At 38.7% G+C, this 60,948-nt stretch overlaps 6 protein-coding genes and 1 long non-coding RNA gene across 10 annotated transcripts; 3 read left to right on the forward strand and 4 right to left on the reverse strand.

Moving 5' to 3' along the window:
• Positions 1-16,807: 16,807 nt before the first annotated feature.
• LOC133740324 (uncharacterized) lies at positions 16,808-20,613 on the reverse strand. Of its 3 annotated transcripts, XR_009861126.1 has the most exons (7): positions 20,348-20,613; positions 20,063-20,123; positions 19,579-19,635; positions 19,386-19,455; positions 17,857-17,948; positions 17,523-17,591; positions 16,808-17,424 (listed from the first exon to the last, which is right to left on the reverse strand). It is a non-coding gene; the product is annotated as an uncharacterized LOC133740324 (long non-coding RNA). The 3 variants fall into 3 exon arrangements; XR_009861125.1 differs by having other exon boundaries at positions 17,523-17,948; XR_009861124.1 differs by having other exon boundaries at positions 16,808-17,948.
• A 1,199-nt stretch (positions 20,614-21,812) lies between these two features.
• On the forward strand, positions 21,813-22,511 carry LOC133737697 (uncharacterized serine-rich protein C215.13-like). Its single transcript, XM_062165203.1, has one exon. The coding sequence runs from the start codon at positions 21,813-21,815 to the stop codon at positions 22,509-22,511; it is 699 nt and encodes a 232-aa protein (XP_062021187.1).
• A 10,456-nt stretch (positions 22,512-32,967) lies between these two features.
• Positions 32,968-35,698, forward strand: LOC133737125 (transcription factor bHLH62). The gene is made up of 7 exons (XM_062164744.1): positions 32,968-34,069; positions 34,163-34,396; positions 34,491-34,625; positions 34,717-34,791; positions 34,890-35,075; positions 35,167-35,251; positions 35,342-35,698. Exons 1-7 carry the CDS (start codon positions 33,173-33,175, stop codon positions 35,377-35,379), a joined length of 1,650 nt encoding a protein of 549 aa, XP_062020728.1. The 5' UTR covers positions 32,968-33,172; the 3' UTR covers positions 35,380-35,698.
• Positions 35,699-41,434: 5,736 nt separating this feature from the next.
• Positions 41,435-45,363, forward strand: LOC133739609 (probable xyloglucan glycosyltransferase 6). 2 transcript variants are annotated; one of them, XR_009860707.1, is made up of 6 exons: positions 41,435-42,334; positions 42,460-42,768; positions 43,607-43,897; positions 43,977-44,090; positions 44,277-45,036; positions 45,168-45,363. XR_009860707.1 is itself a non-coding variant. In XM_062167391.1 (5 exons), exons 1-5 carry the CDS (start codon positions 41,630-41,632, stop codon positions 44,913-44,915), a joined length of 2,058 nt encoding a protein of 685 aa, XP_062023375.1. In that variant the 5' UTR covers positions 41,435-41,629; the 3' UTR covers positions 44,916-45,363. The 2 variants fall into 2 exon arrangements, 1 of the variants encoding a protein (XP_062023375.1); XM_062167391.1 differs by having other exon boundaries at positions 44,277-45,363.
• An 82-nt stretch (positions 45,364-45,445) lies between these two features.
• LOC133739611 (small ribosomal subunit protein eS8-like) lies at positions 45,446-46,996 on the reverse strand. Its single transcript, XM_062167393.1, has 5 exons — positions 46,914-46,996; positions 46,765-46,837; positions 46,195-46,537; positions 45,847-46,016; positions 45,446-45,763 (listed from the first exon to the last, which is right to left on the reverse strand). Exons 1-5 carry the CDS (start codon positions 46,915-46,917, stop codon positions 45,679-45,681), a joined length of 675 nt encoding a protein of 224 aa, XP_062023377.1. The 5' UTR covers positions 46,918-46,996; the 3' UTR covers positions 45,446-45,678.
• A 4,684-nt stretch (positions 46,997-51,680) lies between these two features.
• On the reverse strand, positions 51,681-55,564 carry LOC133739610 (peptidyl-prolyl cis-trans isomerase FKBP62-like). Its single transcript, XM_062167392.1, has 13 exons — positions 55,281-55,564; positions 55,094-55,180; positions 53,907-54,167; positions 53,746-53,820; positions 53,588-53,668; positions 53,297-53,491; positions 53,116-53,208; positions 52,844-53,019; positions 52,621-52,743; positions 52,394-52,540; positions 52,178-52,305; positions 51,978-52,086; positions 51,681-51,895 (listed from the first exon to the last, which is right to left on the reverse strand). The coding sequence occupies exons 1-13, from the start codon at positions 55,462-55,464 to the stop codon at positions 51,863-51,865; spliced, it is 1,692 nt and encodes a 563-aa protein (XP_062023376.1). The 5' UTR covers positions 55,465-55,564; the 3' UTR covers positions 51,681-51,862.
• A 642-nt stretch (positions 55,565-56,206) lies between these two features.
• On the reverse strand, positions 56,207-59,260 carry LOC133738624 (peptidyl-prolyl cis-trans isomerase FKBP15-1-like). Its single transcript, XM_062166199.1, has 6 exons — positions 59,116-59,260; positions 58,962-59,011; positions 58,039-58,101; positions 57,313-57,403; positions 56,595-56,699; positions 56,207-56,450 (listed from the first exon to the last, which is right to left on the reverse strand). The coding sequence occupies exons 1-6, from the start codon at positions 59,168-59,170 to the stop codon at positions 56,374-56,376; spliced, it is 441 nt and encodes a 146-aa protein (XP_062022183.1). The 5' UTR covers positions 59,171-59,260; the 3' UTR covers positions 56,207-56,373.
• Positions 59,261-60,948: the final 1,688 nt, after the last annotated feature.

Below are 60,948 nucleotides of genomic sequence, written 5' to 3' on the forward strand. Positions count from 1 at the left end.
CAAGATCTTTATCTGAACGGTAAGGACGCTCCTCGTCTCCGGCTTGCTCGCCGGACTGATCGTCCTCATCGTCAAGACCGTGCCGCGTCACCACCATGCCAAGCCTCCTCCGGACAACTACACTCTCGCTCTCCACAAGGCTCTCATGTTCTTCAACGCTCAGAAATAAAGTCTGGGCTAATTTTTTTTTTTTTTTTTTTGAAAAGTTTGAGTTGAGTCTTAAATAATGGGTGGGGATTGAATGCACGTTGTAAAATGTGGCAGAAGCACAGAAAGAATGAAAAAAGAAAGAAAAAAAGGTTTTATTGAGGGCCAATAGACGACTATTGGGGGGCAATAGACATCTATTGCGGGGGCAATAGATGTTTTAAATTGATGTAATCTCTTTTTTTTTTTTCGTTAATTAAAGTTTTATTTGTCTAATTTTAGGAAGATTAATTTTCATTCCGGCAAACGAAAGTTCTATTGGGGGGCAATAGTCGTCTATTGGGGGGCAATACATGGCTGATAGTCGTCTATTGGCCCCTAATAGACGTCTACTAGGGGGCAATAGACGTCTATTGGGGGGCAATAGATGTCTATTGGGGGCAAAAAAACTTTCCGGTGAGATTTTCAGCAAATTCCGGTGGGCGGCAGCCGGTGACCGGATTCTGGCGGCCGGTGACGGGCTCCGGCGAAGTCTCCTATAGTTTCTCTCTCTTCCATTTTCTCTCTCTCTCTCTAAGTAACAAAGGGGTGAGGGGTAAAATGGTATTAAAAAAAATTATAAAAAAAAAAAAATCTTAATGGGGTATTAGGGAAGACTCCCTTAGAGTGTATTGGGTAAGAGGGAATTTAAAAAACTTAATGGGGTAAGGGGGAAAAAATCCCTAGAAATGGGGTAAATGGACAAAATCCCAATTGAAAAAGAGAAGAGAAGACGAAGAAAAGAGGAAGAAACTCAGTCCAGTTTTGTTCTTGTACGTACAAAACGAGAATTGTCCTGTTAGCCTGTGTAGCTGTCCTCTCCTTTCTGTTTCAAGTAAACACCACAACCAGGTATAGAAATAGAACTGATTGTCCTCTCCTTTCTGTTTCATATAAATTGGATGACGTGGTTCAGGGATTGATATTTTGTGTGATTTGAATTGGATGATGATGTGCAATAACAATTCTGAAAAGATAGTTCATAGTCCTCCTGCTTTCTATATCTATATTGATGGAATTCTCTATGTAACTTCAGATCTACTGCACAACTTCAGTTTTGAAAAGATAGTCCATTGTCCAATATCCTGTTTTGAATGTCTACAGCATTCCCCTTTAATTACTGATGGGAAATACAAGAAATAACGTGAGACAAACTTAGTTATTCACTGTTTCTATCTGTTAATCTAATCAGAAAAATAGTTGGTCACAGTCGATGTTGAAATCATGTATGGTCTTGTCAAACATGTTGAGAAGCTGTTACCAATCCAGATATTGGAGCAATGGACTTGTTTTTTTTGGGTGTTTAAGACAACTTTCCTTACATGAGTTCAAACATCAAGGTAGTTGGCTATTCGCATAAGCTTAGGACTAAGATTCTTGGAGAGAAAATCATAATCACATTTCTTTTGTCCATTGTTTAAAAAACTTGAGCACATGTGTTGAGAATTTGAGTTGAAACATCAAGGTAGTCGTATAGTTGCATAAGCTCGGGACTAGAGGGTTTGAAGAATGAATATCATTTCTTTGGCCATTGTTTATCCTGCTTGGAACGTGAGATTGATATATCCTTGATATGGGAGTCCTGTTAGGATCAAGCAGGAGCAAGCATGAACTTTAGTTCACCAAGATGTTAATCAACACTTAATCATTTTATGTGGTGGTTGTTTAACATTTCGAAATAATTATCTTTTGCAAGCAGGGACCCATCTAGACTTGCAGTAAAAAACTGAACTGAGTTTTGAAATTATATTAATTGTTAGAGATGGGTAATATTTTCGTACATATTGCTTTTATTTCATATAGTCTGGAGGAAAGAGGAACTTGTAGAAACTTTAGTTACTGCATTACATAATATATGAGATGAAGATCTCTTTTTCTTCTCTGTTCAGGTCAATTTCCTTCTGATCAAGTCTCAGTAGAATTCATTGCTTCATGTCAGAATTATGACTTGCAGAGCTAACTAGAAATTCAGCAAGTGAAGCAATTTTCTGAACTGCTCATTGTTATATTTCTTATGGGTCTTTTGTTTCATATGAGTGGAGCCACATTGTTCAATCTCTCTATTCTCACATCTGATATGTGGGTTGTGGTTGTTCGCATCTTTATCTACCACCAGGAGGTACCTTAATGATCTGACACTTTGTTAGAGTTTACAAAAACTGGAAGGCCATGGGTTTTGATGTTAGAAACGACTACAAGAGATTAAGTACACGCAAAACAGGGAGAGTCACTTCATTGTGGTTGGTTTGTTCTGCTCAAGGGAAAAGAAGAGAAGAGTACATGAAAAAATAATTATGGATTGCAGGTCGAAAGAGAAAAAGAAAAAATTATGATCAAGAAGTAGGACTAAGAGTTGACATATTGAACAACTAACCCAAAAAAAACTAATTGCAATTCCCTGCACCAAGAAAGCAACAACATTTAAAAAACACAAACTCGCAAGATTGAATATATGTTTTCTATTCATTGAAGTAGGGAATGAAATGTTTTCTCACCACTTAAACACTACAACATAATTCTGTAAATTGTTCATCAAAAAAACATAATTATGTAAACTTCTGCATTTGTTTTATTCATACCATCATTTGCCTACTCTCTGCAAGAAGAAACACAAAATCAAAGTATGAATTTTGAACCGATTCAAGCAAATTACTTAACCATTGACAAAGAATATTGATTAACCAAAAACTAAATCAGCAAGGCTCACACATAAGTGCAATGTATGCTAGAACAGATCGAATTGCAATCAAGTGTAGAATTGCAATCTATATATCCAAAGAACAATTTCACATCCGAGCCGATAGTTGGGCTGCCGAACCCGAACGAAGACCCTCCTCCTCCGAGCCTTCCACCATTGAAAGCCCCAAATTCCAGTCCTCCTCCTCCTCCAGACTTGACATCTCCACATCGCTGACACAAGTCGAGCCTCTGGAAGAAAAAGAAGAAAAACTAGTAGTGAAGTAACCTTGAGACAAAACCAATCCTTATGATGAGGAGAATGCGATGGTGAAGAGAAAAACCAGAAGGGAATATTGGTGAACTAATGAGTCAGGGAGGGAACAAAACCCCAACGGAGTGGACATTACTGGAATTGGAGTTTGAATTAGTCGGCTTCTGCCTCCGAGGATGACTAAGAGAGACTGAAAAATTTTAGGGTTTGGGAATTCTGATTTAGGGGTTTTGGGGCTTCTTCGATTAGATTTCTGTAAATTCAAAGACAAGAGAAACTAAGGATGGAGAGAATTGCAGCGGAGAAGTGATAGAGGAGCGATGTTCAGGTAGCTATGGATCTGACACGCTAGAATTTCAACAATGGACCAAGAAGGAAGAAGGAAGAAGGACGCTGGAAGATAAAGGCAAATAGAGAACCCCAATCCTCAGTTCTCTCTCGAAAAAAAAAAAAAAAAAAACTTGAATAACCATGTTCGATATTCCAACCCGACTTATTGTAAAAAGTGGTTGTCAAGTTGTAATTAGTGTTAATATTTCACTATAACAAGTTTGAGAACCGTTTTACCAATAAAACAATGAATTGTGGTAAAAAGTGGAAATTTAGTTATAATAAGTGTTAACACTTCATTATTACAAGTTTTCAGAACCACTTTACTAATAAAACAACGAGTGTGTTGCTATAATAGTAAAACTTCATATATTTAAGTAAATTTGCGGTGAGTCCTTTATGGTGTAATAAGGTTGTCTATCTTGTAACTATTGTCCTTTATGAGTTATTTACTTATTTAACGATATTTTTTCCTGATTTTACGACAATTGAGGTCCAAAGTAGTAACTAAGGTTGTATTTATGGTAATTCTTTAATATTACAAGTTTGAGAACCATTTGACCGATGAGACAACGAATTGTTGTAGAAGTAGTAATCAAGCTCTTATTTGTGGTAATTTTTTATATTACAAGTCTGAAACCCATTTTACTAATGTGACAACGAATTGTTGTCAAAGTGGTAAAACTTTATGTATATGTTGTAAATGAGGCACGAGTCCTTAATTGTGTATTAAAGTTCTATATTTTGTAATTTAATACTTCTCTTGTGTAAATCTCATCATCCATGAGATAATTACTCATTTGACAATGCATTTTACTATAAATTACAACAATTGAGGTATAGCGTTGTAATTATGGTTGTTTTTATGATAATTACTTGAAATGCAATTCTTTTTACAAAAAAAAAACGATCATTTTACCACTGCTACAGCAAATGTTTCGTTTATATGGTAAATAATCATATTAGACCTAAAACTTTTCAAGTCCTTATTCTTGTAATCCAGTTGTTCTTTTTGTAACTAGAGTCCTTTCTTTTGTAAATTATATCATCGATGAGACATTTTACAACAAACAACCACATTGGACGTATTTAGTGATAATTATAGTTGTAATCAGAGTAATTACTACATTTACGATCTTCATTACAAGTTTTTGAACGATTTACATATAAAACAATAAATGAGTACTTAGTATGGTAATTTTTTTTTTTTAGTACACATGTCAAATTATAAGTGGATAACCTGTTGACCTGTACAACAGGTTTCACTAACTAATTTAATTTAATATATATTTATTAAAAAGTTGATGTATGACAAACATCAACACACCTTAGACTTCCCCTGTCACAATATCAATGATATTTTCGATCAACCAATTGTGAAAAATTAAGAAATTTGAATTGGAATGAATGAGAGAAGTGATCAAAGTGAGACAAAATGCTCATTCGGTTACTAAAGTGATTGACAAAGTAATAATTGAGTGACCAAAGTGTCGAATGAGTTATAGTTGAGTGACCATTTGTGAAATTCTCTCATCTATAATAGATAGATGTACTCAAGGTGTTATATTACCGTGTCAGTGGATGAAAATAAAAATAAAAATTTATCATTTATTTTTGAACAATTAGATCTGGTGAAACAGTATACCTGACAATTAGAAATTAGGATTAAATTCAGTTTACCCCCCTGAGGTTTGGGGGTAATTTCATGTTAGTCTCTGTCCTTTCAATTTAATCAGTTTACCTCCCAAGCTTGTCAATTCTCCTCAACCGTGTCCATTCCATCCAATTTGGACGTTAAGTCTGATTTTTGAGGACTAAAATGGTCATTTCAAGACAAAAAAAAACTAAAAAAAAAAGGAATTTTTTTATTTTTTTATTTTTTATTTTTTTTTCTTCTGTTTTTTTTTTTTTTCTGTTTTTTTTTTTCTTCTGTTTTTTCATTTTTTATTTTATTTTATTTTGTCTTCAACCTATACACCACAAGTTATAATAAATTTATAAGAACAAAAAGATACTCTAGGTGGTTGAAAGCCGCTCGCTGATCTACGATATTTGTGATATATCTCCGATAAAGTGAAGAATTTTAGGAGATATCCCCAATAAAGTGAAGAAATATCTGTAAAAAACGATTTTATACTTTATTTATAAATATCTGTAAAAAATGATTTTACACAGATATTTCTTCACGATTTTACACTTTATCTGTAAATATCTGTAAAAAATAATTTTACACAGACATTTCTTCACTTTATTGGGGATATATCCTAAAATTCTTCTCTTTATCGGAGATATATCATAAATATCGTAGATCAGCGAGAAACTTTCAACCACCTAGAGTATCTTTTTGTTTTTATAAACCTATTATAACTTGTGGTGTATAGGTTGAAGACAAAATTTATATATAAAAAAAAAGATGGAAAAAAAAAACAAAAAATAAAATAAAATAAAAAACGAAAAAAAAATTCTTTTTTTTTATTTAGTTTTTTTTGTCTTGAAATGACCATTTTAGCCCTCAAAAGTCAGACTTAACGGTCCAAATTGGACTGAATAGTAGAAATTGGACACGGCTGATTGAAATTGGAAAGCTTGGGGGATAAACTGATTAAATTGAAAGGACAGGGACTAACATGAAATTACCCCCAAACCTTAGGGGGGTAAACTGAATTTAATCCTAGAAATTATAAAGCATTGCATGATGTACAACATAGTAAAAGTTGCCGATATTAATAATCTAAAATTCCATTATATAAAGTTATCGATCATGTCATTCCTTTAATTTGTTTTTTCGCCTTTTATTGCACTTTTGCATCCAAGACAAGGCACCGGCAATCAAAACATGATTATTCGTTATGTTTATTCATGCTACTTAAGTGTCGTGTGCTTACATTAATATAGAGATCATGTACATGCAAATCAATGACACTTAAGCTAGTAAGGTTTATATTCAATAAATTTAATTTGCCTGCAATTAATTTTTTTTGTGTTCAGAAACGAAGCCTACATTAATTTGGGCTTACTTGTAAGCCATATTAATTAATTAGTTCCTTAACGAGCTACCTTTGGATCGATATAATTAAACTATATACAGATAGATCGACACAATATGGTCATAGCTAGTTGGCTAATTAAGAATAAATACAGAATATTGTACTTTTGTTGTTGTTTGCAATCAATTCAATTATCGAATAAAAGAAAATATGAGCTGTGGAAGAAACTCCGAACTCTATACGTCTGGTGCTTATATAGGCTACAGTACATTTCAATATATATATATAGAGCGACCACTTCTCTAACAACCATGATTAGCGAGCAAAACTGATTCAGATGAACTTCTAAAACAGTACTAGTACGTCATTGAATATCTATTTGTTTCGTGCTCTTGTTATAAAAACAGAACTGCTAACCCGAAACGGTTTGTCTTTTATCAGAAGTTAAATAAAGGGTCCTTGACCCAAAGCACCAAAATTGATCAAAATTAACCCACTTACCCCAACAACAGATTTTTATTCCCATTAACACAATTTAAACTAAATTGACATTTTTGCCCTCAGCCTAATTAAAAAACTACATCCATGCCATTTAATTCCTCTCTCTCCTCTCTAACACCGGTCACGACTCACTCTCTCTCTCTCTCTCACACGCTCAAGGACCAGATCAACCTCATCATCGTCGTCGCCATCTTCGCTGTTGTCGCCGTTGTCGTCGTTTCCGGTCACCAAAACCAACCCTCCTTCACTTCTCTCTCTCTCTCTCTCTCTCTCTCTCTCTCTCTCTCTCTCTCTCTCTCTCTCTCTCTCTCTCTCTCTCTCTCTCTCTCTCTCTCTCTCTCTCTCTCTCTCTCTCTCTCTCTCTCTCTCTCTCTCTCTCTCTCACACACACACACACACACAGATCCGATTGGGGAGCAGTATTGCCGTCACCATCTTCTTCCTCAGCGGCGGAGCCACTCTCCACGAGCTGCTAACCTCCGCCGACACCGCCACGACGACGACGACGTTGATCTGGTGCGCCAATGGCAAAGGACAACGTTGATCTGGTGCCACCACGACGACGACGTTGACAATCTCCGATCCGATTGGGAATAGAGCGCAGGGTCAGGAGGTTATCTCCGGCGAAAGAGTTCGCCTTGATTCGACTGCAGCCCGCCGCAGATCAGAGATTGTCGACTGCAGCCTACCGCAGATCAGGGATACTCACCTCGATTCGACTGCAGCCTCGGCGAACAACCACGATTTGGTGCCTAGAGTTTTTCTCTGGGTGCCCAAATCAATTTCTTTCTTTCTTTGTTTTGGTTTTTTTTTTTTTTTTTTTTTGTGTAAAATTGGGGCAAAAGGCCCAGAGTGAAAGAAAAATGAAAAAAAAAAGTTCTATTGGGGCAATAGAACTTTGCCGAAATGGGGCAGAAGAAAAGAAAAAAAAAAGTTTTAAATGTCTATTGGGGGGCAATAGACGTCTATTGGAGGCCAATAGACGTTTTAAAATTGATATAATCTCTTTATTTTTTTTATTTAATTAAGGTTTTATTTGTCTAATTTAGGAAGATTAGTTCCTATGTCGGCTAATGAAAGTTCTAGTAGAGGGCAATAGACGTCTATTGGGGGGCAATACATGACTGATAAACGTCTATTGGGGGGCAATACATGGCTGATAGTCGTCTATTGGGGGGCAATAGACTATTGGGGCAATAGAGGTCTATTGGGGGGCAATAGATGTCTATTGGGGGCAAAAAAACATTTCCGGTGAGATTTTCAGCAAATTCCGGTGGGTGGCAGCCAGTGACCGGGCTCCGGCAAAGTCTCCCATGGTTTCTCTCTCTTCCATTTTCTCTCTCTCTCTCTCTCTAAGTAACAAAGAGGTGAGGGTAAAATGGTATTTAAAAAAAAATTAAAACAAAAAAAAAAATCTTAATGGGGTATTAGGGAAGACCTCCTTAGAGTGTTTTAGGTAAGAGGGAATTAAAAAAACTTAATGGGGTAAGTGGGAAAAAAATCTCTAAAAATGGTGTAAATGGACAAAAACCCTTAAATAAATATACATATTGAGAATAGTTTTAAAAAGATGTATTAGTTAGATGAATTCACGAGCCAGAAATATCATATACTAGAATGTATACGCTCATCTTTGTTTAATTGCGGTCATCTAAGTTCAATTTGTACTGACTTCAAAAGGACTAGCCTTCTAATTGGCACTAGTGAAGTTAGTTGGTAGATGTCACGCCCCTGATTTTTAATACAAATAAAAATCGATATACAATCTTATAATTATATATGTGTGATCGTTCAGCCATCAATACAAATTACCTGGAAACTTTTTCCCTTTAAACTAACTACATATTGATGCCCTGAACCCACTATGTCAATATTGACCCACTCCGTAGAGTCATATATTACATAAGCTTACGAATTAAATTGTCAACACAAAATAAAACGTAAATGCTCCTCAGAGTTTACTACACAAGGGAAGTCCTTATCAACGGTAAAGTCACAAAAATGGCTTCCTACCGTAAAACTGCAAAGGCTCTACCTCAGCTTCAGCCACGATTATCCTGACCTGCAGAATTAACCTTTACACCGTTTGAATAGTGCACCGGGTTGTCACACAACAAACCCGGTAAGCTTTTGCAAGCCCGTATGAGTAACTCAAAACTACCACTAAACAACTCACCCAAAACTAAGGAAACAACTCACACCTTGATTTCCTTACACAGTTACACCAACTAAAGAAAGCAACTCACGCTTTGTTTTCTTTAAATTCACGAAATAAGGAAAGCAACTCACACCTTGATTTCCTATTCAAATCACAAAATAAAGGAAAGCAACTCACACCTTGATTTCCATCAGATTGTAACATAGAAAACAAATCACACCTTGAATTCTATCAGTCGTACCATAGAAAGCAACTCACACCTTGATTTCTATCAAACGGTAATAAGGAAAACAACTCACACCTTGTCCCCTTAAAAACCGTTAATAAGGAAGCAACTCACACCTTGTTCCCTAAAAACACAAATTCATGAGTTTAGATATAACCTCGCACCGTTACCCCATGAATTTCAATGGCAGACAGACTAGAGCTCTAACTGATTTCGTAACCACTCGTCCGGCCAAAGACGTGATTACCAGATATTCTGCCCAAGGTCATAGGCCTTCATTCCTTGGACTTCTCAGTACCTCGGAATAAAACATTAAAGAAGTCGCATATGACTCAAAATGTTACACAAATTTCAACACTTTTCAAAACAAATCGAATCAACAATTCCACAATCATTTGTTTTTCGAAAAGCCATAACACAAAACAATAAAAAGCATCATTCATGCATATTGTTTTCATAAATCAACAAAACCCACAAATACATATATATTTCACCTAAATATATATATATATATATATATATATGTAGTCATCTGCTCAGGAATGCCTACTAATACCAATTATAGTTTGCAGTTAATAAATAACTCTAAAAACGATAAAGGTAATTCCATTCGTAAATGAACCTTGTGAGATTACTCACCTCGAAATTCCCGCTGCGTCTTCACACCACTAGACTACTTACAGAACGCTCTATGTCAAGCACCTAAGGAAATACAGCATTGATTCATTCAGTCAACGAATCACAATTGAATAAAGTTCGAATCCCCAAATCGAACTAAAATCCCCAAAGTGGCGCCAATCGAGGCGAAACCACATCCGAGACCTCCCACAGTCTCCGGAATACTTCCACGATCGATATGTCCAAACCACAAGTCGATCGGACTCTCAAATCCTCACGGATCTAATAAATCAAACGGTATGAAACCATAAAAATCATAACAAATTCATACGAACTCTAAAAATTGCATATTATATATCGAAATGCTCATATCGACGAGTAGAATATATATAATACCAGAAACAGTCCCTTAGACGGCCGGAACGCCGTCAGAAAACTACCACAGGCGGTGGCACACCGCCGCCGGCCAAAACTCACTATTTCACAAAACTCTCAACATCAAAGATCTTCATTTCAGCATGCTTAACAACTTTCATAACTAGCCTCAAATCAGAATCTAAGCAAAAAAGGTCGAAAACTACCTCACAAACCGTGAATCACTGTTCAATCCGAGTTGAACCAATTTCCACGTAAATCGATCCAAACAACCACCACAGATCGATTAAGGAAGCTGCTGCGAGTTCACCAAGCTTGGTTTGAAGCTTCGCCGACGTCGGAGATCGGAGAACTGATCGGGTCCGAATACAGATTTTCGCCGTCTTCCAGCGCCGTACAAAGTGAGAATCGCCGCTAGAGGATACCACAGGGAGGAGCGCACGACGGAGACGAGCTGATCTGGAAAGTTTCACAGCCGGAGACCGCCGGAGCTCGCCGAAGCTCGCCGGAAAAGTCAGGTCGGGTCGGGTCGGTCAGGTCCGGGTCGGGTCAGACGGATATCTTCGATACTGAAGGTGCAGCCGAGAGAGAAAGCAACTTTCCGGAAAAGGAAAATGGAATTATGAAATGATTTTCGGAATTTCTCTATTTATACTAAAACGGAAAGCCATAACTTTCTCATACGAACTCCGATTGACGTGTACCGCATGTCCACGAACTCGTATCGAAGCGCTCTACAACTTTCGTGAAGGAAGTTTTTGGAGAATCTCAATGTATCAAAAGTCAACCTTGAACCCCCAATCCACACTTTTCGAATAAAAATTTGTCCGAAACACTTCCGCTCTGTCCACGAGCCACGAAACCATCCAATAACCATAAATTAGATTCCAGAAAATCCTCGGAAAATAAATACCAATTTCTGGGGTATCACAGTAGAACGATCAATGGGTTGGGTGAGCTATCAACTTAGATATCAACCGGTTTATAACCGTGGACTTTATGAGTATTAATTGATTTATTGGTTGCACGAGTTGTGGGCTGACTCGCTTGATCGAGGATTGAAATTCCTTGTTCTCTGGTGTAGACTAATTTCAGGGTTGCTCGAGAGTGTAGAGTTTGGAAGAAGAATTTGTCCTCAATAGCTAAAAAAATATCATATACTAGAATATGAGTATTCATGGCCGGTCCTGAGATTCTAATGGCCTGAGGCAAGGAGTAAAAATGTGGCCAAAGGGGAGGAAATTAAAATGTAGAAGGAAATTGACTAAAACATCTTTCATTCATATTGTACATACATGTACATTTGCAAGCATAATTAGCTATAATGGGCCACGCTCATTCGACCGCCAAAGGTACTAATTCCAACCAAAGGAATGACATGCAAACACACCGCCAGGCGGGCTACAACCTCGGCGGCGGATCACCCCCAGATCACCGCCAACGCGCCGCGCCAAGGTAGCATCAGAAGCTCCCAGAGCTGGGGACTGAAGCACATCAGTCCCACATCGAAAACAAAGAGAAGATCAACCTCTTCCTCACCTATAAAAGGTTCTCTCCTCTCTCCTCATTAATTACGCATTCAATACTTACCTACTGTTACTTTGTCAACATAAATACATTGACTAACTTAGGCATCGGAGAGTTGAAGACCGCCCAACGCGGTCTCCCTCTGACGCCCTTTGTATTTTACTTGACAGGTAGCGGAGGCTTTGAGAACGTCACAAGTATCGATCCGCCCACCGGATCAGCGTTAACAAAGGTTCGGCTACCGCCGAACTTTTAGACATTAACACATATCTTGGCCGCAAGGGCAGAGTATACAAAATATATATAAACTGCAGAATTTGACCTTAGCATTACAGCTGTTAAGCACTTGACATTGGACCACTAAGGTATTCAAAAGTAATGGGCTGTCTACAATTTCTACTTGGACCACATAAAAGAGAGAGAGTCTGGAAATGTTGGGTGTCCTCAACAGGTGTCCTCAACACGTGCCGCCCCCTTAGAGAGAGCCTGTCCTCAGGAACTCTAGAAACCGAGCTGCGATGGTGGAGGCGTCTTCCCAGGTTGCATCAGATTCTGGCATGTCGGCCCACTGCACCAGCCACGTAGTTATTGAGTGCTTCTTATGGCGGCGAACTCCCATGTCCAGAACTTTAATTGGTTTCCAAAGGATTTCTCCCTTGTCATCGAATTGGGGCAGGGTAGAAGAGATTGGGGTGTCCTCACCAATTCTCTTCTTGAGCAGCGAGACATGGAATACAGGGTGTAGCTTGGAGTGTGGTGGAAGATCGAGACGGTAAGCAACTGCACCAATCTTTGCACTGATTTTGAAACGGCCATAGTATCTTGCTGAGAGTTTGTTGGATGGTCGTTTGACTAGAGATTTCTTGCGGTATGGGTGTAGTTTTAGGAAAACCCAATCTCCCTCCTTGAATTCTCTTTCAGTTCGTCCTTTGTCCGCATGTTGCTTCATTCGATTCTGGAATATTGACATGTGTGATTTCAGGTTTAAAAGCAATTGATCTCTGTCTTGCAGTGCCTTGTCAACAGCATGAACCTTGGTGGTGCCAGGGATATACATGGAAATTGATGGTGGTGCACGACCATATAATGCCTGATATGGGGTCATTCTGATTGTGGCATGGTAAGTAGTATTGTGCCAGTATTCAGCCCAGTGAAGGAGGTCTTTCCAAGTTGCAGGCTTATCGAAGATGAAGCTGTGCAAATAATGTTCCAGAGATTTGTTGACAACTTCAGATTGGCCATCAGTTTGTGGGTGGTAAGCAGAGCTGTGGCAGAGGTGAGTGCCTTGAAGTCGGAAGAAAGATGTCCAAAAATGGCTAATAAATATTGGGTCTCTGTCACTCACAATTCGCTTTGGCATTCCATGAAGTCGAAAGACCTCTCTCATGAACAAGTCTGCTATTTGTGGAGCTGTGAAAGGGTGAGTTACAAGGATGAAGTGTGCAAATTTGGAGAGGCGATCTACTACCACCATAATTGAATTGTAACCCTGTGAGTTTGGTAGACATTCAACAAAGTCCATCGAAATGTCTTCCCAAACATTTTCTGGAATAGGGAAGGGCTGGAGCAACCCAGGTGGGTGGATGGATTCGTAGTTCTGCCATTGACATTGATCACATGAGGCAACAAAGAGCTTCACATCTTTTCTCAGGCCTGGCCACGCAAAGTTTCGAGCTAATCTTGCAAGTGTTCTGAGGTAGCCCGAGTGACCAGCTTGCAGTGAGGAGTGGAATTCATGCAATGCCTTTGCTCTCCACTCAGAAGTTTGAGGTATAAAGATTCTGCCTTTGTAAAACAGACGGCCCTCATGTAGTGCAAAATTTTTCTTCGTTGGGACCCCTTGCAGCAAGGCATGAATAATCTTCTGTGCTTCAGGGTCTTTGTGTCACGGCCCGAATTTTGAATAAAGAAATTCAAATCCGAAACGCGAGAACAAACACAAGAAAACACATATAGAATATTTTTCATTTAAACTAAGTAACAAACAAACTGAACTCACAATGTCAATACCGACTCGTTCTTTAGAGTCACATATTACATTACAGATAGTTTACAAATCAAACTGAATGGCAATTCAATAAGTAAACACACCCACCACAACTCACTACACAGCGGAAGACTTAAAACTAAGAGCACCCTTCCACGTCCACGCCATCGAACGTACACCTCAGCTTTGATAACGATCACCCGATATTCTAACCTGCACAATAAACCCTACACCATAGAATAGTGCACCGGGATTGAACAAAACAAACCCGGTAAGCTTTTCAGCCCGTATGAGTAAACTCAATTAAAGTGACTCACGTCACTCATGCTTATAATTTCTCAGCTCGTGAGATAATTAAAGCAACAATATTTAAGATCACAAACACAACCAAACATACAATCACACAAGATAACAATTAGTAATCCCTGCATTGAAAGTTTAGTTCAGGAGATCACCAAAGTCACCCAATTCAAATTATAGTAATCCCTGCGTCGAATTTTAGTTTAGGATATTACAATTAAAGAAAATAATAGAAATCATATAAATCCCTGCATAGAGTTTAGTTCAGGAATTTACATGAAGACAAAAAAAAGAAATCATATAAATCCCTGCATAAAGTTTAGTTCAGGAATTTACATGAAAACAAACAAAAGAAATCATATAAATCCCTGCATAGAGTTTAGTTCAGGAATTTACATGAAAACAAACAAAACAAAAAATGGTAATCCCTGCATATAACTTAGTTCAGGAGATTACAATTAAATCAACAATTTAAAAGACAGTAATCCCTGCATATGACTTAGTTCACGAGATTACAATTAAATCAACAATAGAATTCATAGAAATCCAAATCTCACGTAAACACAAACGAAAAACCCCAAAAACCTTCCCTGAACTACGACAGACTCGAGCTCAACTGAATCGTAACCTGTCACCTCTGCCGAGGTTCAACCTTACGACCAAACTTCAGACCCTTCGGTCCTCAGAATAGAAATCCAGGTTACCACTGTAACCTTCAAACTTCAGACCCTTCGGTCATCAGAATAGAAATCCAGGTTACCACTGTAACCTTCAAACTTCAGACCTTTCGGTCCTCAGAATAGAAATCCAGGTTACCACTGTAACCTTCAAACTTCGGACCACTTGGCCCTCAAAATAGAAATCCAGGTTACCACTGTAACCTTCAAACTTCAGACCCTTCGGTCCTCAGAATAAACCTAGGTTTACCACTGAAACCTTCTGACTCACAATTGTCACATCACAACTCCAAATAACTCTTTCAACAATACAATCATCAAACATATACATATCCCAACACCACACCATCCATATATATATTCCACGTAAATATATATATACGTAGTCATTCACGCAGGAATGACCACTAATACCAACTATAGTTTTACAAATTAACCACTCAAAAATCATTTTATATCAAAACATTGTTTTAACTTACCCATGAACCGTTTTCGATCAAGTTCATATATTTTAAAACAAATAATTTGTTTCGAAAATGATTTCTCATGATAACAATAAAATATACTAAAATAAAACATAACTAATTTATCAACCGAAACACCGTGAGATTTACTCACCTCCATATCCTGCTGCGTCTTCACACAAAACCAAGATAAGCACCAAATCGTCCAAACTCCACTCACACAATTTCGTCAATCATCTAATCACATCAAGGTCACACTCAATACAACACAAAGCACACAATTCACAAAACACAATTATACGACGATCCAACAGTCGGATCCTCATCCGAGACCATCCAACGTCATCAGAACACTTCTACGATCAACAAATCAAAACTACAAGTTGATCGTACGGCCGAATCCTCACGGATAGAAAACCGATCGAACCGAAAACCCTAAAACTTGGAAAATTCATAACATGCTCATACGATTTCCAAAAATTACAAACTATATATCGAAATACTCGTATCGACGAGTAGATCGAAATCAGAAATAGAAACTGTCTCTGGGGTGGCAGGAAGCCGCCGGAAAACACCACCACAGTGGCGGCACCGCCACCGGCCCAAAGTCAAAATTTAGAAAAACTTCCAACACCAAAGTTCTTCATCTCAACTCCAATTGAAACTTTCATAACTAACACAAAGCTTGAATCAAAGCCATTTGGCCGGAATTTACCTCGCAAGTTCAGAAATTCGAAGAACCCTAGAATCACAATCTTCAAAATTCGAGCTCCACAGGTTGAATCGTTGCAAGCCGCTTGGAGGGAAGCATCTACGTCCTCTGGGCTTCAAAAGCCCCCAAGAATCACCGCCTGAGGTGGCCGGAAACGCCATCTCCAATCTGGGCGCCAATCTTCCCTTAGTTGCTGCGTCGTGCATAGGTCTACCCACACCGTGAAACTTCATGGAGACGAACACTACACCAAAAATGGTCTTTCACGACCCACAATGTGCGCCGTAAAAGGGTATTTACGGCGTAAAACAGCAGGCTGTAAATACCCGAGCCGTAAAAGACATTCCTTTTTAACGGCACGCATAAGAGGGCCGTAATTGTGCATCCAAGCACGCCGTAAATGTACTCTCAACAGTCATCCAATTTGATTTATAGAATGTCTGCACGCCGTGAATGTCCAAGAAGCACGCCGTAAAAGACTTTCTGACCACTTATTTACGACGCATCTGGCATGCCGTAAAAGACTGTCTATCACTCTATTCACGGCCTACTACGCATGCCGTGAAAGACTGTTTTTACGGCACACTTGGCATGCCGTAAAAGAAGTTGTCACCTATTTTTTACGGCCAACTTTGCACGCCATAGAAGGCTTTTCTATCAATTTTATATGTCATTTATGACGCACATAGCCTGCCATAAAAGTCTTTGTGATAGAGAGGTTTCATGGTGTTGCTCATAATCCAAAAATGGTCAATTAACATTTCATTTTGTAATCTTAAGCAAGAATAATAAGCTCCAGTACAGGCGAATCAACATATATACCATAAATACTAAAAAATGTTTTAACAAACTTGTCATATCCAATCTACTACAAACTAAGTACAATTAGTAGCAAACTTGAGTTTAAGAATATAGCATTACAAAATATACCGCATCATCTTTTGAACAACTACCAAATGCGGAATCTCTCGACTATCTCTTTAAGAAATTTATCATCAGTCGGAGTTCGTTAATATATACTTCAAAAACTGGAAGTCCCTGTTATGAATGTAAAACACAGTTAAATAACAAAAGCAAGTACTCAGCAAACCATATATGTAAGAGCAAATGATCATCTAAGTTAAACATATATATATGAAGATATATGTCAATTTTCCAATAAAAGTACCAAGTTCAGTTTCCCAATATTTCAACACATTTTTTCTGTAAATAGCAACTACTTCTTGGCTCATCTCCATGAAAGGTCCAATTAACATAACTCTCATATATCCCATTTGAGGTTAGATGATCTAATACAGTACGAGGTGGGTAAGACCATACGTTTATACAACTACTACATGGGCACTGGATCTTTTCGGGATACCCCTTACTTGCATGAATGCTATCAACAAACTTTTTGGCTCCGTCATGAAAGGCTCTAGGATTGCTAATGACACACAACAACAACAAAAAATAGAAAAGAGTTTACAATACATTTATGGTTTATAGCATCATAACCTTAGGGTTTCTGGTTTTAGATGTAACCTGCTTTTACAATAAGCCCATTCTTTATCCATGTTCTTTCAACTTCGTTTCACTGGAGCTACTTTTTACCTTATATTTAGACACCAAACATGTTGTAATTTAGGTATTATAAATGTAGTCAAATAGATTCTTAGATCAGAGGTGCAAAAACAAAAAAAATTGGTAGCAAACAAAAATATCTTCACAAGGTGGTAAACACTCAAGTGATACAAAGGTATCATAGAACCATAAACAACAAACAAAGCACAGAATCACATATAATACATCAGTATTAGGCAGATCTCAAACAATTTCAGGGAATAAGAAAGAATAAGATTGGCCGAGAAATTCATACCAAGTGCGAGAACCAGGGCCGTAAGACTTGGACGCAAGTTCAGGTAATAAACCAACCAATCTCAACTATGAACAACTGGTTTTAGCATCCAACTATGAAAAATACCAGAAATTTCATTTATAAGCAAAAAGAACCCAAATCAACACCGCTTTCATCAAGTGCTTTCTCCAAAAGCTAGACATTGATATAAAAATAGTTAGTGATTTATAATCTTAACCTCAGTATATATGACACAGACATGATCCAAACTGAAGGATATGAAAATCTCTGTCAAGGAAAAGCAGTACATATACATATAGATACAAACATACACATTCGATTATCTAATTAAATTGTGAAATGATAATGGTAAAATCTGAAGAGTTCCCATTTGAAGCCATAAACCACAACTCATAAATATAAGCTTCTAGTATAGGCACACAGTGAAAAATGCTTAATCAAGAAAACGACCTCAATTATATGTTGCTGCAAACCTACTGCTGGAATGAGGCTGACTGTTGAAGAAGAGGAGCAAACTTTTATATTAACCTCATTATCCAAGCTGATGTTATTAATTAGTTTAGGACATGGAAGTGTTTTTTTTTCTTTTTCTTTTCTTTTGATGACATGGAAGTCTATGGTATATATAAGGGTCATGAATGTATTTCCTTCTCTTGGTCTCAGAATTTAAGTAAAAATAGACAGTTCTAGTATGTACAGAATGCCATAGATTATTATCTTTGACTTGTTCAACTGGGTGTGTTTATGAACCCATTTTTAATTCAACTGTAATTCTGTGTCCAACTCTAGAATGATGTAGAGTGTAGAATAAGGAAAGCAGCACTAAGCAGAATATGGATGAACTGGTGTTTCAAATTCCCACCTACCAAATAGTTCTTTGTGGCAAACTGATACCGTATTCAAATAAATAAGCAAAAACATATAAAAATTCCAAAGAAATGTTAATCTTCTAAATGTCAATATTTACAGTACATAGGATCAGAGACTTTCCTTTTAATACCAGCAGTATACAGCCTACAGGTTCTCATTCCATGTAATCAACTAACAAATATGAAACAGAAACAATATGCACTATATAATCCGAAACAGCAGAAACAAATTACACTCCCCATTATGTCCACTCACATAAAGAGCTATTGTAGGCAATGACTTCTGTATTCATTGTTACCCCCCAAAAGCAATTAACCATTTCACTTTCTTTTTGTTTTGACAATAAGTGGGGGTTCTAGATAATATATGTCAAACAATACATCTCATTTTAATGATACTGCTCCACCATAATAAGCGGTGTTCAAGCTACTCCATTCCCAGGAATTCCTTCATACTATGCACAAAGAACAATACAATTCAGTCCATATACAATAAGCTTTATGTAAAATTACTATCTCCCACCCAGAAACCTGATCAAAGGCATCTGCAACTACACACACATGCTGAAGATAACAACTTCAGACCTAAATCAAATAACTCTTAGGGAAATTGACCATCTCCAACCACAAAAACCTAATCAAGGGCATCAAAACACTTACATTGACCAGAAACTTTTTATTACACAGAAGGCACTCCACTCCTAAATTGGTCCAATTGAATACACAGGTGCTGCAAGTAAACCAAAAGCAACAAAAGATCAAGACTTTGAGAATCAGATTTAGAAGTTTGAAGCCTTGAATGATCATATGCGAATTGAGTTAAAAATAAAAAATAAAAAATAAAAAAACTCACCTTTCAAAGCTACTGACTAACCCAATATACCAAGAATATCCCTTCTTCATCTCTACACTGGAAATTATCATAAAGAAAAGGGACTTCAATATGCCAATTAAGTTACCCAACATTATACATGTCAATTAAGTCCTTCAACTATCCATTTTAAAAAGAAGTAATAGTCTAAAACATAAGAAGCAGTATGGTTAAACGTCTCAGTTACTCTGTATACAAACATACATATATGTGCTTACCCAGAACGAAGAAAGAAGATTTGTATGGTTTTGGCTTTAGATTTGTTGTGAATGATTTCATAGAGTTTGGCCGTTTTCATTGTTTTGATGACTATCAATTAATTCCATGAAACTCAATTTAGTTTATTTGCTCAAAGAAAGAAGATTACTTTCATTTACATCCCATAAACCCAAACCAAGAATTAATCAATCGTGTCTAAAGCAAAACATAATGAAACCATACTAAGGACATTAGAGCACGAATTGACCTTGGGTATCCAATCTTGCAGTCTCTCCTCTTTTCCCCAATTCGCTACCTCTGCTTGATCCCTGTAATATTGAACACAACTCAATAGACCCAGAATGGGATTTGATTCCCCGAAATGAAACAGTAAAGTCCCATTAAAGCTTAGAACAGTCAAGACTGATCAAAATTAAACTCTCAAATGTAGGTACAGATAGTCAAACCAACAAACCAGGCAAACTAAGCAGACAAGAAGCCTTCCCACAATTCAAAAGATGAAAGCTGAAACAATAAGTGAAAAAAATTGTACCTTGATTTGGCGAGAGAAAAAAACCCAGATAGCAAATGAGCAGGACAAGGCCAAAGTTATCAACTTTCTTCAAATGGGTTTCAGAAACTTCAAGACCCTGATTTCGGTGGCCCGAATCTCCAAGAGTGGTGATCACTTCAATGTTCTTTAATTTGGAGCTCAATCGATCCACGGCATCTCGATGACAGGAGCAAAAAACATGGTGGGGGTGGGAGGAGGCCGGCGACTCGGCGGTGGGAAGAGACGTGGAGAAGGTGGAGTGAAGAGATGGAAAATTGAGGTCTGTCGGGGAGAGAGAAAAGTTTTGTTTTATGAAGTGAAAAAAAAAAAGAATTAGAAAGTGTAGAGGGAAGACGGGAAGAGATGGGGGGAAATACAAACTTTGGTGAAAATTTCGCGCCTTATACTTTTACGGCACACATTAATGTATGCCGTAAAAGACTATATTAAAAGCCACATTAACGGCCCACATTCTTGCAAGCTGTAAAAGATAACACTATTACGGCGTGTATCTAATGCATGTCATAAAAGACCAAATGAAAATTGACATTAACGGCGTGCATTATATGCACGCCGTAAAAGACTATATCAGAAAGGGTATTAACGGCATGCCGTGAAAGTGCGCCGTAAATGTATGTCTATTACGGCACACATTGATGCACGCCGTAAAATGTGCGCGGTAAAAGAGTCATTTTCTTGTAGTGGAAGTTGGGACTGAGGCGAAGAAATAGGGACAAAAATCACTGCCTATGGTGGCCGGATGGCGGAGAACGAAGCAGCCGAAGTTGGCTGGGCGGAACTGAGGTCGGGAGAGAGGAGAGAGAAAAAGTTTCCCGTTTTAGAAACTTCTGATTTTTCTGATTTTTTTCCTATTTAACCAAAATGAAAACTTTTTCCGACGGCCATAACTTCATCATACGAACTCCGATTTTCGCGTTCCAAATGTCCACGAACTCGTATCGATGCGCTCTACAACTTTTGTGAAGGAAGTTCTCACATAATCTAAACGTATAAAAAGTCAAACTTTGTGAACCCCCTAAAACGTGCATTTCGAATAATTATTCGTCCGAAAATAATTCCACTCCACCCTCGAACCATGAAATCATACAAATGAACACTTTATTAATCCCAGGAAACATTTATGAATTAATAACAAATTTCCGAGGTCTTACGCTTTGTGACAAGCTTGGTCAATCAAGTTGATGCTATCAAATACTGGTGCCGATACTGTATTGATGGCTAGTAGCTCGTGCTGCCGTGAAAGAAGGTCAGGCACAATGTTCAATTTCCCTGCTTTGTACTCAATGGTGTAATTGTACCCAAGTAACTTGGCCAACCACTTGTGCTGTGATGGAGTTGATATCCTTTGATCTAAGAGATGCTTTAGAGTTTGATGGTTTGTTAAAATTTTGAATGAATTTCCTCCCCTTTTCATTGTGTGCTCCATCAACTGGTATCAAGAGCCATGACGCTCCGGGGACTCCAAAATCAAAACCCCTCTGTTCCTTTCTCCTCAGTCCTGGTTAACCCGCCACCGGCCTCATCCTCCACTTCTTCCACATCTCACCAGCCCTCCTCACCACCACAAGACACCCACATCCCCGATTTTCAGAACTCTGTGGAGCTACTGCAGATTCAAAATGAAGAGCTCCATCAATCCATGGAGGCCCTTCAACAACAAGTATCCCAGCAACTCTCCTTCCAAAACCAATTGTCTGCCCAATTTTCAGCTCTTCAAAACACTGTCCTCGCCTCCTTACTTCAAAAGAACCCACCCACCTCCACAAACCCCACCACCACTCCCTCCACCACCACTACTCCTGCCACCACTCCCACCACCCCCAACCCCACTTCAATCCCATTTGGCTCCTTCGACCCCATGACGACGACATGGACGGGCCTGGGGTTATCTCATCCCCCTCCTCTGTCCTTCGCCCCACTTCCACAGAGCCCTTACTCACAAGCACAATCGTCTCAATCTTCAACAAACACCACTAGCCTATCAAGTTCCACAGCCACATACTCCACAATCACATCACTGCCTCCACACATGTTTTCCCCACCGCTTCCCAACTTTGGTTCATCAACCTCCGGCTCTTCCGGCAACAACACCCTTTCTTTCACCAGATTTCCACAGCAAACCCAATTTCACCATGATTTTTAACATTACAAGTGACCAAAGATCCATTTACAACAGTTTAACGGGGAGGATGTAGGGGGCTGGCTGACTATGGCGGAGCGTTACCTTCGGGTTCAACATATCCCACCCTTTGACCGCGTTGTTGTGGTGGCTTCTCACTTTGGCCACAATGCTTCGCTTTGGATGGCAGCCTTTGAATAACGTCACCCAAACTGTTCTTGGGAGCAATTTGTTCCGGAATTCCTAGAATACTTTGGTTTGGGTAGCACCGCGGATTATAAGGCTCAGCTCACACATATTCAGCAACGCGGCTCGGCGGATGAGTATATAACGGAATTCACCAAGCTTGCTTGTCGTGCACCAGAGTGGTCCGACGACCAACTTCTACATGTATTTCTCGGCGGGGTGAAGCCGAAAATCCGCCATGATGTGATGGCTCTTGAACCAAGGAATCTGTCTCATGCTTGACGGGTTGCTCGCCGTTACGAAGCCAAACTCAGCGATATTCACGCTGCAGCCAGCCGCACTGCTAGGGCCCACAATTGGTCACCTACCCCAAGGGTCCACTCCTACAGCTCTCACACTACAGTCCAGAATGCCCCCAACAACCCCACCCCTCCCTTTCAGCAAGCCATTACCAACCATACACCTCCCACTCCCATCCAAAAACCTTTTCGCCGTTGGACACCGGCAGAGCAGCGCGAGAGGCGTGCAAAAAACCTCTGCTTTAATTGTGATGAGACATATTCTGCAACCCATGTCTGCAAAAAACCTTTTATGGCCATTCTGGACTCACCTACTGCAATTCAAAATGACGAATCCGGTGAATTCCATGATTGCCCCTCTTAGCTCAACGACCAAAACCCGGATATTGACCAACTCGTTCCTCTTCATGCCCTCACCAAAACTTCCTTGGGTACAATGATGCGAATGACTGGGTACATCAAAGGGAATCCAATCAGAGTCTTCATTGATTGTGGGTCAGCCATGAACTTTCTGAATCCCGCAATCGCCCACCAATTGGGGCTGCCTTTATCACCTAATTCCACAATACAATTCACATCAGCTTCAGGCCACACTCTCGTTCCGGCCGGCATCGCGAAATCGGTAACAGTTCAGATTCAAAATTACAATTTCACAGATGATTTCTTATTGTTACCAGTGGCAGGTTGTGATCTGGTTCTCGGAGCTCAGTGGCTTGATACGTTGGGCTTCATTGGTTGGCACTTCGCTGAGAAAGTGATGTTCATTATCGTGGATGGCAACTCATACTGCATTCAAGGAGATTCAAATAGAAAGAACAGTGTTGCTCAGGCTGATATGCTAGCCTTGGTTAATCTGGACCAATTAGACTCGCTCCCTGTTGCAGACTCTGAGCCCATCGTGGCCCAATTCACGGCCCAACCGCAGGCAGTCACAACTCTGATTAGTGCCTTCAAAGATATTTTTGACCCTCCAACTGGGCCTCCACCAAAGCGGCCTATTGATCACCAAATATGTCTTGTCCCTAATGCCGGACCAGTGAACGTGAGGCCTTACCGCTACCCTCACTCACAAAAGGCTGAATTGGAGACACAGGTCCAAGATATGCTATCTTCAGGTATTATCAGGCCCAGTTCAAGCCCATACTCATCCCCGGTCATACTAGTCAAGAAAAAATAGGGAACTTGGCGTTTTTGCGTAGATTACAGGTCCCTTAATGCAATTATGCAATTACAGTCAAGGACAGGTTCCCAATCCCAGTTGTTGATGAATTACTTGATGAATTACATGGGGCTACCTACTTCTCCAAATTGGATTTACGGTCGGGTTATCACCAAATCCGGATGAATGAGAATGACATAGCCAAAACAGCTTTCCGGACTCATGATGGGCATTTCGAATTTGTCGTAATGCCGTTTGGGCTCACGAATGCACCTTCCACATTTCAAGCATTGATGAATCACATCTTTAAACCTATGCTACGTAAGTTTGTTCTAGTGTTTTTTGATGATATTTTAATCTATAGTCCTAATTTAGAGTCTCATATTGCTCATCTTGAGATTGTGTTTAAGTTGTTACAAGCTAATGAGCTCAAAATGAAGCTGTCAAAATGCTCTTTTGCTCAATCAGAGGTACAATATTTGGGCCATGTAATATAAGCAAATGGTGTCTCTGTGGACCCAGCAAATGTGCAAAGCATAACTGAATGGCCCAAGCCAAAAACAATTAAAGGGAAAATTAAAGGGTTGAGGGGATTCCTAGGCCTTGCGGGGTATTACTGACGGTTTGTGCCTTATTTCGGGGTCATTGCCCAGCCTCTTAATGAGATGCTCCGCAAAGACTGTTTTCATTGGTCACCGGCATCGGAGAAGGCATTTGAGAGTCTCAAATTGGCCCTCACATCTGATCCTGTTCTTACTATATATATATATATATATTTTTTTTTTTTTTTTGGCCCCAAATAACAGTACAAAATCATGTATTTTGAATAAAAGTAAAGATGAAGTTAATAACAAAACAAAAGTATATCAATATTTATTCCCTACAAAAGTTTAATTTGGGTTAGTTTTCCATACAGAGAAGGAAAGGGAATAGTTCTTCATATGGAAAAAAGGAAAAGAAAAGTTTATATGGAATAGGAAAAGGAGAAAAAAAAAAGTGAGCTGGGCCACAGGGTCCAAGAAAAATAAGTAATTAAAAAAATAATATAAAAAAGCTGAAATGATGAAGCTAGTTCGATTTGGGCTTTGGGCCCTCCTCAAATCACTTAACTGATTGAAAAAACCAAAAAAGAGAAGGAACTTGAACACAATTCGAACCTTGGTGGGGAAGGACGCGAACTCTCCTCATTTCCGCTAAAGCAACACAGATTTTCATGTTTAGTGGAGCAAAGAGTATTTATATATAGGACTAATTTCAGTTTACCCCCCTAAGGTTAGGGGTCGTCATCATGTTAGTCCCTCTAGTTTCAATTTAATCATGTTAGTCCCTGTACTCTCAAATTTCATCATCCGTGTCCAATTTCTACTATTCCGTCCAATTTGGACCGTTAAGTCTGACTTTTGAGGGCTAAAATGGTCATTTCAAGACAAAAAAAAAAACTAAAAAAAAAAAAGATTTTTTTTTTTTTTTTGCATTTTTTTTTTCTTCGCTTATTATTATTATTATTTTTTTTATAATTTTGTCTTCAACCTATACACCACAAGTTATAATAGGTTTATAAAAACAAAAAAAAATACTCTAGGTAGTTAAAAAGCCGCTCGCTGGTCTACGATATTTGTGATATATCTCCGATAAAGCGAAGAATTTTAGGATATATCTGTAAAATATAGTAGGTTTATAAAGTGAAGAATTTTAAGATATCCTCAATAAAGTGAAGAAATATCTATAAAATATGATTAAAAAAATAAATACAGATATTTCTTCACTTTATTGGGGATATATCCTAAAATTCTTCACTTTATCGGAGATGTTCCACAAATATCGTAGACCAGCGAGCGAAGAATTTTAGGATATATCCCCAATAAAGTGAAGAAATATCTGTATTTATTTTTTTAATCATATTTTACAAATATTTATTCACTTTATTGGGGATATATCCTATTATTCTTCACTTTATAAACCTATTATATTTTATAGATATATTTTACAAATATATCCTAAAAATTTTCACTTTATCGGAGATATATCACAAATATCGTAGACCAGCGAGCGACTTTTTAACCACCTAGAGTATTTTTTTTTTTTTTTATAAACCTATTATAACTTGTGGTGTATAGGTTGAAGAAAATATTTATAAAAATAAAAAATAAAAAAATAAAAAAGAAACACCTAGATTATTTTTTGTTTTTGTTTTTATAAACCTATTATAACTTGTGGTATATCTCCGATAAAGCGAAGAATTTTAGGATATATCCCCAATAAAGTGAAGAAATATCTGTATTTATTTTTTTAATCATATTTTACAGATATTTCTTCACTTTGTTGGGGATATATCCTATTATTCTTCACTTTATAAACCTATTATATTTTATAAATATATTTTACAGATATATCCTAAAATTTTTCGCTTTATCAGAGATATATCACAAATATCGTAGACCAGCGAGCGGCTTTTTAACCACCTAGAGTATTTTTTTTATTATTTTTTTTTATAAACCTATTATAACTTGTGGTGTATAGGTTGAAGACAAAATTATAAAAAAAATAATAATAGTAATAAGCGAAGAAAAAGAAAAAAAAACAAGAAAATAAAAAAAATGCAAAAAAAAAAAAAACGAAAAAAAAAAAAAGAACTTTTTTTTTTTTAGTTTTTTTTTTGTCTTGAAATGACCATTTTAGCCCTCAAAAGTCAGACTTAACGGTCCAAATTGGACGGAATAGTAGAAATTGGACACGGATGATGAAATTTGAGAGTATAGGGACTAACATGATTAAATTGAAACTAGAGGGACTAACATGATGACGACCCCTAACCTCAGGGGGGTAAACTGAAATTAGTCCTTATATATACTATCTATATCATATTTACAAAAACTCCGGAGGCCCCCGGGAACCGGTGGCCTGAGGCGGCTGCCTCAGTCGGCAGCCCTTAGGGCCGGCCCTGATGAGTATATTGAAAAGTCTAGAAACCGATAATAATAACTTTGGCTCCTCGCAGATAAAAGGAAATCAATTCTTTTATCTTGGCCCTTTGATCAAACGCATGATACAATGAACTTTGTTTGATTAATTCTATGATTTTGATTTCAATTTGGCCGAGATTCCACGGTGAGGTCGAGCTAAACTAGACGCAAAAAATGCATCCCTTGATAAAAACGCACGCCTCCCCCCGCCGCTCCCCTCATAAACCTTGGGCAACAAAACAATCATTAACTCTTTCATGACTATAAGTCATGCCAAAAGGGGGCAAAGGGAATTCATGCAGAACGTGAATAAGGTTGTTGGAGTTTGAAAAATGATATGCAATTGAATAGCTAGCTGGATGTGATATCTATACGTACATAATTTTTTTTCCACACGTGCTGAAATGTTTTCTAGGGTGTTCGATCTACACAGTATATTTGACCCAAATCTTTCAAATTAGAATGGTTGAAAACCAAGTGATGAGAATCCAACAAAGTAGCTATAGCTAGCTGGTATGTACAGATCGATCGAGAAATAAGTTGTTGAGGGAGGAGGAAGGATCATATACATTGTCGGTGCACGAAAGTGATGAAGTACTAGCATGCACTGATGCACAAAGTCGTTTGAGTAACATTCTTCACCACTTAAATCGATTATGGAGGATTTTTCATGTACTTTAATTGCTGAAAATGAATGTAAAACTAGGCCATGTGACATACCATCCATACTTGTGCTAGCTATGCTAGCTACTAGTTTCTTCTATGTACTTAGATAATTTTTTTTTTTCTTTCTTTTAACAAGAATTAAGTTTTTGTTTAGCCTTCTTCTCAGATGCAAATTCAAAACTAGCTAGTATGATGTTTCCAAATGTCGGTTCACATGTTTGTTATGATTCATATAAATAGAATATATGTAAATATATATGGTCGAGTAATTAATCATGGAAATCTCACTACGTACTCATCGTTAAACCTCGATCAAAAGATAAAAGGGAAAATTTTGAGTTTGAGTTTATTTTGTTGACCAAGAAAACACAAATGAAGCATGATCGATGACGTACATGCATGGGCGATGATGAGAATTAATTTTTGTAGATAACTAACTAAAGAGTTAGTTACTCTAATAATTTTAACTTAAAATGCTTTATCGTTAAAAAAAAAAATGGTGTTTTATGTATACTCTCTGATTTATAAGAGTGTATCCCTGGATGTAATACATGCATGTACCAATTAAGTTGTTGTCTAAAGAAAACTTTCTTGTCTTTGACAAAACAAGTTTTGAAGTTTGAATCCCAACCTACCTCTTTTCTCTAACAAGAGAAATGTAGCATAGACAATGGTTTGGGATTCATAAATGTACGAGGATATAATGAGGACAGCGCATGAGGGTAGGCAGAAACCTTCTCAATTAGGCATGTTTTTGGTTCCCGATCGATCTATATTAAGTGTTTGAGAAGGTGAGCAGTAATTGATCTCATTCGATATTGCAAATTTTGTAATGCCGGGTCAGACATGGAGTTTGTTTAAATGAAGAATTTCAAACTATCAATCATTCAAATCCGAAAAGGGGTTTTTGCTGCATACATAAATGCTATACGTACCTAGCTAGCTCATGGATCAGTCAGCTGATCGAAATGGATAGTGTATTGCTGTACGTGTTGTTCAACAGTTCTAACAATACATGTCGGTATTCATAAATATGGATAGGGTTGATCGATCAAACTATTAAGTTGTAGCCGTATTATATAATTGAAATTTAACCCATGCATTAAAATTATTAACATATTCAGTCTTTTTTTCACAAAAAATATGGTAGAGTGATATTTTTGAAAAAATAAGTTAGTTCAGTAATAGGCAATCAAGTCAATATTTAAATTTTTGTGATAAAAAGCTTTGAAGTTTAAACTTAATTCCAATAGAGATGATGCATAGCTAGTTGCATTAGGCATCACATATTGAATTAGAAAACACCACCAAGCCCTTGAGCCAAGAACACCTTCCTTGTCTTTAGTGGAATCGGACTCCACCGACTCAATTCAGTCTTGTAATTAATTTTAAAAACTCTATCGACTACTTTCCTATGAGCTATTACATCACTTTCCTATCAGGATGTAATTAACGAGTGCTCGATTATCTACCATCATAAGGTAATACAAATGTATAAAATCAAGCTGGTGATAATAAAAGGCAGCAATAACGACACTCCGATTTTAACTTCTTCGATTATATAATCTTATAATTCTTTTAAAAGGCTTTTATAAAATTAAATTTTAAAACATAAGGAGGTAAAAAGTAAAGTATCATTATGGCTACTGATGATAAAAGGTTGCCAACTAGCCAACTACATTATAGCTCGAGAAACCTAATACAGTACTCTACCAATTTATATATGATTCCTTTATCCATGGCCAAAGACAAACTATCGGTCCATAGTCATCAACACCTTAGTTGCTTCTAAACCATTATTGGATCAAATAGTAATGGTGTGTTCAGGTAAAACTGCATCAGTACTTATTGGAAGTAATGCATGCTTTAACCTAGCTATTGCTCCTCTTGTATTTTTATGCTAGATTCAGTTGTCAGCCCAGTACGTACTTGAAGCATATGCATGCAAAGTCTGGGTCTCTTCATCGTCTCTGTGGACCTGACTCGGTTTGGTATGTGAATCTGACTCAGATGTACTGATATGTGTTCAACCAAACCCGAGTTGACCGCCTCTACGATCAATATAATCCAATCGATCGATGCAGAAGGGATTTCTTCTGCATGAAAAGACACTATAAATGCTCAGTCAAATTGAAAATTTGAAAGATCAGTACATGACAAAACCGGAGCAAGGATCTTAAAATTATCAGGATTCTGAAAAATGATATGGGGTTGATCCAAATTATTGAGACATAGTAAGCACATAATTGGGCAGATTGAAACATACTTATTGTTTATTATCTTGTAATTCATTGTCATATTTTTTTTAAGGTAATGACTTGCTGATCATGATTTTATACTATTGTCCAATCTGCCATTTATATATATATATATATATATATATATATATATATATATATATATATATATATATATATATATATTATATGTATTGCAAGTAATCAGTACACGACATTATTAATTGATTAAACTATAATTTGGAACTCCATCATAATAATAATTTCCCCTGTTATGTAATAATATTCCATTATTGTTGGCCGGTAAGATGCAACTCTGTAAATTAAGTTTCGCTGCCGGACACATGCAGCTAGCTAGCTCAGGTGCAATTTTAATGATAACTAAACTAAATCAATTAAACAGAAAACATGAGAATATTAAAATCGAGAAACTGATAGAACAACAATTGTGTGCTTTAGCTACTCGAGCCTGTTATAGAGAACACCGTTTAAGTTTTCGTGACTATACCATATCTAATGATTTTTAAACACAGTAACTCGTATCATTTGAATCTGAAGTAAAAATTACAAAAAGAAATCGGTATCTTCACTATCTTGCACGACATACGTACACCGTTATACATTAGACTCTTTGACAATGTTCTTTATAGCAATGACCAAGATACACAGACAAGAATAGGTCCATAGCCATGATTTTGTTAGTGTATATTTTATGACTAATTAAGTTACCAAATCGGCCGGGGTGGTCGTACAGGGTAATAAAATTGCAGGCGAAGTTTCAATTCATTGCCTCAAAGCTGGGAAACAGCTAGCTATAAACAAGTCATTAGCCAGGAAGAACTGCTTTCACTTTCTCATTGTCTATTTTTTCAAAGTCAGTCTCACGTTGAGTATGTACGATCGATCCCATAATAGTTCTGGCTTACTCTGCAAATATTGCAGTTGGTCTTTTATGTGAACTCGACCGAATCCGGTTTAGCCGCCGAGCTTGCCCAGTTTATGTCCAATTAATGATTGACCAAAGCCCTAAACACGTTTCACGACTATTTTGTTTTTTCATTTTTTTATCTTTTCAAAAAAAAAAAATTAAATTCTGTGAATGAACTTACACGAAACTAATTTTAACCGTCCATTAGAGCAGAGCTTTGTTTAATTAATTAAAGAGAGATTCTTGCGTAGGGCACCCGCACGGAACACGTGGTGAGGAGGGCCAATCACCGCCCAGCAGAGAGGTGTTTTGGGTATTGCACATTAGGGAGCAGGGGTATTTTCGGAAAAGATGAAAAATTTTCTTTCCTCTGATTGGGTGGCCGTAAGGCCACGTGGTGGGGAAGCCCCCACCTAAGTATTTTTCTTAATTAAAAACCCAAACAAACCCTTCTGTTGACTCAAATGATTGCTGAATATAAAACTTGGGTTTCTTAAATATTACACAAACAAGAGGTAAAGAATTAATAGTGAGGGAATTGGGAGGATATCTACATTGAAAGTAACCCCTTCCCCGGCAAATATAAACCGCAAGTCAAATTGGGGAGGTCCAAGTCCAACTCCAACATATATGTCATAGATTTTTCGGTTTTGCAATTTTATATTTCCCCAAATGGACAATTGGGTATATATCACTATATCCCATATCTGATTTGATAGTTACATGAATTGGGTACGTTCATGAACTCAATCTTATTTTTTTAATGACTGTATATGCCCTTAATAAGAGCTTGATTAAGCCTTAATACTACAATTCATGCATACAGCATACTCAACTTTCTTAAAAGGAAATCATAGATGGGATTTGATAGCTTTAAGAAAGTTGGATCTAAAACTTTTCACTATCCAAACCATGATTAGTAATGCAAATGGGTCAAATCGGTCTCATGATTTCTGTACATATGTGTGTGTATTCTCCGAAAACGAAAATTTAACTTTTGTCATAAGTGTGAAGATAAACGTAAGCAAATTTAAATAAAAGTAAATGACGTCTATAACCTTAATCTCTACAAAAAGTTCAACCACTCATTTCAATCATTTAAATTTATTCTGAAACTACGTTACACATAGTTAAATGTTTATATTTTCCCATTCACAATGAAAATTTCCTAAATTCATAAATGAACTATTCTTAGTCGAACTTTGTATGGCTGGAAAATTTGAGCAGCATTAAAGTATCATCGTAAATGATTAATGGAATTGAGGCGATAAAAAAGTTGTACTAGTAGCAAACTGCAAAAGTAGAAGAGCTCCCTTTAAAAAATTTCAGAAAAAACAAAGAAGAAGAAGGTGAGCAAGACTAGGCATAGTTCTCCACGTCCTTTTGTTCTGGGTTTAGTATAGTGGGATGCAGACATTCAATCTTCACGGAAAGTTCAACCACTAATTTGAGTAATTTCAATCATTTAAATTTATTCTGAAGCTACGTTATACATAATTAAATGTTTATATTTTTCCACTCACGACAAAAATTCCTTAAATTCATGAATGAACTATTCTTAGTCGAACTTTGTACGACTGAAAAATTTGAGCAGGAAAATCTGAGCAGCATTAAAGTATCATCGTAAACCAGAGGCGATAAAAAAGTTGTACTAGTAGCAAACTGCAAAAGTAGAAGAGCTCCCTTTAAAAAATTTCAGAAAGAACAAAGAAGAAGAAGGTGAGCAAGACTAGGCATAGTTCTCCACGTCCCTTTGTTCTAGGGTTTAGTTCAGTGGGACGTAGACATTCATCGTTTCGAGAGGAAGAGTTGGACAAATTGAACATCTTTGGGGTGCTTTGACGTCCAAGGCCCGGCAACACCGTCTTTCCCGCCTTTTGCGGAGGCGGACAAAATCCAAAATTACCAGAACCCACAGGAAGAAAAAAAAAAAACTCATCCCCCCAAAAAAAAAAACAAAAAGTCAAACCAACCCTTTTTCCTTATCCTTTCCTCTCTATTTAACTTCTTCACCCCCAAACCAAACCCTCCTTCCCCCCCTCCCCACTCTCTCTCCCTCCCTCTCTAGCTTTCTCTTTCTCCTCTGCTTTTGCTTAGCTTTTACACACCACCATCATCATACTAAACCTTTAACAGAACCCACATTTTATATCTCCGACCCCCATATCCCACTTCCCCCTTGCTTCTCTTTCTCAAACCATATCTCTTGCTCTGTTTCTTAAAAACCAAGAAAAGATATATAGTAAGATGGAGAACAACTTTTTCCTCAACGCCGGAATCCCGCCCTCGCTGCACTTTGAACCGGCACAGTCAATGCCCTCGTGGCGTTCTTTATCAACTGCAATGGACATTCAATCCGCCGACCGGAATTGCTCGTCGGAGCGATCGCCGGAGTGCTTCTACAATCCCAACTGGGACAACAAGTCAACCGACCCCCAGAGCGTCCACTTCGAGTCTGCCCTGAGTTCGATGGTGTCGTCTCCGGTGGCGTCCAACTCCAACATCTCCAATGAGAGCTTTGTCATCAGAGAACTGATAGGGAAGCTCGGCAGCATTGGCAACAGTTCCAACGAGATCTCGGCTACCATTCCGGCTAACAATAATTCTTACATGGGCGGTGGAAATGGGAGCACCAACACTTCATGCTACAGCACTCCTCTGAATTCTCCTCCGAAGCTCAACTTGCCGATTGTGGATCATCATTTGGCGAAAGAGAAGCTACCCAGTTTGGGAAAGTCGATGCCCTTGAACTCCAGCGTGGCCGAGTTCTCGGCTGATCCCGGATTTGCAGAGAGGGCGGCCAAGTTCTCGTGTTTCGGAAGCAGGAGTTTTAATGGCAGAACCACCCAGCTTGGAACGCACACCAACAATTCTGAAGTGGCTTATAGATCTAATCAACCAATATTAGGGAATGCGAATAAACTCCCTCGAGTTTCGAGCAGTCCTTCTCTTAAGGCGCTTGGATCTCAGACGGAGCAGAGGACTTCCCAATTGCCCAATTCTCGAGAAGAGTCCAAATCCACAGTAGCATCTGAGCAACAATCCCCAATTGGGGAGACAGGGCTGGTACCTTCTTCTTCCACTGATATGAGTTCCAGGAAAAGAAAAGCAGCTTCCAAGGGAAAAGCCAAGGACCCAGTAAAGGTAAATTAAGCTGCAACATGTCAAACTTACCCAATTTCCCATTTTGATTTAGTCATCAGCATTTAATTTTGTTTTGGCAAAATACGATTACAGGTGGCTGAAGCTAGTGATATTTCGGATTTGAATGCCAAGCGTTGCAAGCCAAACGAGGGCAATGTGAACAATGAAAACGGCTCTGTTAAAGCAGAGGAAGATACAAAGGGAAGTACTAGTTCCGATGAGAAACCAGGCAAGACTGGTTCGAAGCCACCGGAGCCGCTCAAGGACTATATTCATGTACGAGCAAGAAGGGGTCAAGCCACTGACAGCCATAGTCTAGCTGAAAGGGTAAGAATTACTGGTTAGATTCCGTCACGCCAGGCCATTTTCATTGTTTTCGAGCTTTATGCTTACAATGGCGTGTGTGAAAATTCCTGAATAGGTCCGAAGAGAGAAGATCAGCGAAAGGATGAAGCTTCTACAAGATCTTGTGCCGGGTTGCAACAAGGTGACCGGAAAAGCACTCATGCTAGACGAGATTATAAATTACGTGCAGTCATTACAGCGCCAAGTTGAGGTAAAAATAGTGATTAAAAAAAAAGTCAAAGCCAATGATTTTTATGGCAGATTCCTTAATATGTTTATGCAATGCATGTTCTCTTTTGCAGTTTCTCTCCATGAAGTTGTCTTCTGTGAATACCACCAGGCTGGATTTTAACATGGATGCTCTAATGTCAAAAGAGGTATTCCCTCCACAAAACTAATGGCTCTGTATTATTATTCTTTTTCTGTGTCTTTTTTGTTTCAAACTTATTCTGAATTGGGTTTTTGCTGGTTTTAGATATTTCAACAACAAAGTAGTTCTTTGCCACACCCAATATTCCCATCAGATTCCTCGGCACAAGCCATTTATGGTCACCAGCAAAGTCCAGCACATTGCTCAGTGGACCCGTTAGATTCTGCATTATGCCAAAGCCTTGGGATGCAATTACCTCCCCTCAATGCTTTTAGTGAAGCTATGCCTCAGGTAATTAGCCTCTTCTTTTACTTAATTTTTTTTTTTTTTTTGCCGTTTTTGAGTAATTTTCTAACTTTGTGTGGTTTTTATTCATTTGCAGTATCCAGGATTTGGTGAAGATGACCTGCAAACCATTGTGCAAATGGGTTTTGGCCAAAACCCAAATAAAGAAACAGAATTTCATGGTAAGTCAAAAAAGAATTACTGCTTCCTCAAATCCCTACCTATATTCTGTGAATCATAAATTCATAATGGGAATGTGTTTATTGGTGCAGGTTCAAACCAAGCATCCCACATGAAAATTGAGCGCTGACCCCCATTATGTCAGTACTTGATACTGGAGAGAAGGGCTGCTGGTGTTGTTGTATATACATCTTGTATAATTTGAAGAACATTGAATCAAGGCTACTGTTACTAAGCCTTTTATCCTTTGCTTGGTACCAAGCCCCGATTGAAGAGGAAGCATTATTATTATTATTATTTTTTTACTGTCTTAATCATTTTCTTCTTCTTTTGCCAATGTAATTTTTGTTGCCTAATTTTTTCTGGGGAGAGCTTTGTGATAAAGTATCCACTGTAAGATAACAATGCTAATTAATTAATTAGAGGAAGAGAAATTTGTCATTGCAGAACTACTTTCTTGTCTGTTCTTCTAGCTTGTTTAAATTTCCACACAGGTCATAGTCATATCAGTTTAATCACTGTGAAAATTTGCATAATCTTCTGGATTTGATTCTTACTTGTGTTGTAACCAGCTGTATTAGTGGGGTCTTTACCCCTCTAAAAAGTCTATAACTTGAATGATTAAGACGTACAATTGGTTATAACTTATATATCTCAGAGCTGGGGTCAACCATAATTTCTGGCATATTACTGGGCTATGTAATTTTCACAGGTTATCCAAAAAAACAGAAGCTTCTGTACCCTTTTTACTGTCCCAGAATAGAAAATTGAATTATGCAGAAGACAGGTTACAACTTATAAGTTTAAGAAGTTAGAACCACCCCATTAGACAAAGATTAGATTTTTTTATTATGTACAACTATACAAGAACATCAAAGAGAATCCCAGGTTGGCAGTGGTGAGATTCTGACTAGGCCCAATGAATCAAAGAGCTTTATACTCTCACCCACTTTAAAATCTGTATTGCAATAGAAAAACTAAAGAAAAAGGGTAATGTAGTGGAGTTCAGGTTTGGAAAGATACCCTAAAGAAAATTAGGGTAATCTTTTTAATTGAGAGGTGGTTAGTAAAAATCCAATTCTGGGGTTGAGCGATAGATTTATGCATTGCAGCCCTAATCACTTATTTAAATGAGGAGAGTTCTATTATTGTTCTGCAGAATTAGGGATTAGTTTAATCATCAGAAAGATGCTTTGGTTGTGGAGCATATGAACAGTTGCATAACATATTATATAATTGTAATGATAGGCAAAATTAAAAAGAAAAAAATTGCATAATAGAAAAATTGGAGTCTGACAGTCTTGTCTCCATGAAACTTAAAAGCCAATTGCATTGAGACGTGTAGTGTAAATGATTGAAGGTTTGTTAATCTCTGTTTGCTTTGTGTTTGTCCTCTTGTTAATTCTTTATGTGGTTGTTTCTTCGAATGCTTAATTGGGTGGTTCAGGTAATCAAATAATCGGATCAAATAATATTCCTCAGCTTTGGTTGCTAATAACATGGATGACTCTGAAGAAGATGAAAAGAAAAACAAAACTTTACCGTGACAGGGAGAATAGCCGAGCTGACACAGTCACACAGAAGAAAAAGGGACTGCCTAGGCTAGCTTATGCTTTGGTTCTACCTAGTTCTAATTCTTTTATGTACTTAAATTGTAAAGCTTTGATATTTCCTTGGCTAGGTGATCTGATCCTAACAAAATTCTAAAAACCATTGGCTGATCGGGTTATGGATTCCTCATTATCAAGGCACGATAATTGAAGCTTATAAAACTAACTGACCAAGTGAAAAGAAATAATAAATAAAAAATAATAATTCAATTAATATCTGATAATAATTTAATAAATAAAATTCTCGGAAACATATATATTATAACGGAACTGAATAACACTTAAAATGAGCAACTGTTGTTGAAGTGGCAAAGCTCTCTCTAGCAAATCAGTTCGAGGTTTCAGACATTGTTGTTTCTGACTGCTGTCAATTTCAGTCTCATAAATGCTCAAGATTATGTGCAAATTAGTTCAGGGTATTTCTATTTTTGAAATATCTCATCATACAACCTGTAGGTTACGATCATTCAAATTTAGTAATAAAAAATTTGTTAAGACCAATATATTTCATCGCCTCATTGTAGTCGCCTCAGCTTATGACTCAAAACATACATGATAACGAATTCTTGTTGATTGTCGTTAAACTTCAATAATATTAGGACTTGAAAGCAATATATTCTTTTCCAACAAAACGATGTAGCATGATAAGACTACTATAAGCCATTGAATTCAGTCTATTTTGTTACCCCTCCTTGTGGCATGATGCCTCTCCTAAGCTAGTGTTGAAAGAGATTTGGATGTGGGTGAAATATCATATTCAAAATCCTGAAATCTATGTCCTTAATGGAAGGAATTGAAAATATAAATGAGATGCCCTACCATCTACCTAGTAAGAATGTTTGGAGAGATCTCATTTCTCAAGGACAATGGTGGTGGTGGTTTAAGGGCAATTATAGTGGCCAATTGACCATTAGGGTAGGTCATGTCCTCTTACCCAAGTGGTCACTATTCTATCACCCATTTTCATTTTGGGTCACTAATTCCTTTCACCTAAGGATCATGAGAGGTCTCCTGGCTTTGGTTGGTCATTGGTTCATTAGTCATGTATTGGGAGTTTGCTTTAGTTTGGGAGAATGGACAAGCATCATTTGCTTCACCAACCATCCATTATTTCATGCTCTCCAACTGTAAACGTGTTTGTCTCCCTCCGTTTGGATATTCTAGAGGTTCTTACAGTTTGCAATTACAAATCAATGAAACCAAAATGACATTTCCCTTTCACAAAATCTACTTTCCATGAATTCATGTTTATATGTCACAATCCCACCTGATTTTCTCCCTTTGCTTACAATAATGGTGGAGAGTAATCCCCAAAATGTCAAACAAGAAACACAATATAAATTACAAATTGAATTTCATGAGACTTTTTATTATAAACTTGACGTTGACCCCATTTTTTGATCAAATATGAGATGTTTGTAACTACTTTCATTGCAAATGTATATAAAGTTCATCTATTTGTAAATAAAATTCATCCCAATGAACGTCAAAAAAAAAAAAAAAAAAAACCACAACTATTAGTTAGAGTTCTTAAAATTTGAAAACAAGCATCTACTTTTTTGTTTTCTGTTTCTTGTTTCAGTCACGTCACAGTTTTGGTCCATGTCTTTTGCAATGTTATTAGTTATAGTGCCCAATTGAACATTAAGGTAGTTAGTCACGGAGTGAAAGTGGTCTTCCTTGTTACCTATGCCTTACCCATGGACAATGGAGGGGGACACCTGATGTTCATGGGTTCAACATCTTTTTATGCCATATTCATTTATTTGATGTGAAAATGATTTGCATAGATTATCAATTTCAAACTTTTCGTTCTAACTTTAACATTTATTCTACCTTACGATTGAATAATTGTATATAAGGTTTTGAATGGAGAAGTAAACGGTCCACATGCAAATGGAAAATTACCATTTTTCATGGATACTAAAGTGTCTTTTTTTTTTTTTTTTTTGGGGTGAAGAAAAAGCATCAAACGTTTAAAGCAAAGAATGTGCCATTTTGCATGTTAACAGTTCACATTCTGATCTGAGGTGGAAGCCTTTCTTCAGACACCAATTAAGCCCATATTGGGCATATAATCAGAGGCACTGATCCAATATGGGGGATTTGGCCCAATTTCAGATCAAGTCGGCAATTGGGTTCCTCTTGTTGCTTATATGTCCAGCTAAAAACAAAATGGACTACCTTCTGAGGGACTGGTATTACTTGCAAACAAGACTATCACCTTGGATATTATTGGGTCAAACTGGGGGCACCCAATTTATAACCACCGCAAGATATTAATGGGATTGTCAATTAGTAAGTGAAAAATTGCAAGTGAAGATATGATTTGAAATCTAGAAGAGGCGATGCTAGGACATGACATTTGCTACCAAGAACAGAAAATGAGCTCAGCTGCTTTTTGAATTTTGAAAAGCAACAAGCACAACACAACTAACAAAAACCAACTCTTTTAATTCCAAAAAAAAGAAAAACAAAAGCCTTTGTCCCATGGCCTGGAAAAACAATAACTCAAAACTGGCAGTTTTAGTTGTTAAAAATATTTGTTTTATGTTATAGTCGTCGATTTTGGCCTTTGAATTGAGAAAACTTATCAAATCAAAAAAGGTTTATTTGATTTGGTCCACTGTGTGACTGTAATTGTCAATAAATTTAGAAATGAACCAAATTGAATGAGTTAAAACTTCAAACAAGATTCTTATTATAAAAAAAATAAAAAAATTAATAATAAATAAAAAACTTCGAACAAGATAAGTTAATTTAGGTATTGTACACACTTAGTACACTTTTTTTTTTTTTTTGAACCAATAATCATTCATTCATCTCAAGCCAGAATGGCACGGATACATACATTCCCTTGCCAACTCTAGGGCAAGTTTAGGACGTAGTATGCTAGCACCACCCATTAGACAACCAATGCTCACTTATTCAGTGAGCCTATGAACTATGAACATACATAGCAAATAGGCACAAAATAAAACAAAAGTGCATAGGTCCCTAAAAAAATAGGGTATAACTTAGAAAGAAAAAATCTATCTAATTTTGGAGGCCAAACAGACCCAATTAGGAGCCCTAGGATCAATACTTAGCCCAAAAGACAAAGTGAAGACCCAGGCCAATAACCAGCAGCCCGAAAGGACATCCTGCCAGGCCCAACAGCGAAGCCCAGCCTATCTTCTCTCCACAGCCCCAAGCCTTCAAGCTCCACGCACGTCTGCAGATTGCCGCCGTGACCCCGCCTCGCCGCCACCGCCTCCGAGCTCGCGCCCAACCCAGAAGAGAGGGACGAACCGCACCACATATTGAAACTCAACCCCAATATGGTATGGGTCGCACACTCACCGCCGGTTGGAGCAAAACCCAGCCGCCGCCGTCCGAATCGAAACCCAGCCGCCGTCGTAAGGGACGAAACGAAAACCAGTCGTCGCCGTCGATCTGAACCGGTATGCACGAACCACCAGGCCCAAGCTGTTTCAATCCAAATAAGCCCAGCTACCTGTCAAAACCATAAGTAAAGATCCCAGAGGGCTAAACCATGTGTCGCCTGTCCGACAGCATCACCACAACATCAAGGCGATAAGTATTATTTTCTTCTTATTAGAATTAAATGAAAATCATAATGGTTTTCAATTAAATAAATAAAACATAAATACGTCATTTTGTTAACAAAATTTTACAAAAATTTAGAAATCACGGTAGTACATCTTTCATTATCATTTCTAAAACTTCATCTCTTCTTTATCGTCAACCATTATGGCTTTTTAGCAATCTAACAATGAATGTCGTTCACTTTCAAACCTTATCTTTTAACGCCTCTCAGTCGCCTCTTTCGAAGGCTTATTGGTGGTTACGCACCCTTCTTTCTATCTTACCACCAACAAACTCATGTCACCAAACGGATTGTAGAAGTAGATATTCTCGTTCAGCCCTCTTTCTCAACTCCAGTATTAAGCTCAACAGCTTTCACCGTTGATCAGGGGCGGATTCACATAGAGCCCAGATTAGGCACTTGCCTAGACTGGGTTTTTGAGTTTACACTGATTTGGTGTAGGCAAAATATGTGAAAATGGCAGAAATTGGGCAAAATCAAGGCAAAACAAGGTGAATTGGGGAAGAAAATGACATAAATTGGGTAAAAACATGGCAAAACCAGGGCAAAATCTTCATAATTGCCACCAAAATCTATAGTTTCCCTCTAATTTTCCTCTCTTCCCCTCTTGACATTGTCTTGCCTTACTTGAAAAAAATTTCTGGCTCCGCCCCTGCCGTTGATGAACACGTGTGTATCCGAAACTGAACTGAACCGAACCGACTCAAACTCACCACCCCTCACTCTACTACACTAAATGCCAATGTTAAAGCTCGAATCCCAATCCCTACCCCATATCTCCAAGTCCCGACCTACCCCTTTGGAAGTTGTAAAGAAAGAAAAACCACCTGGAGAAGTGTGATTTGGTAAGGAAAAGGAAGGCGAGTATTTTGAGTGGCGTAATTGGCGCGCGTGTGGGGATAGAATACAAGTCTCACATGGCATTGCTCACACACTCTTTCCCAAACCAAACATTACTATACAAACAGGAGAGTGAAATGTCAACAAAGCCTTCCTCCTTTTACTAAATTTAGCCTCTCTTCTCCTCCACATAGCAACATCACACACACACGCGAAAGAAGCAGACTCGTTAGATACACAGAGATCTGAGAAACAACAAGAAGAAGAAGAAGAAGAAGAAGAAATAAAGTATATATATATAGAATTATTAATATTTATTTATGTCTCCGGCGCCGAACAACCCAGAGTTTCAAGAATGGTGGAACAAGCAGAGACAAACCAACCACGAAAACGGCGACGATTCCTCCAGTCACTTGCTCACCGTAGAGATCAGCAGCCCCGGCGCCGATCGGACCGTCGGCAAAGACCGCACCCGGAGCGCCCGCCAGCTCTCCTGGCTCTGGCTCTTGAAACTCCAACAAATCGCCGCCTCCTTCGCCTCCGTAACCAATTCCTTCGTCGGCCTAGTCCGCACCGCCAACCGCCGCATCGCCTCCCCCGATTCGCCGGCCGACTCCGCCTCGTCGCGGCTCTACCGAGTCATCAAGGGGTTCCTGATCTTCGTGCTCTTGCTGCTCTGCGTTGAGCTCGTCGCCTACTTTAAGGGCTGGCATTTCAGTCCGCCCACGGTGGGCTCCGCCGAGGTCATCGGAATCGTATATGCGAATTGGCTCCACGTCAGAGTCAATTACCTGGCGCCGCCGCTGCAGACCTTCACCAACGTCTGCATTGTGCTGTTTCTGATACAGTCGGTGGACCGCGTCATTCTGGTGCTCGGATGCTTCTGGATCAAGTTCCGGCGAGTCAAGCCCAAGGCCACCATGGAGTACAAAACGACGCCGTCCAGTGAGGAGGAGGGTGGGACTGAGAATGTGGAGGATTATCCCATGGTGTTGTTGCAGATCCCTATGTGCAATGAGAGGGAGGTAAGATGATGTAGGTTTCTAATCCCCTTATATATAGTTAGTTATAAACCAAAGCTTCAATTTTTACTGTTACTCTGTAATGTGTATGAAAGTGTTGAAATGTGATTGCATTGGGTGAGGGACAGGTTTACCATCAATCGATTGCGACGGTTTGTATTCAGGACTGGCCGAGGGAGAGGATGCTTGTGCAGGTTTTGGATGATTCCGATGATTTAGATGTTCAGCTTCTTATCAAGGCTGAAGTACAAAAGTGGCAGCAAAGGGGTGTTCCCATAGTGTATAGACATCGTCTTATACGCACAGGGTATAAGGCAGGGAATCTCAAGTCTGCCATGAGCTGCGATTATGTTAAGAATTATGAGTTTGTGGCCATCTTTGATGCTGATTTTCAGCCAGGACCGGACTTCTTGAAGAAGACCATTCCTTATTTCAAGGTATGACATAAGCTTATTAATTAAGAGTTGCTATTAAGTAGTTGATGTTTTGGATACATATACACTGGATAGGGTGAACTATTCATTTTGCATTTTAAGCTAATCTTTATGATCATATTCACAATGCTTAAATACTTGTAGCTTATGTGTGCGGTTCTCAGCATGCACCAAGTCATTTCCTACTAGTTGGTTCCAGAGTTCAATCTTATTAGACAGCATCTTTCCCTGCTGCCATTGCAATACTGTGCAGAATAACTTGAATCCTTGGACAGTATTATCTATATAGAAGATCTCTGTACAAGAGTATTTGAAAGTGAAGTAAAAAAAAGATTTAGCATTTAGTTGGTATACAATATTCTCTAATGATGTCTTTAGGGTTTATGTCACCTATATGACCCTAGGGTTTACAATCTTCTCAAGCTCACATTAACTAATGGTCACCCTAGATGAGTTGCCTGAAAGTTTCACGCCATTGGCATATGTGTAGCATATGATTTTGTTGACAGGTTTAAATAAATTTTCCCTTGTTTTAACAGCAATTAGTGTCTAAATAAGACTAGATGCCATGACAACACAGGACATTCGAAAATAGATGAGATAAGTTCTTGTACTTACTAAATCCAATTAACCTTACATGTTATTGCATATACACCTATTGAACGTAAAGGGTTTTCGAGACAAGGACATAATAACATTTTTTGTTTGTTTGAATATTAATCTCTCCCACTAGTGCGCTGCTATACTTGTCTCTTGACCAGGTTTTTTTGAACTGCTCGTTCTTGAAATGAGAAGTCCTTATTTACTGGACTAAGCATTGGTTCTTAAATTTTTCATGAAGGGGAATGATGATCTAGGATTGGTCCAGACAAGGTGGTCTTTTGTAAACAAGGATGAAAACTTGCTTACCAGACTGCAGAATATAAACTTATCGTTCCACTTTGAGGTTGAACAACAAGTCAATGGTGTGTATATCAACTTCTTTGGTTTTAACGGTACAGCTGGTGTCTGGAGGATTACGGCCCTTGAGGAATGTGGTGGCTGGCTGGAAAGAACTACTGTTGAGGACATGGATGTCGCAGTTCGTGCTCATCTTTGTGGATGGAAGTTCATATATTTGAATGATGTCAAGGTATGTATGTTTTCTATTGCCAAAGTTTCTTCTTACACATTTTAAGGCTGGTAAAATGGCTGACTTGCTGGCTTTTCAGTGCCTTTGTGAACTTCCAGAGTCCTATGAGGCATACAAGAAACAGCAACATCGCTGGCATTCTGGTCCAATGCAGTTATTCCGCATGTGCTTCGTTGACATACTCCGCTCAAAGGTATATTAGTTCCCTTCTACTGATTATTTTATTAATAATAGAGAATCTAAGGCACAGAATCTTCTAAAAGGACTTGATTGTCTGTAATATGAGTAAGTGAGCCTTTTTGATTATGATAAAGATGGAGGATTGTGACATATTTAAGTACATACATGAACATAAGTTTTTGTTGTTTTGACATTCCAGGTGAGTGTGACCAAGAAGGCAAATTTGATATTTCTCTTTTTCCTCCTTCGGAAGCTTATACTGCCGTTTTATTCATTCACTCTATTTTGTATCATTCTTCCACTGACCATGTTCCTGCCAGAAGCTCAAATACCAGCATGGGTGGTTTGTTATGTTCCTGGAATTATGTCCGTCTTGAATATCCTTCCCGCACCGCGTTCATTCCCCTTTATCGTCCCTTACCTTCTCTTTGAGAATACCATGTCCGTCACCAAATTCAATGCCATGATATCAGGCTTGTTTCAGTTTGGAAGTTCATATGAGTGGATAGTTACAAAGAAATTAGGAAGATCATCAGAAGCAGATTTAGTTGCTTATGAAAAGGAGTCTGACCCTCTGCTGGAAACTACTACCGGTCTTCATAGATCGGCCTCAGAATCAGGGCTTGCTGATCTGACTAAACTAGAGACATCTAAGAAAAGTGGCAAAAGGAGAAGAAACCGTTTATATAGGAAGGAACTTGTAATAGCCTTTGTATTGTTGACTGCTTCGGCAAGAAGCTTGCTGTCTGCCCAAGGAATTCACTTTTACTTCCTACTATTTCAAGGGATCACCTTTCTAGTTGTTGGTCTCGATTTGATTGGAGAGCAGGTTAGTTAATGTCTGAGTAGTGTTTCCGAGTAGTGTTGAGCTCTTTCCTGGAATGTACCATGGGGTGCAAGTCACTTCGATCAAGCTTTGAGGCCCATATTGGTGTTTCAACGACTAAGCGCATGCTCTGGTGGGTGGTTCCCCAATTGACGCTATTCCATTGTGCTTGGCATTTGTCTGTAGTTCATATAGAATATTGTATGTATCATTATTGTTGCCAAGCCGCATTTCATAAAGATTACCTCAATTTTTTTTGATCAGGGTAAAGGGGAGTCCAATCTGTTTGCTACCAGTTTACACTTGGTTGCCTGAGCTAAATGGCAAACATTGTTCCATCATCACATTTATTCTTTACACTTGTGTTATTGACAATTTGTGTATGATAAATTACACTTTGATTATATCAGTTTGAAATTCATGTTCCCAAACTCCTGCCCTTGTGAGTTTGGTTGCTTCTGATGTTAGTTTGCCAAATATGACATTTGATGTGAAAAGCACTGACGTTTCAGATAGAAGAATGAGATCATGAGCAACAGCAATTAAACATGGCAAGGAATAAGTGTCCAAACATTCATTGAAATCAGAATTAATTGTCAAGGTGAAATGTAGTACCAATGTAAAGAATCATATAAAAGTAAAAGCCGGACAGAGCAAAATCTCAAACACTCATCAATGATGCCTAAAATGAAACAAGCATGACTTTGGCTGTTGTAAATTATCTCAGATGGTTGCATATATGCCGTATCCTGTTGGTAGTAGCAAAACAAAGGTTTTATGCAGCAGCACCAGCTGCCTTTCCCTTCTTCCTCTGGAGTTTCTTCATGTAAAACTCTAATTCTTTCCCCTCCAAAATGTACCTGTTATACAAGTTCAAAAGTTATATATATGAACTTGAATATGATTCCAAGGTGATTAAAGAAACAATGGTCATCATGCTTACCCATCAGATCTTCCACATTGGCCTGGGCGGGAAGAAATGCAAGCCAACAACCTACCACCACTGAACTGCTCTTCGATGTGGGAATCAAGAGTACGATCTTTCTGGCGCTTCTCAAGCTTCCTCAGGAGATTGCTGCTCTTTTTGGTTTCTTCTGTGGTGCCATCTGCCTCCTATAATAGTCACCAGCAACATATAAGAGCAATTCATTTCCATTTCATTCTCGTAGAGTCTAAGAACACATAGTACACTGCTTTCAAATTCCCAAAACTCATTGCAGCTTCATAAACAATAATAGAAAAAGGCCGCTGCTGTATATAAGGCATTGATAGGGTATTATAAACTCATCACCTCTGTAGCAGCATCCTTGGCATCCTTTTTTGCAGCTGTCTTTTTCTTCCTCCCGATATCAACATTGTAGTGCTGTAGATACCATTGCCTAAAAGGAGCAGCATCCACCTGAACAATTGCACTCTTCACAAGAGTCTGTGTCCTAACAAGTTCGTTGTTTGAGGCATTGTAAACGACATCAAGAATACGAGTCTTGCGAGTAACAGCCTCACTACCCCAAGAAAAGTTCCCAGTATCCAATCTCAGGGCCCTCCACTTCACATTGCCACCTCTAACACGAATTCTCCTTACAGTTTTGTTGCTCGAGATCTTGGTATTTGCTGCCTGACGACCAAGCTCATACCTTGAAATCCAAACAAAGGGGTGTATAAGCAAAAGTACAACTTATATTAAGTGGGAGCCATTGAACTAAATGTCTCTTTACCAATTGACAAATATAAGCACATTCTAGGACTATCAAATCCGAGAAATCATACAAGTAGAGAAATCTAAAACCCCAGAAAACAGAATTTAAAAAAACTTAAGTAAGCCAAGAATCATAGTTAATAAAGATTGCACAGAGAGACTTACTTTCGCTTCTTCCTCCAAGCTTTCTTCTTGCCACCAGTGGCGCGCCTCTTGTGCATAGAGTCCCTGGAAATACCTGAAATAAAAATACAAATAATCCGTAAACCCAGAAACAAATCATTTTGAGCAGCGAAAGAGGATCGATTGTATACCCATTTTGCTCACTGATGATGATCAGCTGCCGCTCTAAAATTCCTCAGTTTCTCACTCTCTCAGTTTAATATGAATGCTCTGAAACCCTAAAAACCCCAACACTTACCGTGAAGGGTCTTTACGTCATTTTACATATTTTCATTTAAAAGCCAATAATTATTTTTATTTTTGGGTAGTCACTTCATAAAAAGCCGCTACTTGTTTATCTCCAATTTGAATTTTTTTTTTTTTTTTTTTGAGAAGATTATATTTTCATAGTCGGCATCATTTATCTTTCAAAACATCATGTCATTCAATTCATACAATTGAATAACTAAACAATTTCAAGTTACTAAGAAGTTATTTTACTCTTTTTTTTATCGAAATAGGTCAGCTCTTTCATTAAGTTCAGTTTTATCGAAATATGTCAGCTCTTTCATTAAGTTCAGCAAGCAGTACAAAAACGAAACACCCCTTTGGGGTCGACAGAAAGCAATCGTTCCTTAGAACCTCTGAAATCCCTATTCTAGAAGAATAAGAACCCAACAAGTCCCGAGTACACCCACCTTTTAGAAAATCCACGCGCCTTTATTCTAACAAAAACCAAGAAACCTTGAAGCAGACATAAAATGGAACCAACTAAGGCTCTGGTTTTTGCGACCCAAACAAGAATTAAATTAAACTATCAGTAGAAGGTGACATAACACCTTCCACTTTACTCTTGTACACACACACACACACACACACACATATATATATATATACCCCTTTTTTTTCTTTAATCGAATAAGTGATTAATTATGCAGTTCAGCAAGTAGTGTAATAATGACTTGTTCCTAAGAGACCGTCAGAAAAAGTCATTACATAAAATGCACTCAATATATATTTTCTCAATATATATTTTTTTGAATTCAAAGATTTTCATTAGATGAAAGGCCAGAGCAGCACATACGTACGGTCCTTATATGACTCCCAGTATCATTCACTGTAATAGAATTACAAACTGATGCTCAATTATTTAAAGAGTTTGCAAACTAATCTAAATAGGCTACATAAAATAAGTTTGAACTGAACTTCTCTTTATCAATGTACGCAATTGTACTTGGTGTAAAAATAAACATCTTATTATGCAACATTGCAAAAACACCAAGAAGGAGGAGGAGCAGGATGTTCAGTCCTTATTTTTTTTACAAAAAAATGTGACAAATCAGGCCGCGAGTTTGAATCGTGTATGTGCCGATTCGGTCCCAGTCTTGAATTTAAAAAAGAAAGGGAAATTCGTCCAAACAGTGTCTGAACTTTTCCAGACTATTAATTTTCATACCTATACTTTGAAAAATGTCATAATAGTACCTGAAGTTTTGGCCCCGACCCAATTTCCATACCTGGCAACAGTAAAAACGTTAACTCTGTTAACTTTTAAAGGGTTTTTTCGTCATTTTACTATTCATCCTCCTATCTTATCTGAAACCATCCTCATCTCCATCCTCTTCTTCTCCTCCACCGAAACCATCTCCATCTTCTTCTTTCTTTTCTCTCTTCTCCTTCCTTCTGGTCTGCAGCGATGGATGGTTTGCAGGGAGGCGAGGTCGGGCGAGAGTGGATGCTGTCAGGCGGGGAGGCGTGTGAGGGGCCGCGGAGGCCTGGGGTGCAGTGCTGGACAAGGCTGAGGCCCGTGTGGGCTGGCGGGGATTGGGGATGAGTGGGCTACTACGTCGTCGCCGATCTGGGTGCTGCGACGGTGGAGAGTGCCGGCGAGCAGTGGCCTTCTCGGGTCGTGCGAGGCTAGGCGAGGTGGGCAGCCGGCCGTGCGCGGCTAGGCGAGAGTTGGGCCATGCGTACAGGTGCAGCAGCGCCGTTGCAGGTGAGGAGGCGGGGTGTGCAAGGCGCGGGCTGTCGGACGCGAGTCTACTGCAGGCAGGGAGGGTGGCAGGCCAGTCTGGGGAAGCCGAGGTGAGGGTAGGCTACCTTGACTTGTGTAGTTGCTCAATTTTGCATTTGTTTGGTAGAAATTGAAGAATTTATGGTGTTTTAGGTGGATTTGGCTTGGTGGGTGTGTTGGGATAGCTGAAAGTTGTTTGATTTTGTGTAATTTTGCAAAAAGTTTGAAGCTTTATGATGCATAATGTATGTTTGGGAGGAATGTATATGAATGAGCTAATCGGTCTGAGTTGAAAGTAAGAGAAATTGGCTTTAGTGCATTGTTAATTTGTTATGGTGAGCTAATCAGTATATGGGAAATGTAAGGGAATGCTGAAAACTTTTTTGGATTTTGTGTGCAAAGACTGAAGCTTTGAGATGGTTTCGGTGGAGGAGAAGAAGAGGATGGAGATGAGGATGGTTTCAGATAAGATAGGAGGATGAATAGTAAAATGACGAAAAAACCCTTTAAAAGTTAACAGAGTTAACGTTTTTACTGTTGCCAGGTATGGAAATTGGGTCGGGGCCAAAACTTCAGGTACTATTATGACATTTTTCAAAGTATAGGTATGAAAATTAATAGTCTGGAAAAGTTCAGATACTGCTTGGACGAATTTCCCAAAAAGAAAAGAAAAAAGCCTGATGGATCCGGTTATCTTAATTAATATTCTTCTTCCCTTTTTTCTGCTCCGGTAGCATGACCTCATCTGCAAAGCCACCCAAATCCTCACTCTCTCCCCACAAATTCCAAAACCCCTCCACCTCTCCAAAGTCACACTCCCAAAGACCCAAACCCACTTTGAGAGATTAACCCCAGACCCAAATCATCTACTAATACATAAGTCTTTTCAGCACAAGTTTAGAATTCTGGGTTCGTCTACAGTACATTAATATATCAATATATCAACTAGACTAATTTGATTAGAAATAAACTAGCATATCAACTAGGCTAATTTGATTAGAGATAATTTGAGATTAAGCTAAATAGTAAAGAATGCATGAAGTCATTCCACGTTTATTATCGAACCTAATATACTTGATGTGTCAATACACTAATGTACCAAAAACTTTCCTAGAGAACCTATAAAGGGGCTGTGACCACTTACCTAATTTCAGGTTAAAAATTCTCTACTAAGAGTTTTTTAACCCCATTTACCCAATCTAACATCTATTGACATTTTTGCCCCTATTAATTAAATTGAAACCCTTCCCTCTCCTATCAGACTCTCTCTCTCCCCCCGATCTCCACCTCTAGTTTCTCTCTCTCTCTCTCTCTCCGGCCGACTGCATCGCCCTGCCGGTTTCGCCAGACCACCTTCATCATCCTTTCGCCACCGTCGCGCCATGGATCACCACCCCAGCCAAACAACGCCTTCTCCAGATCGGATCCAAGAAAACCAACCCAGATCGGGTTCGTCCAAGCAGAGCCCGACCACGCCGCCACGACCATGGCACCCCCGAGCCGCCTCCGACCGCACAACCCCAGTTCCCTCGCTATTAGGGTCGGCATTGACTTGATGTCGGCACCGTTAGTGTCGGAGATTCGCCAGATCACAGTGCTTAGGCTTCCACCTCCACTTGACGAGTTCGCGGCAGTTGGATTTATTGCTGGAAATGCAATTCCAGCCCTTGAAGATCTCCTTGTAGGTGTTGTCGTACATGGGAGGAAGTGTTTCTAATGCAAGAGAGCTACGAAGATGGTGATTGGGTGCCCAAATCAATTTCTAGCTTCTTTTTTTTTTTGCTACCCACAACATTTTCTGGGTGGTCAAATTTTATTTTGTGTGGTAAACTATGAACTCTGAGAATGGAAGGAAATTTTGCCAGTAGTGATTGCTTTTTTTTATTATGATTTGGTTGGCAATAATAAGATTATTGGAAGGCAATAATAAGATTACTGAGAGGAAATAAAATGTTTATTGGGGCAATAATAAGATTATTGGGGTCAATTATAAGATTATTTATTTGGATAAACCTCCGAAAGCTTTCAAAATTCAAAACATCTTCATTTTTCACTAATTATTGATCCCCAATAAGCTTGTTATTGGGGAGCAATAATATGTTTATTGGGGGGCAACAATATAATTATTGGGGGGTAATAATATGATTACTAGGTATTATTGGGGGGTAATAAAATCATGGGCCGGAATCTGGTCACCTGTCCGGTAGCCGGATTTGGGATTCCGGTCACCGGAGTCCGCGGCCGGCCACTGGTCACCGGAGTCCGGCAAGGTCTCCGATCACTTCTCTCTCTAAGTGACAAAGAAGGAGAGGGCAAAAATGTCCCAAAAATAAATAAAAAATAATAAAAAAAATACTTAATTGGGTATTAGGGAAATAATCTCTTAGAGTGTTTGGGTAAGTGTGGTTAATTAACCCCAAAATTAGGTAAATGATCATTTTCTCAAATATAAATGCAATTACATCTAATTTCCCGAGTTAGTGAACCCCATTTCACTACATATATCATTTTCAAAGCCTCAGACTTGCCTTTGGGCATGTACAACTCATTTTCCGTGTGTATCGGTTCCAGCGATCAGATTCTCCAATAGCTAATTAGAATTTGGATATGCAGAGGATGAGATGCCAACCGCCAACCTCTCTCTCTGGTATTCTTCAAAGAGAGGAGCTCCCTCACCCTCCAGATTAGGGTGTTTGGAAGGACTTCAGTTGTTTGGTTTTAGTTTCTTCTACTGCAATTTCTTCTTGTTCTTCCTTTGTTGTACTTCGTGGCTTTTGCCTTTCATTAATGAATTTTCCAGATCAGAAAGGGAAAAAGAAAGAAAAAGGATGAGATGCCACCAGAACAAATTTTGAGGAGCACACCAGTTGGAAGCAGGCTTAGAAATAAAAGGCGTACAAGAAGATAAAGGAAAAACTCCATTGTTAATTTTACTAATAAAAATCCATCCCAATAGTCATTCAGGTGAAAAAAAGAAAAAGAAAATAACCCATAGCAACTTCCTAGTGCCTGACCAAGTTGTATTCCTACAACTAACTGGAAGTAGCAGGTAATGCAATTTTGCACTTCCTCCCCCTCCGCCTATGCCTAGCTGTCTACACTCATTGGTTCAGCATCCTTCTGCAAAAGCCAAAAGAATGAACCACCAATCAATCCCAGAGAATGAAACACAGAAAGAATGAAACATGAAATGGATACTTACATTGGAATTTGTAGTCAGTTTAGCAAACATGTTGCCATAAAACTTTGCCTCCTTTTTATTGAATTCTTTCATCTTCTCCTTCAAAGTTTTGTACTCCAGCTTCACATCCCTGTTTCAACATTAAACCCACGCATCAATACTTTTACTTCAACATGTAATTAATTACTGTAAGAGCAGTGGAGTCACAAACGAGCATATACCTGTTGTTAGGGTCTATTTCAAGAGCTTTCTTGATGTCAAGCTCAGCCAAATCCAAATCAGCCAGCTGGATATATGCCTGAGCTCTTCTGTACAGGGCCTTTACATTCTTACCCTCGAGCTCCAACACCTATGTACAAAGGCATCCCCATGGGTAAAGGAAAAAACCAAGCACAAAATAGGACCTCACAAAGGTTTCTCAAGTAAAAACTGCTGACCTTGGTACACAGCTTTTCAGCCTGTTTGTACTCTTTCAGCTTCAATTTGCAAGCAGCATCATTGAGATTGCAAGCAACCTTCAACACCTTAGCCTGTTTTTTCTCCTCGTCAGCAAAAGCCGAATCATACTCGATGTACTTCACAGCCTGCATGGAAAGAGGTTCAGTGAGCATAAGAATAAAGGTTGAATCACCAGGTTCATGAACCAACATGTTAACCACGGTACCTTCTCATATCTCTTGGAAGCTTTTGCATATTTACCAGCCTTAAAGAAAGCATTCCCTTCTTCCTTCTTCTTACCAGCAGCCTCAATTTTCTCCGGAGTATTCATGTCCCATGATTCTTTGTCCTGGGTAAAGGAGGATACAAAAATCATTAAAACAAAAGAGACTGGGAAGGCTTGAAACGAATAGACACATAACACTTGACAAGCTGCACTATTCACCCACCTTGACAAAAGATACAAGCTCGACCTCATAATAGAGGGTTGAATTAGGAGGCACCACTGCCAACTCCTGCTGGGACTCTGACGAGCCAAATCCATACTCAGGGGCTATAATCACAAGAGCTATCTCACCCTTCTTCATTGTCACTACAGCTCTATCAAGCCCGTCAATGACTTGCTCTGTCCAATAAGATCAACTCTCAGCACAACTAAAGACCAAAGGAACACAAGGAAAAAAGAAAAAAAAGAAAGAAAAGCACTCTGAAGTCTTATTACCCTCATCAGTCTTGAACTCAAATGGTTCTTCTCCTTCACCATGACCTTTCTTTAAAAATTCCTTACCATCTTGCAGCTTTCCAATCAATTTCACTGCCAGGCACAAAACAAAAACAATTAAGGAACTGTTTAAGCTGGTATTTGTAAAATAGGCATCTCTAATTCAATGAGTAACAGCAACCTGTAACAACAGCTCCTTCATTTGGACGCTCATACCCTTCCCCTTCTTTTAGGATCTTCTTAATAACTTTCTTGTCATCTGTCAGTTCTGAGACTGTTCTCCACGATACCAACTCTAGAGTAATATGAAGAGTTACATTTGGAGGAACAGCACCCTCATCACCAGATGCAGGCTTACCCTTGTCCCCAAATCCATCTGGAACATAAGGCAGGTAAGAATAGATGAGAAATCATATCATAATTGTCAATTCTAATTTTTTATCAACTCCCGTGGAGGTTCTAGGCAACATACATTGTGGTTTCACCGTTAACAATACTGTTTCGCCCTTCTTCATTGTTTTCACAGCCTTTGCCAATGCAGGACAGAAGTAACCTGTTCACAATCGCAAGATTATAGGTCATCAGAAGGCAAATGATAAAAAATGAATACCAGTTGAGAAGAAACAATACCCTCTTTGACAGTGAATTCCACGGTGTCAGATTTTGCTACGAGTGTTTTATCTTCGAGATGGGCCTCAAATTTAACTGCATAAAGCACAGGCAGGGGGTGGATTAATTAAAGGCCATAACATAGTGAAGAAGCCAACAACAAGCATGAAAAAGAGATTTACCTATGACTTCATCAAGGTCTTTTGGGTTCTCCCATTTTTCTCCCTCTTTCAAGACCTTCTTAATAATTCCACCATCCTTGGTTATGTCGTTCACACTGGTCCATGATAGCAATTCAACATTGAACTGCAACGTGGCATTTGGAGGGATGGTTGGGGGAGATCCAGACGCACCATAAGCCATATCAGGAGGAATGGTGAAAAGGGCATCCTCACCTTTCTTCATTGTTTTAATACCTTCATCCCATCCTTTAATCACTTGTCCTGCACCACAACATCATAAACCCATCTTTGTGAGATGTAGTTCAACCTCAGTAGGTTCAGATTAAGAACCTAAAGTGACCACCACACAGAATCAAGTAATCAACCTGTACAAGAAGCATTAAACTCGACCCCAGACAATGTAGATTGTAAAGAAATGCTCACAGTCATACAAAAAACTATTCTCCCTCCCCTGAAGAAAACAAAAGACTCTTCTTTCCACTCCTCATAAACACCAAGTCACTTTAAGATGTTGCTTCGGTCTCTGATGCACTACCCAAAACACTCAAAAGCTAGGACTACTGCATTATACAGCTTTTACCCATTTCTGAAGACAGGTTCTTCAGCGACCATCCATATTATATGCTACAATTATCATACAAATAGCTGTAATGCTTCCAAAGAGAGCAAAAGGACAAAAGAAAGCTTTCCCAAAAACTTCAGCACAAATGCTTCTTAACAAGATCTCGTAACTGATATTACCAAATCAATCAAACTTGTGTAACTAATATAAACAAGTCAGAAAAGTAAATAGAAAATAACAAACAGTCAAGAGTCGGATTGAAGTTATATACCATACTACAAAATGAAAGCTTGATGCATTTATGCCTCCGAGAGCTTCTATTCCATCTAAATATATCAATGCACTACTTTCCAAAGATCGCCTCTATAAATCCTATTCTTCTACAGCCAGTATTTATTCATTGCTTTATATACTAATAAAAAGTTGCCGAAATATAAAAGCACAAAAACTACACATGTTTTAATTACCAATTTAAGCTCTCTTGTTCATGATAACATTCCATGAGACCAATCATGAATTCCGATTGAAAATCACTAATCTCATTAACCAAAAACACAATACGCATCCAGCTCGGAGCTTAATCAAGTGATTAGAACACAAGTGAAAGGCCAAAGATCCCTCTCACCTTGACCGAGAGTGAACTTGAACGGCGTCTCCCTATCGCGGCTCGAATCGAACTGAGTCCCGTCCAGCAAAGTCCCAGTGTAGTGTACTGAAAATCAATCACAATCACAATAGCAAACAATCTCAATCCAAAAACAACCAGAAAAGCACAAATTCAACAACAGTTTAAATGAGCTCGGGAGCCGGACCTTCAACCTCGTCGCCGCTCTTGGGCGTTTCCCAGCCTTCACCTTCCTTGAGGAGCTTCTTCTTCAAGCCCTGCTTTCCGATCTCCTTCTCCTCGCCGACCTTGAGCACCGGGCCCTCGTCGGGGAGGTCAAAGTCGTCCATCATCTCGCCGCCGGGCGCTGCCATGTCGAAGTCGTCGTCCATTTTTGGTAAACGGCGTGAAATTCGAGAGAGAGAGAGAGAGACTGTGTGCGAATTTAGAGTAGAAGAGAGTGTGCGTGTGAGTGAGGGGAAACAAAGGCCTTTTTATGGGAGAGGGAGGAGTTCTAGACCCTTCTGAACGGGGTTTAGGTTAACGGTTTACCCAAAAATAAAATCACAGAGGGTCTTGATGCTTCTGGAGGGACCCACTACCGTGATCAGGTGCTGCTACGGTGTATCACTAATCACGAGTCCCTTTATTAACGGCTTTTTTTTTTTTTGACAAGATATCCTTTATTAACGGCTTAGATTACGTATGGTTATGAACTACGTGTCGTTTTCTCTGTCACGTCTCAGTCAGTGACGCTTTTGCAGTAAAACAGTGCAGTAATTTGGAAGGAACCTCTTTCTTCCGAAATGGGAAAGCGTCATAAGAGAGCAAGATAACAACTGTAAAGAGATGGAATTTTGCAGAGAAATATCTTTGAAGACATTTACCACAGTAATTGCATGTGTGTTTTAGGAATCCGAGAAGTTGAAATTACTTTTCCCTGTAGGCTACCATGACATGTTTCTCGGCTTTCAACTGTGACCGATTAGGTTCTAGACTTCTAGCTGTAGCTGAGGCCGAGTAGTAGTGTCTGGAAATAAGACGCTAAACTATGCAGGTGTAACAGGAGACCATTATCCTTGAACAAACTAGGCGACTGAAAAACTGAACAAATCGAAATAGGGGAGCCAAAACTCAAAAGTGACTGAACAGTAACATAACTTCAACCTTGTAGTCTGATAATGACTATAAAGCAAAATAATATTTTGGCTCGTCAAGCCACTGGTTACCACAAGTAATTTCTTTAGGAAAACTAAACATGAAAAAAACATAAAAGGAAGCTCAAGCTGGAAATCATTCCACTACAGCTCCCCGTCGTTCTTTGAATCTCTCCCCAAAATTTCAACGAGCTCAGTGTCGAATATCAGTGTGGCACCACCTGTAATGTTCAAACAACCACAATTTAAGCCGTCTTAACTATTTTCATCAATTATTGTTAAATGTACTCCAACCATTTTAGTTCCTTTACATATATCCTCTTTGCCCAAACAAGAGAATCCCAGAAAATGGAAGTAATTATTACCTGGAATAGTTGGTGGAGAACCCTGATCCCCATAGCCCATATGTGAAGGTATTTTCAACTTGCGCTTCTCGCCTACGCACATTCCCGCAATTCCTTGGTCCCATCCTGCAAAGAAGGAAATTATGTCATGCGCCAAAAATCAAATGTTAAGGCTATTTACCTATCATGGCATTACATGCTGCATATCCCATCAAACTGGTCCTCACTTTAATTGCATGACAGTTGACACAATAGATGAATGCAGAAACTTCTCACCACATAATCTCACTCACGCGCGCGCGCACACACACCAATCCTTTTAGTACTTACAGATACAATTTCGGCCAAAAGATCTCAGTAGATCTTGTACGGCAGACTTAATGGTGTCAAATCATGCTTAAGATGCATTGAGGTTTAGAAAAACAAAACTAGAATTAGTGTCTAGTTGAAACAGGTATGGAAGTCTGGACAAACAAAGCCAGTAAGCTCTTAAGCCAGCAGAAACCACCATTCCAGTGACACTTATAACTTAATTATCCCAACCACTGGATAATCTCCTTTTTTTCTTTTCTTTTTTTGGTATGAATGATCCAAAAGGATTGTAGCATAGCCAAATAAGATATGAACATCATCAAGAGTATGTTTTTCCATGATGGTATAACCGTATAACCTATACTGCATTCCAATCATTTGTCATTCGTAACAAGGTGCCTAAAGTAAGAATTATCACAGCATTCACCTTTTATAACTTGACCAACCCCAAGCTCAAAAGAGATTGGATCACCCCTTTCAAAACTAGAATCAAAGACAGTTCCATCTGTGAGTTTTCCCTGCAAGTGTGAAAGACAAAATAAGTTTAGCCCAGCCAATCAATCTTCACTATAGTAGGAGAGACGAGCTAATGAATGCGACTCATAGTAAGCCAACTACATTAATGCAGGTATTCAAAAAGCTTCTGATAAGATGAAAACTGTAAGTGAGGGAGGAGACATGACTACAGCGCAGGTACTATTAGATTTGATTTTAGCTGAGCATAAGTTCCCACATATGTAAAAAGACATAGAATTACAGAAATAGGAAAAACACAATGGTAGGCAGCATAAGTGCAAAATAGATCCAAGAGATCATGAAAAAACATTTGACTTGGTAACAAGCTAATAATCTTCCAATTTCTCAACATGGGACTTCCAATTCTTCAAAAAGGGAAATGACTTCCACTAGAAAGTTAAAAGATACAAATTTACTCATTCAGACAAAAAGTTTAGAACCAATGTCAAGCAGCAAATAAGGCGGTGATTAGCAGGGCTTGAACTTGAAATGAATGGCGATCAAAGTTTTTTTTTTTTTCTTTGGTTATGATAAGATTATGCATCGAAGCAGAAGAATTGAATTTTGTGGGCAGATAACATCTTAAGATAATGAACTCAATTACAGATACAAGCTTGCAGCTGTACCAAACTCTTACCCGGTAGTGTACCCTGACTTTATCACCTTTGCGAGCCTTAAGTTCACAAGTTTCTGGCTTGTACTGCAAAATAGAAATAATTTTCCATGTTAAAAAAAAAAAAACAAAAAAGAACAATAACAAAGATGTAGTGGGGATGAGTCCCAAAATTGTGGCATCAAACCCACCAACTTTAGTGTCCAAGGCTCCACACACAGACAGAGAAGTAGAGAACAATAACTCACTGATATTCAGGAGTCGGCCATGTTAAAAGCACTTTATAGAAGAATGCCAGGACACACAAGAAGACCCAAAAGAAGTGAAAGATATCCAGGATTGTGAAGAAATTCTCATAAAAAAAAAAACATAATAGCTGCAACAATCCAATACCTAAGAAATTTAAAACTCAACCAAGCAGATGTCAGAAATGTTGCATTGCTTCACGCAATCCAAAGCCAAAGGTGATAGTCAAAACTAACTTCACTTAATATAGGGAAGGATTCTACTTGATAATGCAGCCGATGGTGAACCTAGTGAACATTCTTACACCTAGCAGTAGGTGCCAGTTTTCCTCAGGGAACATATTCTCTAAGAACTCTATAGCATCGTTTTCTAGAGAAACTTATGTTTGAAAAGGCCTATCAAGCAAATAATTAGGGTTTATAGTGCCTACAGTAATCAATCCACAAACAGAAAACAAAAACTTCTAAATCTAATCCATCACAACAATTGGAGTAATAATATCCATTATACGTCCAAAACAAATTACCATATGCAGCAACACCCTTACTACAATTCCAAAAACTCAACCAAACAGTAGCTCCAGACACACCATAACCGAATTAGCAACTACTTTTTCAAAGAAACCAATAAATCTCCATCAACACAATTCGCATTACAACTTGGATTTAAAAGAGAGAAACGAACAGAGAAAGGAAATCTACCTTGACACCAATCTGCAAGGTTTTGACATCGGCGACCTTCCCGGCAAAAGCTGGATTACAACAATACACAACGAAGCAAACAAGAAACCATCAGTTCAATAGATTTGAAATTGCTGAATAGGCAACAAGAATCTATAAGTAGCGAGAGATCTACCCAAGGCCGAAAGAAGAGGCAGAATCAAGAGTATGGTTGCGGCCTTCATCCTCATTTTGAGTGTCTCAGTCAGTCTCCGAGTGTTGGTCCAAGCCTTTCTGCTTCTGCTGGGGCTCTGTGTCTATTATACATAGGGGTCTAAATTTCCTTCTTCCCATTGGTCATCAACACGTCGATATAACTCATTAGTCTTACGTGGCAGTCGCCTATTTATTTTTATTTTTGGGAACCTAGTGATGCTTGTAGTTTTTTCTTTGAGTGCGGCTATTGCCATCATAATATTTTTAATATTATTAATTTATCCTACAAATATTTAAATTATTAACAATTATATTATTCAGATGTAAAATGACTAATAAGTACATTAATTTTTTAAAATTCAGATCTGTACTGAAAAATAAAAGGGAGCTTCTATTCATACCTCCAAAATTGGTATTTGGACCTCCTCACTTAATAGACCTCCAACTTACTTACAATTTAGCTGAAAAAAAAAAAAAACCCTTACTCTCTCTCCCCCTGCTGCTTTTCTCTCTCTCTCTCTCTCTCTCTCTCTCTCTCTCTTATTATCATTTGTAATTTTATAGAGGTTGTTTACAGCCTTGTACGTGTGAACTCTTTTCAGAAAATTTTCAACGTTTTATGATCTTATGGAGGTTAGATAGCTTATGTTTCTTTTTGTTGAATCAATGAAATACAATGACTGTTTTTTCTCATTTAAAAGGAGCCCGAGTTTGATTGACTTAGTCTTCTAGCGAACCCAAACGCGGCTCTTCGCCCAGCTCTAGGGTTTCGAGCAGACGGCGGTGCTTTGCCTGACCGTGTCCGGCGTCGGTTTGACTAGGCGCGGTGCTTCTCCTTTCTGGGGTTGCTCCTCAAGCGGGAGGAGGATCGCAGATTGTCGAAGCGGTGGCTGGTTGGCTTGGTTGTTGATCAGCGACGACTGGTTGAGGAGGTAGATTAAGTTGCGCGCGTCGAGGAGGCGGATTTGCAGGTAGGCTTCGCTAGTCAAGGAGGCGAATTGATCTCGTGCAGGTGGGGTGGTTACATTGTTCAGTACCACTCGAGATTGGAACGACAGTCGGCGGGTTTGCCGGTTCTTGCTCTGATTGCCGGTGGGTAGACTCATTGATGCTGGGCTGGAAAGGCCGGCCGCCTGAAGGTCTGGCGCCGGCGATGATGGAATGGCAGAAGGGGATTAGGGCTTCTGCCCATTTTACTCGGGTTTGGGCTGGGGTCTTTGGGCCTTGGCTCAAATCTGGGTTGTTGGGCTCTATTGTATAGGCTTGTAAGGAGGGTGTCTTGCCACCCTCATTTATCACTTAGTGGTGAGGGTAGGCATAGCCTAAGAGGTTGACATGCTTGGGCTTTTGGGTCGATTTATGGTCCAGAACCAATCGTTTCGGATCATGACTGCTTCGGGAGTTGGTAATTATTTGAAATAAGATTGGCTGTCAAGCGGCTTATGGACAAGGAGTTGGCTCCTATTTGTTTGCTAGGAAGTAGCGTTCTGTTGGTACCACAATTGCGTGATTGGCTAATGGGAGGTTAGAATATGAGTTTGCCCTAGGAGACACAAAGTTGTTCTTTGTACTATAAGCTCGCTTCTAAGCGAGCTCTAAACAGTCTTGTAATGGGTTTGCATTTGCTTGGTAGTGTTTGGAACTTATCTGTTTCCTATTCAAGTGCATGTTAGACTCTAGCCCATAATTATGGCTATTGAATCTGATGAAATCAATATCCTGTTCAAAAAATGAAATACAATGACTCTTTCTCCCCTTGTCAAATCTTCTTTCCACCATCATTCTTGCTAACAGTTCCACAATTTTTTGTTTC

Source organism: Rosa rugosa, chromosome 3, assembly GCF_958449725.1.
Source record: "Rosa rugosa chromosome 3, drRosRugo1.1, whole genome shotgun sequence".
NCBI lineage: Eukaryota > Viridiplantae > Streptophyta > Magnoliopsida > Rosales > Rosaceae > Rosa > Rosa rugosa.

What these genes read in the sequence shown, in the direction of transcription:
- LOC133739610 (XM_062167392.1), bottom strand. Translation starts at nt 55,464, where the DNA reads ATGGACGACGACTTCGACATGGCAGCGCCCGGCGGCGAGATGATGGAC. An exon ending in TGAAGGAGCTGTTGTTACAG is followed by an intron (nt 53,209 to 53,296) that starts GTTGCTGTTACT and finishes TGTGCCTGGCAG; the next exon opens with TGAAATTGATTGGAAAGCTG. An exon ending in CTTCCAAGAGATATGAGAAG is followed by an intron (nt 52,541 to 52,620) that starts GTACCGTGGTTA and finishes CTTTCCATGCAG; the next exon opens with GCTGTGAAGTACATCGAGTA.
- LOC133739609 (XM_062167391.1), top strand. Translation starts at nt 41,630, where the DNA reads ATGTCTCCGGCGCCGAACAACCCAGAGTTTCAAGAATGGTGGAACAAG. An exon ending in AGACCATTCCTTATTTCAAG is followed by an intron (nt 42,769 to 43,606) that starts GTATGACATAAG and finishes TTTTTCATGAAG; the next exon opens with GGGAATGATGATCTAGGATT. An exon ending in TTGACATACTCCGCTCAAAG is followed by an intron (nt 44,091 to 44,276) that starts GTATATTAGTTC and finishes TTGACATTCCAG; the next exon opens with GTGAGTGTGACCAAGAAGGC.
- LOC133737125 (XM_062164744.1), top strand. Translation starts at nt 33,173, where the DNA reads ATGGAGAACAACTTTTTCCTCAACGCCGGAATCCCGCCCTCGCTGCAC. An exon ending in CATTACAGCGCCAAGTTGAG is followed by an intron (nt 34,626 to 34,716) that starts GTAAAAATAGTG and finishes TCTCTTTTGCAG; the next exon opens with TTTCTCTCCATGAAGTTGTC. An exon ending in ATGCTCTAATGTCAAAAGAG is followed by an intron (nt 34,792 to 34,889) that starts GTATTCCCTCCA and finishes TGCTGGTTTTAG; the next exon opens with ATATTTCAACAACAAAGTAG.
- LOC133737697 (XM_062165203.1), top strand. Translation starts at nt 21,813, where the DNA reads ATGACGCTCCGGGGACTCCAAAATCAAAACCCCTCTGTTCCTTTCTCC.
- LOC133739611 (XM_062167393.1), bottom strand. An exon ending in CCAAGGATGCTGCTACAGAG is followed by an intron (nt 46,017 to 46,194) that starts GTGATGAGTTTA and finishes TGACTATTATAG; the next exon opens with GAGGCAGATGGCACCACAGA. An exon ending in CAATGTGGAAGATCTGATGG is followed by an intron (nt 45,764 to 45,846) that starts GTAAGCATGATG and finishes CTTGTATAACAG; the next exon opens with GTACATTTTGGAGGGGAAAG.
- LOC133738624 (XM_062166199.1), bottom strand. Translation starts at nt 59,170, where the DNA reads ATGAGGATGAAGGCCGCAACCATACTCTTGATTCTGCCTCTTCTTTCG. An exon ending in GGTTGGTCAAGTTATAAAAG is followed by an intron (nt 56,700 to 57,312) that starts GTGAATGCTGTG and finishes CCTTCTTTGCAG; the next exon opens with GATGGGACCAAGGAATTGCG. An exon ending in TTCTCCACCAACTATTCCAG is followed by an intron (nt 56,451 to 56,594) that starts GTAATAATTACT and finishes TGAACATTACAG; the next exon opens with GTGGTGCCACACTGATATTC.